The 72,089-nt window shown below is 45.5% G+C and overlaps 1 protein-coding gene, 1 non-coding gene and 1 pseudogene across 2 annotated transcripts; 1 reads left to right on the plus strand and 2 right to left on the minus strand.

The window, feature by feature from the left end:
- Nucleotides 1–23,930: 23,930 nt before the first annotated feature.
- Nucleotides 23,931–24,003, minus strand: LOC144765441 (small nucleolar RNA SNORD47). The gene has a single exon (XR_013597430.1). It is a non-coding gene; the product is annotated as a small nucleolar RNA SNORD47 (small nucleolar RNA).
- Nucleotides 24,004–24,985: 982 nt separating this feature from the next.
- LOC144765442 (small nucleolar RNA snR60/Z15/Z230/Z193/J17) lies at nucleotides 24,986–25,061 on the minus strand (annotated as a pseudogene).
- A 1,274-nt stretch (nucleotides 25,062–26,335) lies between these two features.
- HEBP2 (heme binding protein 2) lies at nucleotides 26,336–57,290 on the plus strand. The gene is made up of 5 exons (XM_078647055.1): nucleotides 26,336–26,729; nucleotides 27,084–27,171; nucleotides 50,016–50,151; nucleotides 50,698–50,878; nucleotides 56,586–57,290. Exons 1-5 carry the CDS (start codon nucleotides 26,587–26,589, stop codon nucleotides 56,761–56,763), a joined length of 726 nt encoding a protein of 241 aa, XP_078503181.1. The 5' UTR covers nucleotides 26,336–26,586; the 3' UTR covers nucleotides 56,764–57,290.
- The last annotated feature ends 14,799 nt before the right edge of the window (nucleotides 57,291–72,089 follow it).

The following is a 72,089-nucleotide window of genomic DNA, read 5'->3' on the forward strand; positions in this document are numbered from 1 at the left end:
TCTCTCATGCACGTACAACGTGAAAGGCTTGCTTTAGTCAGGAGTACCCAACACCGGAGCCGAACACAATGCATCAAGTAATTCAGAAAAACTTTTCTGACATACGTTAGACCAAGGAAGAGGATATGGAGTATCTTTCACAGTCAATGCCAATAGAGGTTTCGCAAGAAGAGAAAAATTCGGGATCCACTGTCTACAATACGAAGTAATACCCAAAAAAGCACGAACTTCTCTCTGTGTAGCTGGCACACTCATTTGCGCAATCGCTTGAATTCGTTCTGGGGTCAATCGCCTTCCCTCCTTCGACAAGAGATGACCTAAGTAGGTTACTTCTTGGCGGCAATATTGCAACTTTGAAGGTGACACTTTATGATGAAGGTCAGACAAATACCGCAACAATGAAAGAGTCGCCTCTTTACAAATCTTTTCGTCATCAGCAGTAACCAACAAATCATCGACGTACTGAATAAGAGTCGCACCAACAGGCAACACAAAACCATCAAGCTGAGTTTTCAACGCCTGACTATAAATTGAGGGACTTTCACAATAACCTTGGGGAGCTCAATTAAACCGGAAGCTTCGTCCTTCTAAAGAGAATCCAAAAATATCTCTACTCTCCTCAGCAATCGGACTACTGAAGCATTCTTCAGGTCAGAAAACCAGGCTGCCGAAGCAGGGATCAACGTCAACAAAGCAGTGATATCAGGGACCACAGGAAACTGTGGCACAACAATCTTGTTGACCTCTCGAAGGTCGATCACAAACCTGTACACAGGCGGCTGAGAAGCGTCAGTACGCTTAAGGACAGGCAAAACCGGACTATTACACACATTTCCTCTCGTTTCCTCAACCACACCCTTCTCAATCAGATCATAGACAATCGCTAAAAGAGCTCTCTCACCATCGCTCGATATCTTATATTGTGGAATACGAGGCAATCTAGCATTCGATTTGAGCGTAACGACATATGGTGGAATCTGCAAAAGGCCAACATCCTTTGGACCCGTAGTCCAAAGCGAATCAGGAAGCGAACGTAATTCCAGTGGCAAACAATCCTTAGACAAATACATTGGAGAAATTACTTTTTTACCAAGGGTAAGTTGTACTCCCGAAGGAGAACAATGCAATGTCGCATACAATCTTTTCAGCAAGTCCAAACCCAACAGATTCTCATTACAACCAGTCGCTAGAATAAGTGGAGCTTCCAATTCACAAGGGCCAATGGAAAGGGACAAAGGACTAGAAACAGGATTACGAACTGGGGCGCCTGAAAATCCTACTGAAACATTCGTCAAGCCAGACAAAGGTGCGCCAGGGAGTTTAGAGTGCATAATAGAACTCTTTGTCGCACCAGTATCCAAAAGAAAAGGTTCTACCACACCTGATGTAATCACTTCAACATACGGTCCACTCTGATCTACTGGAACTGACACTACTCCTTTACTTTGTCCACGGCTGTCCTAGCTATCATTATAACCAACACACTCACCTTCAACACAGTAATCTTCAACATAGTACTGGGCAGACTGACCACTCGGAACATTCTGTCTGTCAAAATAATTCGCAGAATTCTGTAGGGAAGGAGAACGCTCATTCTGGAGGATCACACCACGCCCTCTACCCCTAGGAGCTTGCTGAAAACCACCTTCGACCTCTCTGACCAAACACACCATTCGCACGCTGCAACTATTCTTAAAGTGACCTTCCTCTCTACAATAAGCACACTGATTAGGGCCAGGAAAGAATCGCTGAACATAAGGCTCAGGCTTCTGTAACAATCTCTGAAACTGTGGAGGTTGCTGAAACTGAGGCTGATTCTGACGAGGTGGATAAGCTTGCTGCAAAAGAACTTTCGTCTTTAAATCTTTCGTTTTCTTCTCCGCTTTATCCTTCTCATATTTATCCCTATTCTTGTAATATTGTGCAGTAGCCAATATCTGGGCCGACGAACAAACAGCCCATGAACTCTCAGAATCTTTCAAATTATTCGATAGTTCGGGAAGCAAATTAAAGACAAATTTGTCCACAAATAATCTTTGCCCACCTTCCGTACTCATGTCCTGACCACTATGATCGATAAACGTTTTTTCAAACCTAGTGAAAAAATCAGACACGCTCTCGTCTTTCTTCTGCTTGCATGCTGCTAACTTATCCCAATTCACTCGTAACGCAGGCATCATCGTCTTCATCAAATTGATAATTCTACCTGGCAATTCTGAAACTAAAGGTTCAGGTTTAGCACCTCCCTCTTGTCTACCATCTGCAGCAGCAATATTTGCCCAAGTATCTCCTAACTCTTGCGCATGATTCTCATGACGAATCTTCGCCCACAAAGGTTGCGGAACTACATTACCCATCAACATATCGATGTCAGCTAAATTCATAATACACGCATCTACTGTCTGGGACAACTCTTTGTAATAACCAGCAGGATTCTTACGGGGTCAGGCAAGGTCTGCTTAAGAGCCAAGACCTCTGCTCTCTTCCAAGGAACATGTACCCATACTCGCTGAAAATGAGCCGGAGCGGCAACAATACCCTGATTTACATTAGCCTGAACTGCTTCCTTCCATACAGGAGGAACTTCTCTCATAGGATACTGTCTCGCTTTTCTTCTACCAGAGGAATCAGGTTTGTACAATGTCTGAGGCGGAAGTCTAGATCTGAAAGCAAGTATCGTCTCTACGGCATCTGTAACATCAGATTCCACTATCATCCCTTTAGCAAAATCTGACTGAACATCAAGTAGTTCCTGCGGGATCAAACCCAAATCATTATCTTCCCATTCCTGACGCAGAAACATACACATCACATCAAAAACATACCTTTGCTTAGGCGGTTCCCACTGAAAGAAAACATCCATAACCGCTGGCAAACTATACCTTGAGGCATTTATAATCCATTTACGAGCCAACAAATCCAACACTGCCCGTTCCTCGGAACTAGGAAGCTGACTACAACTCTGCTTACGTTCCGAAACAGGGGTCATATTCAGTGACCCAAACAATGGAGACAACAAATTAGAAACAGTTTCTGTCATTCGTTTTCGAACAGAAGGAGAAGAGGCAGACATAAGAACAGGAGAATAAGTATTCTGAGGCAAAGAAGGTGTAGGAATAAAAACAGTAGGAGTCTCAGATGCAGAAGTAGAAGGCAAAGGAGTTTGAGGCAAAGCTGGTAGCAAAGTTGGCGACCCTAGAGCAGGTTGCGCAGGAGGAGGTAAGACCATCTGTGCAGTACCGGGTGGCTGAACAACAGCAGGAGGTTGAACAACAAAGGGTGGAACAACCGGGGGTAATAGAGGTGCAGTAGCACCCTGCACATAAGGAGGTGGTAATCTCAGTAAATGAGAGATCAAAGGATCTTTTTCAAGATCTTCAATCGCTTTCGGAGGAGGAGACGGCAAGGCCGGATAACATTTATCTATGGCCATACAACGCTGCCTATCTAAAACTTCACTCGCTCGCTCCTCTCCATCATCCCTATACTGCCTAGCAGCTTGTAGTACTGACATATTCTTATCTTTCCTATCTCTCTTAGCTTGCTTAATTTCTCTCTGTTTGGCTTCCTTTCGCCAAAGGCGGAAAGAGTCAAACATTGCCGGCCGGGCTTTCTTCTTGAATAACGCAACTTCCAGATTATCTAAAATATTTGATTCGAAACTACCCTGTTGGGGCCATCTTAAGACACCATCCTTCCTAGTATAGCAGACCCATACTTCATTATAAGTAATAGGACCCACTCCGTGTTTTGAATAGAGCTCATAAGTTGGAGTTCCAACCGGAGGTATCGGACACGAATCCTCTAGTCGGGAATCCTTGTTGCAACCACAACTAAACCATTTTCTAAGCTTGCTAAGACCAGGCATCTTATAGCTCACTAATCTAGCTTCTAACTCCAAGGAGTTATCAACTATCGATACTCTCGCAAATATACGAGCCCCTCGGCTTCGATTACTGCAGTGATCGAATCAAACCAATACCAAGAACCAAAAAACCAAACAAAGTCGTGGGAGCGACCCACTTATACTTAACCAAGGTATCTGTCACGCCACCAGAAGACCGTCTATCGTCTCGCTCTACAAAGGATCTATCAAGGGTCCAAGACAGGGCGACAGTCAGGGCAGCAGTCCTTCGTAGCCGTCGGAAAGCGGGAAGCCTCGCAGAAAACACCTTCGGTCCACGTCGACATGCAGGGGTTGATGAAGTGACGGCCTTCCTCCAGAATTTCCTCACGTGGCTTCTCACGAACCTCAGGCTTGGACCGGTACAGCTTGATGTGGCCCCACGCTGGGCGCCAACTGAAGAACCGGGTCTTATTCAGAACCGGCGGTGCCACGGACACACCCGATGTCTTCGGATTCTCCTGTCTTGGCAAACAGAGACACGGAATACTTCTAGGTGGCGTCAGAGATCAAATTTATTAGCTGCAGCTAGTAACAGTGAACCAAGCAATACAACACGGTGTACAACTCAGGAACCTGCTCAATCTTTGTAGAGCAAGACATCTTCTTTTGTGCACAGTTTCAACCCATTACGAATTCACACCAATTGCGGCAAATTCTGACCAATAGAAACACATTTCTATACATTATCACATTCCAAAAAGCTCACTTTACATTATACCAACCCACAAGTTAATTATTAGGATTGTCCCAAATTCGATTACCACAAGCCGGACAAACCCATAATTGAAAGCACTACCCATGTAATGAAAAGACATAAAGAAAAGAGCAATTCAGATGTAGAGTAGGATATGATATGAGCAAGAAACTAAAGGCTAACGATATCCTGGACAATGATTGGATTCCCAGATTACTATCAGCTAACGAAACTAGCTTCGTGGACGGGTCAATTTCAGGTGAAGGAGTCAGCATCTTGCAGTTCACTCGCAAGTCGAAAAGGCCCACGTTAAACTTTACATGAACAACGAGGCCCATGCAACTTCCACGGCCTACGTGAGGGCAACACAAAATGGCATCTCGAACAATTCAAATCAAAATGGAGTCAAGTCCCGAAAACCACGGAACCTCACTGCCCTTGCAGCGTCATTCCACCCCTCTGGCCATAGCCTGACTCCTGTTTCTCTGCTCGCACATTCTCCTCTCTCGAAAGTTCTTCTGTTCTTCTCTCTCGTGTCCTCATGCCTCGTTCCTCTACTTCTCCTCTCTCTGCGCCATCTACCTCTTCTCACTCAATCTTACCTTGCTCTCATCCTGCCTCCGCCACTACTTGTTGCCCTCCACGCTTCACTTCCTCTACACTGTTATCTCCCTCCATCCTCTGGTTTGTCCTCTTTCTCCCATCCAACTTTCTCGGTCTCCTCTCGTCGTGTATCCCCCTCTTTGTGCATCTCGTCTTGTTTTCACTCTCTTCTCCAGCTCCTCCTTCCCTCTCTCTCTCCCTTCATACTATTCTTATAAACATGTCTCCCCCTCAAGGTCTTCTCTTTTCTCGCGCCCTCCTCCTTCCTTTTCTAAAGCCTCATGTCCTATCTTCATTTCTCATTTTTCCCTTTATTCTTCTCCCGCTTGTTCCTTTCTCATTCCCACAATCCCCTTCTTCTCACTCTCCCTTTACCCCTCTCTCTCCTGTGGTTCTCAATATGTCCCTCCCTGGCCCCTTCACCATAAATCCAATTTTTTTTTCTCCTCCTCTATTTCCTGCCTCTCCTTTCTCTTCTCCTTAGACCTCCTCTCCTCCTTAATTTCTCTCCTGTTTCCTCTTCCCCTCCTTCCTCTCCTACAGATTGCCCTCTTCCGTCTGCCCCTTCTCATTCTCTCGCTTCTCTTCCTATTTCTTCTCTCCCCCCTTTCCCTCTCTCCTCAATGTCTCCGGTTTCTCTCCCTTTCACCTTCTCTCAAGTCCCTTTTTCCATACCCCTCCTGGTTTCGCAGAAATAAAACAATGCTCTGTGTGGAGAAAAGGTCCAGGTTTCTGCTCTGATGTCAGCAGACCTTTGAACCCGGGCCCTGGGGTTGTTCGTGGTCGTCCACACTACGGGTGCAGTGGGTGTGAGTGCCCGTGTTATGGTGCTAGTGTGGCTGCCGGATACTTGTTTATTTCCGGTCCACTATTCGATTTTTTCCCTGCCTTTTGCCCAGAGTGCTTAAATTGAATTATTTCTTGTTACTTTCTGAAATAAAACAAGGCTTTTTTTTTTTTAATTAAAAAAAAATCTGGGGGGAAGGAGGCTGAGTGTGAGGACCTTTGACCCTCACCAGGCTCCAGCTAGTGATTCTGAGTGGACGTAACTTAACATAGAAGTTGCAGAACAGACCCTCTGCAGACCCAGTGGGGGTTGAGGGGGACGTGAGGAGGCGGGCACAGCTCTGGTCCCTTTGAAGAAGGGCTGTGCTCTAATTCACACTCACCTGAACACTTGTTCATTAAAGTTTGGCGTAACCTTCCGACACGGACATGGGGGGGAGGTGTCACTGACCCTTTAGTGGGATGTATGAATTGCTTCCCAATGATTGCATCATTGCAATGTACACAGTTTGCACACCTTTGCATTCCTTTATGCTTCACTGTTTCAGTTTTCTTCTTGCTTATTAATAATTCTTTGATGTTTCAGGATCGTTGAAATGCAAAAATAGGTTTACAGGGCTTTAAGTGGGATGATAAAACTGGGGGCCTCTCAAAGGGGTGTGGCTAATGTAATTGAGGGCATGGCTTAAAAACACGTAAGCTAAAAATGTGTGCTTAGGATGATGTGCCACGCGACTTATCTTGCATTTACGCGAGTTTAAGCTATTGCCATTTTAAATGCCTTTTATTCATGCCCTGGATAAAGTATGGGAAGCCCCTGGCAGGACGGCATTGGCACTGCCAAGCTGTGCGCAGCACTCAAGGCGCTCTCCAGTGAGTCATCACAGGCTCTGCCCCCCTCCCCCAACACACTCTTTTTTGTCTTCACGGACACCGCGCTATGCAATGCAATAGTTGTTGCTTTTGGTATTGTAAATAACAGTGCCTTTTAATTTTTTTAAGACTTTGTGTTGTGTTTTATTCTTTGTTGTAATTATTCACTAAACCTTGTTCCATTGGATGTGATGCCCTCGCGCTGCTGCCACCGCCGCAAGCCAATGCACAGGGCTCTATGACGTCCCTAGATTCCAGGATAGAACCTTGGGTGACGGTTGGGTGGCAGTTGCGGTGAGGAGTACCAGGCAAGAAGACTTACCTTGGTGTCAGTGTATGTTATTAATAAACTTATGACTTACCTTCAGTCTCTGGAACTTTCTTTACAATTTTGGCGACGAGGATGCCCTGACACCACTACGAACCCTAATGGCGTACTTCTGAGCCTTCTGCCTCATCATTCATCCTGCGGAGGTTCGTCTTCATCAACCTGCCTTGGAAGTTTCCTTGCCATCCTGCTGTTCCTTTCCGGTTGTGACGCTGTGGGTGGTCGCCTTCATTAACCCGTCTTCGAGGTTTCCTGGCCATCCTGCTGTTCCTGTCTGGTTGTGACGCTGCACACCTTCTTGAAGCTGTTCAGGCAGCTGTTTAACCAGGACGCTGCCTCATCTTCCTGATTCCCTGCTGAAAGGAACGGAGTTCTCCATAGTTTGCCGGTGAGATCGTTTCATTTGTTGCCCTGCCCTGATTTTTTTGCTCACGATCTTTTGAAGGCAAAAGTTCTCTCAGAGTATTGCTTCTGCACAATTCCCACTCTCCGTGAAGAAAGCATTCCTTCCCAGTGCTTTCCCTCAGCGGGATTTAGTCACTGGAACGCAGACGTCAGAGGACGCTGGGCGGCCATTTTAAGAGGTGATCATCAGATTCTACACGTGTCAAGCCTACCGGTGAAACGCACACCTAATAAATTCCAATTTATGACTGCAGTCATTTTATCTTTAGGAACAGCAGATTCTACGCGTGTGACCCTACCGGTGACACGCACACCTAAGAATTTATTCTAATTGCTGGTTGCTGTCAATTTAACATTGGGAACAGCAGATTCTACGCGTGTGACCCTACCGGTGACACGCACACCTAAGTATTTATTCTTATTGCTGTTTGCTGTCAATTTAACATTGGGAACAGCAGATTCTACGCGTGTTCAGCCAGTGACACGCACACCTGATAAATTCAAGTTGCTGATTATACGTGTGTCTTTCTATACGGTGACACGCACGCCTGTTTTTTTTTTGCCACTTAACAGGTACATCTAGTGTTCTTATCACTCGCGTGCTTTTCAACACTATTAAATACATACTGTTCTTAACTCCTTGAAGTATTCTATTTTACAGAAAGTGCACTTTCCAAGTGGTGATACACACACCTTCATCCTGCTTAATTTGTGTGTTTTCTGCCAGTGTTTGGGAACAATAAATAAAATACTCTACCACATATGTTTTAACGTGAAATTCCACTAGTTGGTACACTCCTCAGGTCACATTATTTTTGTTGGGCATTTCTACGTATTTTTTTAAATTTTACTTTCTCTCAGTATGGCTTCTGCCAATATATGGAACCTTTCTCCTCCACAGCCATTTATTCCATCGACAGGTGATGACTCACTTAAATGAGATGAATGGCGGGAATATTTAGACATTATATTTCCACATTTGAGGATGAAGAGGAACTCACTCCTGAGAGGAAGAAAAAAATACTTCTCCATTGTCTAGGTGCTAAAGCAATGAAAATCTACAATCGTATCAACAAAAAACCCAGAGGAGGGGATGTTTACACAATTGCGTTAGAAGATTTATCTATGTACTTTAAACCTACAATTTCAATTTCTGTTAACACATACAAATTCTTCCAACATAAACAAGCTCCTGAAGAATCAGTGGAAGACTTTGTTGCTGCATTAAAGAATTTAGCACTAACTTGTAGGTTTGGCACATTGCATGACGAATGTATTCGTGACCAAATTGTCATGCGATCTTCCAATAAAAATATTCAAGAGAAACTGTGGGCGAAGGGTGAATTGCCACTTGAGGAAGTCATTGAGATTGTCAAATGTACAGAATTAACTGGTAGATGTGCAAAAGCAGTTTTGCAGGAAGAAAAATCTACCACAGAGGATAAATCTACCATTGCCAAAGTCATTCCTTCTAAGAATCCTTATAATAAATCACGTTCAAACTCCCTACAAAAGAAAGATACGGGCACTAAGACAAAACTATCTGATGATAGGAAATGTTTTAGATGTGGTAGTAGGTACCATTTAGCAAATGATAAAATGTGTCCTGCACTAAAGCAGAAATGTACAAGATGTGGGTTAATTGGGCACTTTCTGGCAATGTGTCAAAGGAAACAGAGAGGAGGTAGAAATGTAAAAATGGTGGTACCTGAGGAACATGATGAAGCATTTTCTTCTGATGATGATGATATGAATTTATTTGTGTTAAATATTGACGATAATATGTTAAGCAAAAGAAAAAAAACCAATGTGTCATTTAAATATTGGAGGTGTGGATATTTCGATTGTTGCTGATTTAGGATCTCCTTATACTATTGTAAATGAGAATGTGTGGTTGGAAAAATGTGTTCCTGTCATTGGCAGATGATTGCTAAATCCTGATATTTTCCCTAAAACATTCACAGGGGAACCTATTGAAATGCTGGGTTTCAGGGAATTGCAGTTTCAATTTAAGACATGTCAAATGTTGGGGAAGCTATACGTCTTTAGGGTTGGTCCTTCTGTTTTAGGATGGACCGATCAAGGGGTTTAAGGTATAATTCTGGACCCTAACAGCCCTGATCCTGTGCTAGTATTGCAAACTGAAGAGGATTACAACAACTTTATAGTTAAAAGGTATCCTAATGTATTTTCGGAAAACATAGGAAAACTTAAAGGATTTGTTCATGAGATTAAGCTTAAAGATAACGCAGTCCCTTGCATACACAAATCTAGAAACATCCCTTTTTCCATCATTGGAGAAGTGGAAAAAGAACTTATGAGGTTACAAAAGGCAGGCATTATCGAGCCTGTAGAGTCAGCCGAGTGGGTTATCTCCTTTGGTAATCGCAAAGAAATCCAATGGCAAACTCCGCCTATGTGTTGATCTACGCGACCTAAATAAAAACATTATGGTCGACCAATTTCCTTTGCTAAAAATTTGTGAGATGCTGTCCTACACTAATGGTTCTAAGTGGTTCTCCACAATAGATCTAAGCTCGGCCTACCACCAGGTGGCATTACATCCCAAATGTAGAAGTCTCACTACCTTTGTAACGCCCTTGGGATGTTTTATTCCATGAGAATGTTGGATTTTAATTACAACGTGGAGTACCTTCCTGGTATAAAAAATCGTGTGGCAGACTGTTTAAGTCGGTTGCCTTTACCTAACTCTGATGATCAGACCTCGATATTGAAACGTTTTGTACGCCAACATCATTGAGGAGGTACCCTGCATATCACATTCTGAATGGGCAACAGCTATGGAGGGAGATGCTACTCTTCTTGAGATAAAAAAATATATAAAAGTTGGCTGGCCTGTAAAAAAAAGTATTCCCAAACAGTTCCATACCTTTGGGGAACTCAGGGATGAATTATCCATTGAAGATTTGATACTTAGGAACAGAAAAGTCATTCCTCCCACCAGTTTACGTGCTAGACTCCTAGACATTTGTCATGAAGGCCACCTTGGCATAGGGCAAAACCAAAAGCAGAGTGAGGAACTCATATTGGTGGCCTGGTTTTGATATCGAAATCTAAAGGACAGTCAGGAGCTGCATATCGTGTGAGAATTCTGACAAATCTCAACACACACTGAGATCACCCCTTCAGCTACTTTCCTGCCCTCCATGCCATGGGTCAGACTAGGCATTGATATATGTGCTCCTATTCAGGAACATGGGGAGCATTTTTATCTCATTGTTCTAGTGGATCATTTTTCCAAATGGCCTGAAGTGGAGGTTGTTCAGAAGGCAGATGCTAAAACTATTGTCAGTTTCTTACGGAGGTTATTTCTTAGAGAAGGTCTCCCAAATTGTATTGGGTCAGACAATGGCCCACAATTTGTCTCTACCAGGTTCAAAACATTCCTAAATGAGAATGGCATCTCTCATAAAACCACTTCTTTATACCATCCAGCAGGGAATGGGGCTGTTGAGAGATTTAATCATGTGATAAAGGGGGTAGTTCAACTAGCCAACCAAAATGACCTCTCATGGAGGAAACAACTTAACCACAATCTTTGGGCTTTCCGTGTGACTCCCTGTGAGTCTACAGGTACGAGTCCTTTTGTACTACTAAGAGGAAGAACCCCATCACTAAGGATAGTGTGGGTTGGGCCACCCCGAAAAGAGTTTGTTGGTCTCCTGCTAAGGTGAAAAAGAGTTTACTACATTCACAAATGAACAGCAAAAAATATTATGACTCTAAACATGCATGCAAAAGAGTTTACATTCAAGAGGGTGACAGAGTCAGAGTAAGGAAATCTGATTTCGCAAAGAAAGGGCAAAGTCATTTCTCACAACCCATGGAGGTTAAGAAAGTTTTCTGTAACTCTGCCCTCTTAAGTGACGGCAAAACATGGCATTTTTCTTCATTGTCTTTGTGTTAGGATGGTGCCATTGCCTCCCCCTCTCATGGCATTTCTGAAAACCAAGGTCCTTCCTTTTCTCCAGACTATGATTGGATTCTGGATGGTGATGCTGGTAGGATTCCTTACCCACAGTGGACGAGTAATGCATCTCCTGATGGTGAGAGTGCTCCTGGTGGCACACCCATTCGTGAGTACAGTTGTAGTAGTTCGAGTGGGGAATTATCGGAAGTTAACAAAGCTAATCTTAGCAGTACAAACAGGCCCGGACTGGCCGTTGGGGGCACCACGCAATCCCCCGGTGCGCCGCAAAGGTGGGGGCCAGTTTTGGGCCACTGGGGGCCGTTTTTTGTTAAAGGGCCGTTTTTGCAGCCTTGCTGCAAAAACAGCCCTGTAACAAAAACGGCCGAAAACCGGCCCTGGCAAAGAGCTCAGTCACACCCATAACCCCCCTCCCCCCCCTCCCCCCTAGGGGTGAGGGGGCCGGCCGAGCACTTTGCTAGGGCCGGTTTTGGTTCTCAATCCGGCCCTGAGTACAAACCATGAACTGGATAGTTCTGATATGGATGATGTATCGTCCCCTAACAGCATTGTCAGGAATGAACCTACGGTGAGCAGATAGGGGAGGGTTGTAAAGCCACCAGCTAAGTTACACGATTTTGAGTGTGATTAGTTTCCTTGGTTCTGTTTCCTTCTTGTGCTGCCTCACCCAGGAACCGTTCCTATTTCTTTCATTTCATTATTGAGAAGGAGATGTGTTGTGTTTTATTCTTTGTTGTAATTATTAACTAAAACTTGTTCCATTGGATGTCATGCCCTTGCGCTGCAGCCACAGCCGCGAGCCCATGCACAGGGCTTTATGACGTCCCTAGATTCCAGGATAGAACCTTGGGTGACGGTTGGGTGGCAGTTGCGGAGAGGAGTACCAGGCAAGAAGACGTACCTTGGTGTCAGTGGAAGTTATTAATAAACTTATGACTTACCTTCAGTCTCCGGAACTTTCTTTACACTTTGCCATTTACAATGTCAATAGCTCAAAATAGTCATTGCGAGACCTATTGCATTGCAAATGCTTGTTCTCTATGTCAATTGCGTGCGCCACTCCTCTTAACAAGCATTTGCAATGCATAAGGTCTCGCATTAGGAAAGTTTGAGCTATTGGTATTGTAAATGACACATTTTTTATATATGTGTTGGTTTTGAAAATAGCAAAAATAATAGCTTTGTCATTTACAATGCCAATAGTTATAACTTGTGACACCTATAGCATTTGTAATGCAATATGTGTTGTATTCACGTGACTTAGATGTATTGATATTACAAATAACAATGGCTTTGAATTTTTTTAATAATTAATACTTAAATAAAAGTTTTGTAATTTATAATAGCAATAGCTTAAACTTTTGAAAATAACTTTTGTGAAGAATATGTTCAGTGTATTTTATTGTGACGAAAATCCAAGAACAGAAGTGAAATACTAACCTCTTTTTGTGACATTTGTAATAAAGCTTGAAACATTGAGAGATCATATTTGACCCAGTTGTTGTTGAATGGTTGCACAGATTGATGCTGTGGTGGCACTGAGTGATGTTGTGGTGGCGACTAGTGATGCTGTGGCATTCAATGATCCTGTGGTAGCGCATAGTGATGTTGTTGTGCCCCTTAGTGATGCTGTGGTGGTGCTGAGTTATGCTGTGGTGATGCGATAGATAGAGTGAGTGGGATAGATAGATAGAGTGAGGGCGATAGATAGATAGAGGGATGGCGATAGATAGGAGTGAGGGCGATAGATAGATAGATAGAGGGAGGGCGATAGGAGTGAGGGCGAGAGATAGCTAGACAGATAGAGTGATGGCGATCAGTATCTAAATAAATAGATAGAATGAGGGCGATAGATAGATAGATAGATAGATAGATAGATAGATAGAGTGAGGGCGATAGGTAGATAGATAGATAGAGTGAGGGCGATAGATAGATAGCGTGAGGGCAATAGATAGAGTGAGGGTGTTAGATAGAGTGAGGGTGTTAGATAGAGTGAGGCCGATAGATAGAGTGAGGGCGATAGATAGATAGTGAGGGCAATAGCAAGATAGAGTAAGGGCGATAGATAGAGTGAGGGCGATAGATAGAGTGAGGGAGATAGATAGAGTGAGGGCGATAGATAGAGTGAGGGCGATAGATAGAGTGAGGGCGATAGATAGAGTGAGGGCGATAGATAGAGTGAGGCCGATAGATAGAGTGAGGCCGATAGATAGAGTGAGGCCGATAGATAGAGTGAGGCCGATAGATTGATAGATTGATAAATAGAGTGAGGGCGAATAGATAGATAGAGTGAGGGCGATAGATAGATAGAGTTAGGGCGATAGATAGATAGAGTTAGGGCGATAGATAGAGTGATGGCGATCAGTATCTAAATAAATAGATAGAATGAGGGCGATAGATAGATAGATAGATAGATAGAGTGAGGGCGATAGGTAGATAGATAGATAGAGTGAGGGCGATAGGTAGATAGAGTGAGGGCGATAGATAGATAGCGTGAGGGCAATAGATAGAGTGAGGGCAATAGATAGAGTGAGGGTGTTAGATAGAGTGAGGGTGTTAGATAGAGTGGGGCCGATAGATAGAGTGAGGCCGATAGATAGAGTGAGGCCGATAGATAGAGTGAGGGCGATAGATAGATAGTGAGGGCAATAGCAAGATAGATAGAGTGAGGGCAATAGCAAGATAGAGTGAGGGCGATAGATAGAGTGAGGGCGATAGATAGAGTGAGGGCGATAGATAGAGTGAGGGCGATAGATAGAGTGAGGGCGATAGATAGAGTGAGGGCGATAGATTGATAGATTGATAGACAGAGTGAGGGCGATTAGATAGATAGAGTGAGGGCGATAGATAGATAGAGTTAGGGCGATAGATAGAGTGATGGCGATCAGTATCTAAATAAATAGATAGAATGAGGGCGATAGATAGATAGAGTGAGGGCGATAGATAGAGTGAGGGCGATAGATAGATAGAGTGAGGGCGATAGATAGAGTGAGGGCGATAGATAGAGTGAGGGCGATAGATAGATAGAGTGAGGGCGATAGATAGATAGAGTGAGGGCGATAGATAGATAGAGTGAGGGCGATCGATAGATAGAGTGAGGGCGATAGATAGAGTGAGGGCGATAGATAGAGTGAGGGCGATAGAGTGAGGGCGATAGAGTGAGGGCGATAGAGTGAAGGCGATTAGATAGATAGAGTGAGGCCGATAGAGTGAGGGCGATAGAGTGAGGGCGATAGATAGACAGATAGAGTGAGGGCGATAGATAGATAGACAGATAGAGTGAGGGCGATAGATAGATAGTTGTGTGTGGTTGTGTGTGATTGTGGTTGTGTGTGCGTGGTTGTGTGTGTGTGGTGTGTGTTATGCTTTGTTTTGCTATGTTTTGTTATGCTATGCTATGCTATGTTTTGTTGTGTTTGGTATGCTATGCTATGTTTTGCTAGGCTATGATATGTTTTGTTTTGTTATGCTGTGTTTTGTTTTGTTTTGTTATGCTGTGTTTTGTTAAGCTTTGTTGTGTTTTGTTAAGCTATGCTATGCTTGGTTAGGCTATGCTATGCTTGGTTAGGCTATGCTCTATGCTTGGTTAGGCTATGCTCTATGCTTGGTTAGGCTATGCTCTATGCTTGGTTAGGCTATGCTCTATGCTTGGTTAGGCTATGCTCTATGCTTGGTTAGGCTATGCTCTATGCTTGGTTAGGCTATGCTCTATGCTTGGTTAGGCTATGCTCTATGCTTGGTTAGGCTATGCTCTATGCTTGGTTAGGCTATGCTCTATGCTTGGTTAGGCTATGCTCTATGCTTGGTTAGGTTATGCTCTATGCTTGGTTAGGTTATGCTCGGGTAGGTTATGCGCTATGCTTGGTTAGGTTAGGTTATGCGCTATGCTTGGTTAGGTTAGGTTATGCGCTATGCTTGGTTAGGTTAGGGTATGTGCTATGCTTGGTTAGGTTAGGTTATGCGCTATGCTTGGTTAGGTTAGGTTATGCGCTATGCTTGGTTAGGTTAGGTTATGCGCTATGCGCTATGCGCTATGGTATGCGCTATGTTATGCGCTATGTTATGCGCTATGTTATGCGCTATGTTATGCGCTATGTTATGCGCTATGCGCTATGTTATGCGCTATGCGCTATGTTATGCGCTATGTTATGCGCTATGTTATGCGCTATGTTATGCGCTATGTTATGCGCTATGTGCTATGTTATGCGCTATGCGCTATGTTATGCGCTATGCGCTATGTTATGCGCTATGCGCTATGTTATGCGCTATACTTTGTTATGCGCTATGTTATGCGCTATGTTATGCGCTATGTTGTGCGCTATGCGCTATGTTGTGCGCTATGTTATGCGCTATGCGCTATGTTGTGCGCTATGTTATGCGCTATGCGCTATGTTGTGCGCTATGTTATGCGCTATGCGCTATGCTATGTGCTATGTTATGCGCTATGTTATGTGCTATGCGCTGCGCTATGTTATGCGCTATGTTATGCGCTATGCGCTATGTTATGTTATGCGCTATGTTATGCGCTATGCGCTATGTTATGCGTTATGCGCTATGCGCTATGTTATGCGCTATGCTTTGTTATGCGCTATGTTATGCGCTATGTTATGCGCTATGTTATGCGCTATGTAATGCGCTATGTTATGCGCTATGTTATGCGCTATGTTATGCGCTATGCGCTATGTTAAGCGCTATGCTTTGTTATGCGCTATGTTATGCGCTATGCGCTTTGTTATGCGCTATGTTATGCGCTATGTTATGCGCTATGTTATGCGCTTTGTTATGCGCTATGCGCTTTGTTATGCGCTATGTTGTGTGCTATGCGCTATGTTGTGCGCTATGCGCTATGCGCTATGTTATGTGCTATGTTATGTGCTATGCGCTGCGCTATGTTATGCGCTATGTTATGTTATGCGCTATGTTATGCGCTATGCGCTATGTTATGTGATGCGCTATGTTATGCGCTATGCGTTATGTTATGCGCTATGCGCTATGTTATGCGCAATGCGCTATGTTATGCGCTATGCGCTATGTTATGCGATATGCGCTATGTTATGCGATATGCGCTATGTTATGCGCTATGTTATGCGCTATGCGCTATGTTATGCGCTATGCTATGCTATGCGCTATGTTATGCGCTATGTTATGCGCTATGTTGTGCGCTATGTTGTGCGCTATGTTGTGCGCTATGTTATGCGCTATGTTATGCGCTATGTTATGCGCTATGTTATGCGCTATGCGCTATGTTATGCGCTATGTTATGTGCTATGCGCTGCGCTATGTTATGCGCTATGCGCTATGTTATGCGCTATGCGCTATGTTATGCGCTACGTTATGCGCTATGCGCTATGTTATGCGCTATGTTATGCGCTATGCGCTATGTTATGCGCTATGCGCTATGTTATGCGCTATGTTATGCGCTATGTTATGCGCTATGCGCTATGTTATGCGCTATGCGCTATGCGCTATGTTATGCGCTATGCGCTATGTTATGCGCTATGTGCTATGTTATGCGCTATGTTATGCGCTATGCGCTATGTTATGCGCTTTGTTATGCGCTATGTTATGCGCTATGTTATGCGCTATGCTATGCGCTATGTTATGCGCTATGTTATGCGCTATATTATGCGCTATGTTGTGCGCTATGCTATGCGCTATGTTATGCGCTATGTTATGTGCTATGCGCTGCGCTATGTTATGCGCTATGTTATGCGCTATGCGCTATGTTATGTTATGCGCTATGTTATGCGCTATGTTATGCGCTGTGCGCTATGTTATGCGCTATGTTATGCGCTATGTGCTATGTTATGCGCTATGCGCTATGTTATGCGCTATGCGTTGTTATGCGCTATGTTATGCGCTATGTTATGCGCTATGTTATGCGCTATGCGTTATGTTATGCGCTATGTTATGCGCTATGCGCTATGCGCTATGTTATGCGCTATGCGTTGTTATGCGCTATGTTATGCGCTATGTTATGCGCTATGCGTTATGTTATGCGCTATGTTATGCGCTATGCGCTATGTTATGCGCTATGTTATGCGCTATGTTGTGCGCTATGTTATGCGCTATGTTATGCGCTATGTTATGCGCTATGTTATGCGCTATGTTATGCGTTATGCACTATGTTATGCGCCATGTTATGCGCTATGTTATGCGCTATGTTATGCGCTATGCTATGCGCTATGTTATGCGCTATGTCATGCGCTATGTCATGCGCTATGTCATGCGCTATATCATGCGCTATGTCATGCGCTATGTCATGCGCTATGCTATGCGCTATGCTATGCGCTATGTTATGCGCTATGCGCTGCGCTATGTTATGCGCTATGTTATGCGCTATGTTATGTGCTATGTTATGCGCTATGTTATGCGCTATGCTATGCACTATGCGCTATGTTATGCGCTATGCGCTGCGCTATGTTATGCGCTATGTTATGCGCTATGCTATGCGCTATGTTATGCGCTATGCGCTGCGCTATGTTATGCGCTATGCTATGCGCTATGTTATGCGCTATGCTATGCGCTATGTTATGGGCTATGCGCTATGCGCTATGTTATGCACTATGCGCTATGTTATGCGCTATGCTATGTGCTATGCGCTATGCGTTATGTTATGCGCTATGTTATGCGCTATGTTATGCGCTATGCGCTATGTTATGCACTATGCGCTATGTTATGCGCTATGCTATGCGCTATGCGTTATGTTATGCGCTATGCTATGCGCTATGCGCCATGTTATGCGCTATGTTATGCGCTATGTTATGCGCTATGTTATGCGCTATGCTATGCGCTATGCTATGCGCTATGTTATGCACTATGCGCTATGTTATGCGTTATGCGCTATGTTTGCGTTATGCGCTATGTTATGCGCTATGTTATGCGCTATGTTATGCGCTATGCGCTATGTTATGCGCTATGTTATGCGCTATGCTATGCACTATGCTATGCGCTATGTTATGCGCTATGTTATGCGCTATGCGCTACGCTATGTTATGCGCTATGCTATGCGCTTGTGCTATGTTATGCGCTATGCTATGCGCTATGTTATGAGCTATGCTACGCGCTATGCGCTATGTTATGCACTATGCGCTATGTTATGCGCTATGTTATGCGCTATGTTATGCACTATGCGCTATGTTATGCGCTATGCTATGCGCTATGTTATGCGCTATGCGCTATGTTATGCGCTATGTTATGCGCTATGTTATGCGCTATGCGCTATGTTATGCGCTATGTTATGCGCTATGCGCTATGTTATGCGCTATGTTATGCGCTATGTTATGCGCTATGTTATGCGCTATGCGCTATGTTATGCGCTATGTTCTGCGCTATGCGCTATGTTATGCGCTATGTTATGCGCTATGCGTTGCGCTATGTTATGCGCTATGCGCTATGTTATGTGCTATGTTATGCGCTATGTTATGCGCTATGTTATGCTGTGTTTTGCTATCCTATGCTTTGCTGTGTTTTGCTATCCTATGCTTTGCTGTGTTTTGCTATCCTATGCTTTGCTGTGTTATGCTTTGCTGTGTTTTGTTATGCTATGTTTTGTTGTTTTACTATGATATGCTATGTTTTGCTATGCTATGTTTTGTTTTGCTATCCTATGCTTTGTTTTGCTATGTTTTGTTATGTTCTGCTGTTTTGTTCTGCTGTTTTGTTGTGTTATGTTATGCTATGCTATGCTATGCTATGTTTTGTTTTGTTATGCTATTGTATGTTTTGCTATGCTACACTATTCTATATTTTGCTATGCTATGTTTTGTTTTAAGTTATGTTATGCTATGTTTTGCTATGCTATCCTATGCTTTGTTTTGCTATGTTTTGTTATGTTCTGCTGTTTTGTTCTGCTGTTTTGTTGTGTTATGTTATGCTATGCTATGGTTTGTTTTACTATGCTATGTTTTGTTTTGCTATTCTTTGTTATGTTATGCTATGGTTTGTTTTGTTCGTCGGTTAATCAGCGTTAACACTCGGAGCCACTTTGGCTTGATAGACAGTTTTGAATCTACACTGTAGTATAACTTTGGATACTCTCACATTGGGGTTGCGGATTAACCGACGCACTTGATTGTGACAAGGCACTACGGAAGGGTGCCCAATGAATGTTTTTAAGTGACGTGCACTCTGAAAGAGTTTTTCCCCATTACACCGTCCTGATGAAGACCCGTTATTGAGGATTTGAACCACCCCTTACATGGTTGGGTCGAAACGTCGACGACATTCCCCCTTGGGAGCCTGTACCTACTAATCCCTGTCCCTTGTCCACCCCCCACTCCCTTTCTTCATTGCCAATGGTGCAATTGAAGGACTAAGGAATTGTACATAGGAATCAGCGAGTAAAAAAGAAGTATTTTTTACAAGCAGTATCTAGGACAGGCTCAATATTCTTTTGTACATAAATCAACCACACTTTCTTCTGATCGTCTTGATCATCCACTTGAGCACTTACTTTATCTTTCTCTGTGCACGTTCTCCCCTTTTTAAAAAAATGTATTTTTGCTTTATGATTTGTGTAAATACATGTACATAGATATATTGTTTTTCAAACATTACTGTATGGTATATTAAATTAATCGTCCCAATTGGACTTTCTTTTGTTTCATTGGTTATTTGACACGTACCGTAATGATAATTCTTTGAGGCAGTGGGCTATTATCCTCTATACTATCAAGTCTACAGATTTAGTCTGAATTTGGAGTCAATTAATTTGATTGAAGATTATGATTATTCTTATTGGCAAATCTATGTCGAGGACCATTTGTTGTCTGTACTGCTGAATACCCAGGTCCTTGGACTTCATTGGGTCAACCCCTGTTTTATAACAGCCCTAATTATCACAGCATGAGGCCCCAAAGTGATAATAATCACAGCATGCAGAGAGGGCCCCACGCTGCTGGAGCACTCAACTGTGCATTAATTATAGTTGAGTGCTCCAGCAGCCTGAGGCACCTGTTGACATGCTGTGATAAGTGGGTCTCATACTGTGATAATTGTTGCGGTGCCTGAGGAAGTGGAGACTCCTGCTGGGATAATTGGTCTTGTGGGCCTCAGGTAGTAGAGTTTCATGCTGGGATAATTGGTCTGGTGGCGCTTGCGGTGCCTGACGTCCAACAAACGTGCACAAGCTGCTCAACCTTGAAGCGCGTTCACAGACCTGGGTCGGCTCGTGCCCAGGTCTGTATCGGGCTCGTTCACAGCTGTTACTCCCTTGACAGGGATGAAGGCGGCTATAAGTCTCGTTGGCGGCAGCGCTTGGCGCTGCAACGCCAGCGAGACCTAAAAATCCCTTTAAGTGACACCACTGCATGCCTTCTTGTTCTAACCCTTCCACTTTCATGGGCGTTACTGCACGCCCGGGCTTACTGCATATTAAAGGAACGGCCATCTTGGAAGTGGATAACTTGCGCTGCCTGTTAAAGGAAACCTCGCACTGCCTTGAAATGAAAACACACTAATTATGTAATTAAACCCGCCCTTTTCATTTAAGAACGTAAACCATATACATGTGAAACTGGTGCTTTTTCATTTGTTTCCATTCGGACTCTTTGAGTGCATGTTCATACCAAATATTTCATTACGGTTGTAGTTTGCTATCAATAATTGCATGACGATTATGTTTTAACTTTTTTCATGAAACTTCGAATTTCCATTACAAGATGACGGCTGTGAAGTAAATTGAAGATGGAACAGGTAGGACTTGTGCAATGCTAGTCTGTAATTTAGAGATTCCGAGGGCAGTTTTGCTGGGAGCGTTAAATTAACCCCCTGTCATTGTGGTCACGTAGGACGTTTGCGTCGCAATTATGTTGCTCTATGCAGAGCCGGTCCTAGGCCTTCTGAGGCCCCGGGCGAAAGGGAAGATGTGAGGCCCCTCTAAGTGCCTTACTGTCTGCCCGAGTGCGCGCAGCACTTTTCCTGTATTTCATATCGGGCCCCCTGCTCTGTGGTCTACTCTGCGAGGCCGGCGGCGGGGCCCCCTGAGCGCGAGGCCCTGGGCAGCTGCCCATACCGCCCATGCCTAGGACCGGCCCTGGCTCTATGATAAACAAACAAAAACAAGCATTTGCAATGCAATAGGTCTCGCATTAGGAAAGTGTGAGCTATTGGTATTGTAAATGACACATTTTTTTAATGTGTTGGCTATAAAAAGATATAAATTAATAGCATTGTTATTCACAAAGCCAATAGCTTACACTTTCCTAATGCGAGTCCTATTGGCTATGGCAATGCTTGTTGGTAGCAAGCAAGGACAGTGCTGTTGTGGTGCTGAGTGATGATGTGGTGGTGCCCCCAAGTGAGATGGTGGTGCCCCAGAGTGAGGTATCCTCTAAATAGACCTGTAAACAAAACCCTCGTTATGTATATAACATTGATTAACAAAGCATGGGATGCGTTATGAAGAGAGACTAGTAGGCACAGATCAATACTGCAATGATTTTCTTAGCCAAGAATGGAAGTATGTCTGCGAGATGGAGAGTGGTAAATTGGATGAGGAAGATGAATGAATAGGAGACCGGAACAGTAAGCACGGGAGAGGCGAGGGAGAGAGAAAAGAGGAGGAGGGGGCCGAGATCCAAGATCAGCGAGGGAGGAGGTTGGAGATAGGCCAAAATTCATAGGAGCAAAAGCAGCGAGCAACAGAAGTGAGCCTGTATGGAAGAGAAGAGCCAGGGCAAACAATATGAAACAACAAGGTTGAAAGCGAGAGAGAGAGAGGGAAGAAACAGAGCTAAGGAGCGAGAGAGCTGGATGAAGAACAGACCATGAAAACAAGTAAATAAAGGCTAATGAGAGCGAGGCCAGCAAGCTCGGGAGCACATTCCTTTGAAGTTTGATGCCGGGGCGGGGGAGCAAATTGAGAGCGCACGCCGGCACACATGCACTGGCCATAATCCTCATTCCAAAGCCCTCTGGCAGCCTTTCCTGGAGCCCCTACATAAGTCTAGCCGGAGCAATGGGCAAGCACATTGGCTCAGCGAGACCTAAAAAGGAGGGAAATAAGCACCAAACTGCATCACACGCCAGATATGGCAACACAATGAGAAATATTGCCTTTCAGCGGAAAATGGTATAGTCCAAAGCTCTGTTTTTAATATAAAATCAGGGCTTTCAGCGGTCATTTCACTGAAAATACAAGATTTGAAAAAATACCGTCTACGGGTGCTCGTGGAAGACCATTCCCATGGACTGGAATCTAGAGAATTCTAAAGTGATTCTGGCATTTTACTGACCTCTGCTGGTCGTTTTCTATCAAGGCAGTTAAATTGAAGGCAGTTGAACAGAAAAAACGACGTAGAGACAGTCTTTTACTCTCTCAAATGTCCTGCTTCAACCTTTCTCTTGCAGTCACTGCTATCCTATCCAAATAAGACAGATTGGCTTCTGCGAGGTAGTAGAGGCTGCTTTTGGCTGGGTTTTACTACCTAGCCCACACCTACTAGCTAGAATGATAATGTAAATATATTGGGCTATTCACTGCCACTTATACACCTCTGCACTAACAATTGACAGAGGACTGCTCTCCAACTAGACATGTTAACTTATTGCAAAATGCTGTAATTCAAGGCACCCTTGTTAACCTCCATGTATGACATCCTATTAACAGAGCCACTGAATTACGCAGTGCTGGTCACAGGCAACAACCTTATTGAAGGTTGTGCCACTGCACAACAAATTGTGGTGATGAGGATTTAGCTACTTTTGACCCCATTGAGCTAGAAACAAAGATGTAAATTCTTCAGATTGTACATCAAATGATTGTAACAAAAAATATATATTACCCCTTCTTATGAGGCATGTGCTGCCTGTTGGCTTTTAAGTGTGGGAGGAACTCACTGCCTCGCCATATTTGTTTGTTCTCAAAGCGCACGCCCCATTTCATATATTAAATACTCTGTTTTAATGTCACAATAATTAAAAAAAGGCATACTTTAATAAACTCAGTCCTACAGGAATCAGTTAACACCCCTAAACCTTTACAGGTGGATCAAGGACCTGTAACAAAAAAGGGATGAATCCTTGATGCTTGCTCTTTCGACCCCCAGTTAAGTCAAAGGAGCTCAGATTAATCAATTCTTGTCTATTTCATGGGGTGCTCAGTGATTGTTCGAGTTACTATCACCGTAAATCCAGTTTTGAAAGTGACTACCAACAAAATATTAATCTCACCTGCTGAAGGGCCTGCACAGGCAAGCTTTAGAAATCAGATGGTCTAGTCTTAGAGAGGGGACGTTCCAGGCACAAAAGTTTCAGCTTTTGCCACATTACACTCCTTAACACATTCAGGTGGATAGAGAAACCTTGTAGTAAAGGTCCACATAGAGGCTAGTGTGGAGTTGACTGATGTATATACAAGCCACCGGCTACCCTAGAGTCAAGCAACCTCAGACAAATGGAACGGTAGGAGTATAATCAGCAATACTCATATGGCAGAATCGGTTTCATCACTGGTTGCTTGTGAACTACCCACATGACTGCTACAACATTCAGGGGAAGGGGGTGCCACGAGGCTTTGCATAATGGTGTTGAATAGATCAATCCTCTAAGCTCAGAGCAGCCACACAATGAGCAGAGGAAGACCACAGGTGGAAATGCCATACCAAATTGCCAAATGCTACTAGCCAACAAGCCATGACATTAGTACTGCCCTACCCGATAGGTAGGAGGCAGAAAAAGCAAAGCTTCAAGTCACTCTACTAGCTATATTCAGGGCCATAGGAATTATGCGGCAGAAGGGCAAATCATGCGGCACATTATTAACCTCATTTAGTACTTAGAGATTTGGGGGGACCTCATTACTACCGAAATATAGAAATAAGCAACAGAAAGGTGACCAGTGAACATATGCTCTTATGTAGCAGCACCATGCTGCTGCATTTAGTAACCTTTGAACAGTTTACTAAAAAACAATGTTAAAATACACAGATTATACAAGCAGATGGACCACGTGGCGAATCTATAATTATGTGAAAAACGCCACGGCCGCAGAATCGCATACATCCAGTGGCCCTGGCTACAAGAAATAGCTAAAATCATTATTAACGATCCAAACCATGAAAATGACTGGCCCATGTTGGCACCCGGCTTTACATACACAAGTAAATGATGCAAACCCATCCTGAGCGCACAATTACTAACCTGGCTCATCTGTTCTCCAGTCGCAAACGATGCAGTCTGAAAAGAGACATGACAGCAGAAACTAGTCAGAGGCAGATAGCATGAAGAGATGTTAAAGACTGATGTTTACAACTAACGATGGTTGATTCAGTTAATGCTATTATAGCAGGAGCACCAAATAGGAAGCGTGCTTCAGGACTACACTAATTGATAGCTTTGAGACTGGCAGGATACTCGGTTTAGTGACACCAAGCTCAGTTAAGGTGTGAGTTGAACAAGTGTCAACCCTGGGCTATTAGGGGCAGCACTTTTCAGTTAAGGATGCATCAGCTAGGAGCGAAAGACTGTTCTTCATAGAGAATCAGCTGAACTATGTGCTCATCATGCACACCCTGGGCTGAGTGCTGCGGGGAGAATGTCTGAGCTGAAATACTTCTGAACTCACCTTTTCCTGCAGAGTATACTTGATAAGGGATTCTACCGGAAGGCAGATTGACTCTACAAGTGAAAGTCATGGGGGGGAAAAAAAGCCATCAGGTAGAAGCATTATTTTAAACTAAAGCCACTGCAAGATGTCAGCGTGCTCAGAGTATCAAGTGTGGTTAGCTCTCATCATTACTCTCTTGTTCAAGAGTAGCAAATACACAGTCATCACAGCAGCACGCTCAAGCTCCCCAGCCACCTTAACATGTCTACAAACTAATCTTTAGTTGAACTATGAGGTCTATCCCCACCCACCCTCATCCTAGAGGCTGGCTAAGCCATTTACACCACATTAAAATTACCACGATGCCCAATGTAGATAACAGTCGATATTTACCGTTTTAGGTACATTCTGAAGCTCGAATCTAAAAAACAAACGAGTGTCTGGTCACCCCCAAAGCAATGCCGAATATTGGGAATACTCACTGTTACCTGGCAGCGTAGACTGCCTCTGTGCTCACACAAAGCGATACACGAGCGCAGGCGGGCTCGCGGCCCTTGTCCTTCTACTTCCATGGCCCTGGTCTGCCCCCTGTCCTCGGGCTCGGGTCGTGCGCAGCTGATATTAGACCCGGGTCCTTGTCCGTGCTCTCTTTCTGTGGCGGGCGGGCACGCGCGCGCTCGCTCAGTGCGTAAGAGGGGCGCACTGGGCCTTGTTCTCTCACGCATCTGTATAGGAGGCCGAAAGGGGGCACGCGCCGGCAGTCAGACAGACGGACGGACCAAGCGCCATGGAGCCGCCGCTGCTGCTCGCCGCCTGCCTCCTGCTGCTCGGTGGGGCCCGCGCCGACCTCTCAGGTGAGTGCGAGGAAAGAGGGGGGGGACATCTCACCCTTGGGGGGTGGAGGCGGTGGGGGGGGGGGGGGGGGGAGTTGGTGTCTGTATGTGTGCATGTGTGTGTGTGTGTATGTGCGCTCGTGTGCCCGTGTGTGTGTCTGTGTGTGTGCTTGTGCGAAAAGCAGGGGCTGTGTGTGTGTATGCATGAGGCGTCCAAGGAGAGAAAGAAGAGACAGGAGAGGGTGAGCGCGCGACCTGATCCCATTGCGGCCGGCTGCGTGCGCGTAACAGCCTCTTGTCCGCTCTGCCTAGTCCTTGAAAGTAAAACGCGTGAAACGATTACAAAAGACTCGCTCTGCGACTGCAGGCCTTTGGCCTGCAATCGCAGGGCGAGACCTAAAAATGGGCCGCGGCCTTACGTAAAGTGTCCCCGGCCCACATGGTTGCTGACCATGCAGAGATAGAATGCACATGCTGCACAAAACGAGCACTGCTCCCCTCAGGTGTGCGCGCCCAGCTGAGCTCCCCGGCTCGTGTTACCTGAGACCTGCCACGATTCGCAGCATCCTCGGTTGCCATGGCGCCGGTCCTTTGTCCAGCCCAAGACAATCCTCCATGGAACTTATGAAAGCACCCGAGCAACCAGTTGAAGGCAGCAGATGACTGGTCGAGGACGCCAGCAAAATATGTGTTATGAAACCTCTGGTTACACAAGCTGGAGCGAGCACAAGAGAAACCGGCCGCCTTCGACATACTACCACTCACGTCACCACAGCGCGGCAACACCCTCAACTCCTCTCGGGTTCGTATGTTTCTTATATTAAATATATCAGTGTGTGCTTGTGTACATAGGTGGCTTTGAGTTACTTCCTGTGTTAAACGAAAAAAACGAGATAGCGCATTGATTGTGCTGACATATTTGCCTTTTATTTTCTCATTATTTTTTTTTCCGTCTAAGGACTGTTGAAACTTTTCCATTCAGCTACTGTTTCTGTTTGTGCGAGTAGTCATTGAGTTAAAACTCTAAAGCTCAAAGTATGGCTGAGGTTGTGTTCCGTAAAAAGCTCAAAAACCTGTTGAAACATTTGAACTTTATGTGAAAACAGTATGCAGATATCCTTCCTAAAAATGTGGCTTTCCTTGAATACTTGAACAGAACCTTTGCCAGGATGCTGAAAACAGTGAAACAAGCTCTGTTCTCAACGGATCTGCAGATGCCCAAATGGTACCCAGTGCCTAGTGAGGTATGCTGTTTATTTATATTCCATTATGAAGTAGTTGTGCAGGGAACATTGAGGGAATGACGTGCAAAGGATTGGAAGGTTCTACTTCGGTCGAAAAAATACCATATTCCTGGTCTTCAAAAAAGAATATGAAATTAAACAAATTATTAAATCTACTCGATTTTACGTGTGATTTGGTTAAGTGACCCCTACAAGAGAGAAACATTTCACTGGAAGTATCTGCGCCTGAAATTTGATTATTTTGAATGTATTTTATGGTTTTCTAAAACAGCATTTCTGCAAGTGCGGACTACATAGCAGCAAACATGGTACATAAAAGCATCACAGTTCTCTTAAATTTCATTAACTGTTTCATAACACCTCCCAGGAAGGACTGTATTATGCTTTGGGAATTTGTATAGTGCACTGTCTGCCATTAGTATGAACTTATAGCTTGTCTGCTGCTGGAGGGCGCCTGTTGTATCCATTTAATGGGGTCACATTAAACTCCTTAATTTGAAACCACGTCAGTGCTTCTGAGTTTTATCCTGCTCTTTGCAAACCGGAGTGTGAGTCTTCCTGTGATATTATGTTGATAATATGTTCTGGGTACTGCGTTCTGGTCCATCTTTGGTAGGCCTCGGTGTCATGTTCAGCTGTCTCTCAGGCAAGTAGCTTTCCCTTTGTGGCGCAGTTAGAAGTAGGCTAGTTCTAGTGTGGCAGGCTGAATAGGTAGGTGTCTGTGTTGAGTGCAACACGATATACCGTGAACCGGCATTGTGTTGGCGCTGTGTTGGATGTACATGGGATCTTGTTTCTAAGTATTCACTGTTGGGTGTGTGTGATTGTCTATCAGAGTGTTTGGATTTCTCCTGTCACTTTTTTTGTTCTCTTTATTGGGTGATTTCAGCATACACAACAACAAGGACTGTGGTCCGATTACAAAAGAGCAGACATCAGTGAGTCAACGCGAGTGCAAAGGAGATATACCACAAAGAGTGTTCGACCAGAGGCCCACTCATCTGCTCCACACCTAGACAAGAAGTGATGAGTTCCACTGTGAAGCAGTTATTGACCATGAATAGGGTTCCCTTCGGTAAATCATAATCAGCTCCTAGGCTCTGATAATTGGTTTGATTGATCATTGGGCTCCAAATTAGCCACACATTCCCTGAGCTGGCCCCAGTAATCTTGTGGTCTCGGTGTTCATGGTAGAGTTTATGCATATAGCTCAGCAGTTTCTCACATATGATCATGTCTTTCAGCCAGGGCTTAAATTTGGATATGCCTTTACCTTCCCATGTCATTGCCATACTGCGGCGACCCAGCAGAGTCGCCATCGCGAGGATCTTCCTATTAGGTTAAGGGGGACTTCTTCACATAACCTAGCAATGCCCTCGTCGGGTGACTGTTACCACTGAATCTACCATGACATCCAAGGCCTGCAGCATCAGAGACCAAAATGCATTATTGCTGAACAGCCCCATGCTAAGGAAACAAAATCCATTCATGAGGCTGAGCATCGGCTGCAGCTCGGGTCCTTTGAGAGACCATGCTTGACCATGCTTGACCATGCTATCAGGGGAGTGGTATGCCTGATGAAGCTATCTGTAATGTAGTAGCCTAAGTTATCCATTGGAGGAGATCTATTTGGTCTGTATGCTGCAGAATGCCCATTGGTTGCCTGTAACTTTTATGCCTAGATCTGACGACCACTGCAGTCAGGCCTTCTGCTCTGGTTTGGAGGTGGCCTCGAGACAATGTGATACTGGGGAAACTAAGCAGTGTGGTAATTGTATTTGGATTTATATAGTGCTTACTACCCCATACGAAGTGCTGAAGTGCTTTATGGCAAGTAGCATACTGCTCCAAAACCCAAGGTTAGTGGCTAATCTAGTGGTTATTTTTGGTTAATGCAATTCATTTATGTGCTCTCAAGAAAAATTGCATGCATTTACTTCAGTTACTTTGTGATATTTCAATACCAGGTTGGTGTAGTCGTTAGTGGGGGCGATATGATTTCAGGCGAATGGTTGGTGAGATAGATCGGCTGGTGGAGATTAGACAATAGGGATAGGGTTTCAAAGAGGAGAGATTGTGATCTGTAAAATGAGGGATCATCCAATTGCAGCATTTCCAATCAGAAGGGTTGAGGCAGGCAGGCAGGCAGGCAGGCATGAGACTGAGAGGAGGCAACACTCAGAAATAGAAGTTATACAGAGAATGGAAGGTAAGAAAAGGGTCACTGAAGAAAGAAAGAATCAAGCGGGAGTAAATCGAGGTCAATTTTCCATGCAGGATTAAGTAGTATAGTGGGAGGAGGCTTACTGAGTTAGCAAGCAATAGGAGAATGTACGCTGTAAAAATAGAAATAACGTTATGCACAGTGCTCCATATCCGGGGCAGAGATGGAGGTCAGTTGTTGTGTTATATATCTGGATGCGGTAACAGAAAGCTCAGAAAGGCATCAACATACCAGTCGAGTGGTACGTAATGGGAATTACAGAAACTGGTTACATGTTAACGCCACACCCTTAATTACAGACCATGCCCCTTTTAGAGACCACCCCACTTTTTTTGCTTCCATTTAAAGCCCTGATCCTAGCAGTTAACACTTACGTGCCCGTAGGTGCAAAGTGGCCCCAACGTCACGTTCACCACTCTGAGCTAGGAGTAGCTGTTTATCCAAAAGCACATTGTATTCTAAAAACTTGTAGTTTTGCATTAACTGGGGCTGAAAGATCCCAGCATAGAAAGTGATGTCTGCTGAAAAGCCCAGACTGGCTGCATGTTTCATGCCCGATCTGGAGTCACCAAACAGCAAGACTTTCTGTCAGATCTGGCTTTCCTTTCTTTAGCCACTTGCAAGGCATTTTCAAATTATCCTTTAAAATCGGGTGCTGGGACTTCCAGCCCCATACTTGCAAAGTAGTCTGGGCTGAAAAGCAGGCAGACATGCATGTGCCAAGCAAGACACTGAGCTGGCAATTCACCTGCGATTCGCACTAAACCAGGTCAATAGAAACATAACAAGACTACAACGCCCATAATGCACTAGGTTACCAAAAGACATCACAGAACTGCTCAATGTGTGTGCCAACATGGAGTGTTGGTGATTTCCCTACAGGTAATGGACCCCCGGGGTAACAGTGGGTAACACACTTCCAGCCAGCCCACCCTTTCTGCAGCAGCTATCTGCAAGTCTGGCCAGCACCCATATTTGCCAACTGTCCCGTTTTTGCAGGGACAGTCCCTGCAAGTTGGAGACTGTCACGGGTAATGTTGTTGCAGACAGTGTTCCTCGTTATTACACACAGGTACACAAACGAGAACTTCCCATCTGCAGCAGCCCTGTGCTGCAAAGTGCCCTGTATTTTTTTTTCAAATGTTGGCAACTATGCAGCCCCGAAGGTCCAGCCTCAGCCAGGAGCAGCTGTGACAAAGGAGCCCTGTGGCCCAAAGGGGTCACTTTCACCCCCAGGTAGTGGCCTGCGCGGGGCTACAGCCGTAGACGACGTCCAGGCGGAGACCTGGTCCCTGTGTCCACAGTGGCGACGGCGTTGACGGGAGCCTGGGCCCGGCGCCGGGGCTCAGTGCTCTGGAAAATGAAGCTGTGTGACTCTGGACCACAGATTGCCACATGCTGAGAGAGTGCTGGCAGAGAAGAAATACCATGCACCAGTTAGTGATACCAGGACTTCAACAAACCTGTCATCTGAAAAATGTAAGGTGTGGACAACCAGATTGTCTATGTTTCGAGAAGAACTAGTCTGTAGCTGACATCCCCGTCCAAATCAGCTTATTTGGTTAGTTCTGTGCAATCAATAGTAAAGTGTCCTACCAATGTGTGCTGCTACTGCCCCGTTGACATTAGACAGTCTTTCAAGGAATACTGTCCCAATATAATAAAGCAGACCCTCACAGTTTGTCAGAAGAGTCAATTACACATATTAAGAGCTCTGTCAGAGGCATCAGTGTTGTCCATTACGAGAATTCCAGCCTTGCTAAAAGGTGGCCCTTTTGTTACATTAGCAATACTCCGTCAGAGAATCCATAATACCCTGTTAACAGGATAGCAGCCATCGACTTGGATAAACTTTCTAGAATCTCTGAGGGCTGAGAAAATCCCAAGAACTTCTGGAAGAGGGACACTGCTGCGAGTCATCTGCTTATTTTGGAGGAGAGTTTGAGAGTTGGATTGAGTAAAACCCAAGCAACAAGCTCCCCATGACTGCTATCTATGTTGCCATCTGTGGACCTCCTCTGGCACTGTTGTGACCTACCTTTGGTTGTGGGCAGCACACAACCTGAAGCATAAACTCTGCTGATTGGACCAATTGAAATAACTTGTGTGGTGGGACATAACAATGGAGGGCTGCCTCCAATGACCGTGGCATGCAGTGGTGGTGCCTGTGAACGGATTTCTGGAACTTCATCATTAGGACTAAGACAGGCACTGTGACATTGTTCACTGAGGGGAGAGACAAGTGACCTCAAAGGTATGCTAACTGAGAGATTTGGCTTTGACTGAGAACATCCATAGCAAAGGCAATATCTATTTTCAACCATCATAACACTTCTCCGTACTGAGCCAAAGGCCAATGTATAATATACTGCACAAGATAAGACGGCCACATAACATAAGGAAGGTACTGCTCTCAACAGTGCTCTAATAACCACACTCTTCTAGATTTTGGGCAGTGGTCCTTTTTCCTCATTGTGTGATAAGATTTAAATACTTTCTTTTCTCTGGGTCAAAGCAGTCCCTGGATGGTGATGTATTACTTGCCTCTCCATGATTATTCAGTGCTGAGTCTCTAACCCCACACCACCACCCTGACTAAGCCTTGAGCTGCTCGACTATGCCACTTTTAGGTCCTCCTTATTAGTGGCCCAGTAATTAATTTGATGTTCTAATCGCACCAAAACCTGCATGTTCTGATAATTACTGGGCATTTTTCCCTCTTAAATATCAGCCAATATTTACACAACTCATAATTTTGATATATATATATAGATATATATATATATATATATATATGTGGTAACATTAGTTACCACGCTTACCACAACTAACTAGGATATTCACAATGAAGACCTTAAAGCAAAGGTGGAGCTGACATTGGAGAGCCGTGAAGGCCAGGTAGAACAGAAGAGAACTGAGTGGGGAGTATGTGTCCCAGGGACTCTGACTGCTATAACTGTGGTGAAGTGGGAAGAGATACCCCCCTCTCGACAAGGGCACTTTTTTAGACTATTTTATGGTTCAGATCTATTTTATTGACTTTGTAAAAAGAGAACATAGAAAACGCTCACCTACATTCGAAGACCAGTAAGGGCAACACAAGGAGGGGTGGGAGAGGGGTTTGAGACCAACAAGTCAATTTGTCAAAGGAGGGCTGGGGGAGTGGGAGAGCCTGATGGAATGTATATAGTCTCATGGTGGGATGTAAATGGTGGTGCACCAGCCAGGGCAGCTGCTGCTTGGTTGTTCCGCTGTATTCACTATAGGTGTTAGTATGATTATTCAGAGGTATGCCAGATATGAAAGTTCTCGAAAGTTCTGTGATAAGAATTGCATGCACGGGCCCCAGATTGTGTCAAATTGTGATAATTTATTATCTATGAAGGCCGTCATCTTTCCATTCCAAGGAGGCTCCATAGTTTGAGGAGCCAGTTGGCATGAGCCGGCATGGCTTCTGTGCCCCAGTTGGATACAATGGCATGTTTGGCACTGCCCAGTGCTAAAGTGATGCATTTGCCCTTGATGGAGAGGAGGGGGTGGGTCAATGCATTGGAAAGTCCCACTAAGACATAACTAGGAAAGCTGGGGATATCTGTTAAGTACATCTCATTAATATCGGATAGTACAGTCTTCCAGCACCGCATTAGCTTGAAGCAAGGACAGAGGAGGTGGGTCAGGGTGTCTGAGTGGCCACAGTTGCACCAGCAGTCACCTTTGGTATTATGCGTCCACTTGGCCAGCCAGGCTGGGGCATAGTACCAGTAGTGGGTTAGCCTAAGCATATTTAACTGTCCAGATGAGTTCAAGGCTGATGTGCAGGTTCTGTGGAGAATATCGGCCCATTCTCTGGCGGATAGAAAACAATCTAACTCACTTTCCCACCGCTTATGCGCCATATATTTATTAAGGTTGGGGAATGTGTTCGGGAATGTATAAATGCCTGAGAGGAGGCCTTTATCATGAGTGCAAGTGAGGAGCCATTTCTGAAATGTAGTAAGGGATCGGTTACCATGGGGACATATGAATGGATGGGTGACCGAGTATTTAATTGCCATGTAGTGCCCATATCCTCTGGCGGCAGTGCCATAGTCCACTTGGTTGTGTGCAAAGTCCATAAACCTATGTGACCAAAATGGTCCCCTATCTGTGGAATGCTGAGGCTCCTTTGAAACTTGATGTGAAAAGCTATGCTTTGGACAACATGAGGAGTGTTGTAAATTTCGGGATGGTGGGGGTCCCAGGCTTCGTTTCAGTCGAGGCAGTGCTCAAATTGAGGGAGTGCATCTGGGGTTGCTGCCTGTGCAGCCTGAACGGCCAATAAATGGGCCAGGCAGGTATATCAGCTGCCTGTAAGAAATTGCGAAGGTGGAAATGTAATTGGCGGACGGGTCATGGTGATAGTGCAGCCGCAGGATTGGTAGCCTAGATAGTGGGGGCAGCATATCTAGGTGGTGACGGTGAACGAATCCACACTGACACGAAAGAGGAGCAAAGGGACTTACTCCACAGATGGTCTTTCCAGGTTAACCCAAGTGGAAGATTTGGTGAAACGATATGTTTTTGCACAGCCAGACTCAGAAAGGACTTTGCTCGATGCCCTGTATCTTGATGCTGGTGATCTGAGAGTGAAGATACTGGTGTTCGTGCTGAAGGGGGGCGTCGGGCGGAATGGGGTAGGTGAAGAGTTGAGGAGCAGGGCAGCTCCCTTTGGAGACAGGGAGTGAGCGAGGGCTGGTTCCTTTGAAGTGAGGGTTTCCTGTTTTGCCTCTCTGCTTTCCCTCCTTCAACCCCACACGTCTTGGAGCAGAAGACCTGTATGACTAAGAATTGTATTGTTTTTTGTGGTTTCTTAGTTGATATCTATTGTTTTGAAGTTGTATTCTCTTCCCACTCATCTCCTTTTTGGTTCTTCAAATGCGTTGGTATACTCCAGGGACATCCGTGTTGGTCCTGGTGTGATAGTATAAAAAGGATTTAAACCCAAACTGTTTTTACTGGTTTTGCATGTTTACATCATAATCACAGACACGAAAAAGCCCTTGCACACACATTACAAGAAACATCTTTTCAACAGACAGTTCTTGTTTTCTTTTAAAAAGTGAAGAAAACGTATCCATAGTGAAAGATCACACAATTCAAAGGGCTTTAATTGTGTTTTGGAACGGTTAGACGGTTGCCAAAGCTGTGGGGTCATTAAAGGGACCAGTTCAACCGGTCAGTGAAGCAGTAGTTAAATATTGTAGACTTTGCTCCCTCCCTGACATCAGTGCCCCTGAACAAATACTCTTATACTGTCCTGCTGGTCCTACCAGGTTTTAGCCTTCTGGCCAGTGCCTCCACCCCTGGTGACTCGAAGTGTATCTTCTCTTTTCTGTTACTCTTTATCTATTTAATTTTTTTATTTAAATTAGTTTTTATTATATTCTTTTGAAGAAGCATGAACATGGGTAAGGTATAGATAGGGCAGGACCAAAGCATCGCCAAATGTACATCGCCATCACCATCACATGCATTACATATGGAGGCAGCAGAAGAGCGCAACGGTTGTCGCACATAAAAGTGCTACATGCAGCAATGAACAGGCAAATGGTTACAATCAGAAGGCCAAAGGCTTGGTCGTTTCAATGCACAGGAAACAATACTGAGTGTTTGTGGGTTTCATACGCGGGGTTTGCGGCATGTGGTGTCGGCATAGGCGGGAGTCAGTCTCAAAATAATCAACTAAAGAATATATTGAGGAGAAGAAAAAATAAGAAATGAGGGGGGGGGGAGGAAGAACATCAAAACAAACCTGCCCAACTTGGGTCTTCCCAGGCCTCTCCCATCTTCCCCAATCCCTGGTAAGAATCAACAGTGTGTATATACTTCCCATCAATGAGCCCACCATATCCTAATTTATATGAGGGGCCGGCATGGCGCTATCGTCTCGCTAGACTCTAGCAGAGTGTTAGGTTAGGACTCCGTGTCCGGTTCTCCTACCCTCGTAGCACCATCTGTGCAGTCTGAGAGGAATTCATTTTGGAAGTTATGTAGTATAATGTCCCAGTTGGCAGCTATGGGGATCTTACGTAACCCCACAGTGTCTTTGTTGTGTAATGCAGTACTCTCTGCTTTGGTCCACACTAGTAGCAACTGTTACCGGGCTATCAGAGGGGGAGGGTCAGGCAATTTTCAACGTCTTGTGCATAGCTGCCAATGTTTCAGATTGCTATGTGTGACATTTTTAGGATTTCAGTGTAATTATGAGGGACATTTCAACGACTAAGAGTGACACTTTCTCGCGAGCAAAATCAAGCAATGAAAACGATGGAAACATTTAAATATCAGAAATGACACTCATCTGAGCAACCAGAAACTCTAAGAAGATCTTAAAACTGCTCCTAAGTAGCATAAATGGAAGTGAACTAACTGGAGACAGACTGCGTGACTGCAGTTCTCAGTCACAGAGGGCAGACACGCACTACAGCTGCTCAGAAGATGATCACTGATCTGATCATTCATGACTGTGCGGCCTTAAAAAGCAAGTTTTAAATGAAAACGTGCAGTAAGTGCAACTAGGCGGTTATACTGTCACTCAGTCTCACAGCAGGCTGGATCAAGTCAATGTCTTTGAAAGGCTGCTCCACTCACCAGGGATGGACACCAGGCTATACAGCCCAGCATCTGCTCTCACAATAAACACGGAGGGCAAGAGAAGGGTTCAGCGCTTGCATCCCCCCATGCCGGGTGGTGGTGAAAGGCTCTTGGAGAGGAGACTGCTGAGGCTAGGGTTGCCATCTAGCTTGTTTTCTACCAGCATCACCAGTATTTTGATGTCTCGGTTAGTACAAAAACAAGGAAACTCATTAAAAGACGGTATTTTTTATCCATTATCCTAACATACTTCAAACAGCAAATATAAATAGAAAAAGCAATTTTAAATGTGTTCTAAGCTACGTAAAAAATGAATGTAAATTATTTGGAAACAAAGGCAAAAAAGGAATATTACAAATAAAAATATATGGTTTTGTTTAGTATCATATGTCAGACAACAACTGCCCAGTATTTCTTTCATGGCAAGGAGGCAATCCTAGCTCAGGCAAGGCCACTAAAAATACAATAGTCATATTGGGTATACTCAAGCCTGCCCTGTGCCATGGCGGAGGAGAGGCTAGTTGACCTGTCTCCCTGTGCCACAGGCTGGCAAATGAGATGGAGGGGCAGTGGTGAAATTAAAGACAAGCAACTTGAGTGCAGTTTTCCATATTTAATTGTAAATTAACTGCATGGGGTTTTGGGAGAATTCTGTTCTGACTGCTGTCGACGGCATTTCATCAATAATGAACAATTAAATAATACGTCGCAGTTATGCGTCTTCAAGGAGGACAGTGTGAGTGTGACAAGAAACAGCGTACTAAATGGCAAGCAGGCTTAGAACTTACTGTCTCTAAGAGTCAGAGTCCAGGCTGGCTAGGTAAAGTTGTGGTCAGGCCGGCCGGCAGGCGCGGCCCGCATTGCCTCCGCGTGAGTGAGCTGCTGTCCTCCATTCAGAGCAAGCTTGGTCTGGGGGCAGTAGTGAGCCGCATCGTCGCACAGCACTCTGCAGCGCCCCAGGGCGCCTCTCAGACCCCATGCTGAGTGATGCAGCCAGGGCTACCAACGCTGGTATTAATGAGCTGCGCAGGGTACTAGTGAGTTATTCACACACAATGACTGCTCACCAGCGCCCGGCACAACTCCACGAGTCTCCGCAGCTTCCTGATTCCGGCCTGGACTTCCTTCCAGACCAGAAGACGTGAGGTCACATCCCCATGCTGCGCCAGCTAGTACTTAACCACTGCTGAGGGCAGGCCCCGCCCGGGGTCTAGGTATTGGACACAGGACTGCCTCGGCCGGGTCATTGTCATGCCACGCTATGGGCGGGAATTTCATTGCAGCCAGAGCAGGGTTATTAAGCTACATTGTAGCCGGCTGCAGCAGTGAACATTAACTGTTAGTGATCCTGTGATGGTGGAAGCTCCCGGCCGGCAAGTCTGCAGGGAACAAAGGCGCACAGGTGTAGCCAGTTTCAGCGCTGGTACAGCAAAGTGAGTAGTGGCATTAAAATGCGTGACAACGCATTTCAGTGCGGTGATGCGGAACACCACACTGAAATACGTTAGTGTCACACCTGATGCGTGATACTTGGCAGCCCTGCTTGTGACTAAACTTACCTACCAAGAATCCCAACTCAAGAAAGCGGGAAGTGACCTTCTGTCTCTTGTTTCTGTGAAAGAGACCCACGATGCATGTCTCCCATTTGTGTAATTCTACACAACCTGGGCAGGCAGTCAACCGGGTCGTCACATGTCTCCAGGAATTGTCGAGATGTGGACAAGCCCACAACACGTGCAGGAGGTTGGCATCTAGGGAATGACATCTGGGGCAGTGGGCATTGGCTCGTTGAAAGGATCTGTTAAACTTATCAGGCGTGAGGTAGGCCCTTTGGATTATGTAATATTGGATAAGTCGGAAGCGAGCGTTCTTGGGGGATACGGACGGGCTCTCTCTCTGTTACTCATTATAAGTAAACCTATGGTTGAGTCGTGTTATTGCTGCTTTTTATTTTAATAATAAACAGAAGTGTGTAAGAACTATACAAATCTATCCCTAATTTTCTTAACACTGTTCAGACGTGTCATCAATAATTAATAAGAAAATGACATAACTACTCTCCTGTAATAGGTTATTACAGCTGATTTCTGGCCGAACTGCACAATGCCTGCTGTCAAAGCATGAAGGCCCTGTGAAAGGCAAGCGATAGAGCAGAATTACAACTACTGCTTAAACAATGAAAGTTACAACCAGATTTTATGCACTTTTTTTTTTTTTTTTTTTTTTTTCAAAAACCTTTATTGTACCGTCCAAGTTACACAGCGGAATGCCTACAACCCAACGGGCTGGCCGCTATAACAGTTCAATAGGCAGTACGTAGCATGCAACTTGTCGCGTAGTCACAATTGGCATTGGAAGATAAAGATGGCTATGCCACAATGAAAGGTACAGCGTTATGCAAGTTAAATCAAAGAATATACAGGTTTTTGGGTTTTTTCCTCTCGCGAAGACAACAATTAAACAGATAAAACCAAAACATCGGAATCACAATGCGATCATATGGTGAGTAGTGTTAAGCGTTAACAGCTTCCCCATGGAATGTAGTCCCTTGGTACCTCCCCCCACGCCCGCTGTCCCATCCGGTGCGAGTGGCCCTAAGAATGTGTTCTCAACTGGCCCGTGACCTCACACCACCCCCCTGTCATTCCCCTGTGGCAGTACGCTGTCCAGTGAGTCCCTGGCGACTAGTATGCACCCCTTAACGCTGTTCCGCGGGAGTACTAGCTATCGTCCTCCTCCCCATCAGAGTCTTCCTGTTCCTCCTCTGCTAAGGGCTCACAAATATCCCCTCTGTAGGCATTCCACTTAGTCCAGATTTTGTTCCACTTCCCCGGGCAGGCCCTACTTGAGTAAACTGCCCTCTCCGTTATCATCACCCTGTCCATATTTAAGCACCAATGGTTCTTAGTCGGCACCTCAGCAGCCCCCCATCGCTGTGCAATATCTCGCTTGGCTACCATTAGACCCACCGTTGCCCAGATTTGGCCGTGTCTGGATAGATCGTTAGGTTCCCATACATTAAGTAAACACCGCCGTGGCTCGGGCAACAACGATATCTCCAGTGTCTGTGATATGGTGCGTAGGATCCGTGCCCAATATTCCCTGATCCGGGGGCATTCCCATAAGGTATGAAAAAATGTGCCCTCCTCCCCACAACCGCGAAGACAATAAGGGTGTTGTGATCTGCGTATGCGGTGTAGCATAGTTCTGGTGTAGTAGACCCTGTGCAATATCTTCAGCTGTACAAGTCGCATCCGGGCCGAGATTCCCACCTCTTTAGGCGATGCTACGGCTGCATTCCACTCATGTTCGTCCATTTCACAAGTGTCCCCCTCCCATTTCTCCTTCAGAGACATCAGTGGGTCTGGCAGGTTGTTGAGTAATTTACGATATGTGAGGGACGTCGCCCGTTCGGGCATGAATTCTGTAAGCAAGCGGTCTTCCAGCGGGGAAGATTCCGGTAGTTCTGCGTGAGGAGGTAGGACAGTGAGCAGTGCATGTTTTATCTGCATGTACCTATAGAGTTCCCGTTCGTTCAGGGTGTACAGTTCTCTCAATCTTGTAAAAGGTATCACCTCCCCTCTCTCCCAAAGGTCCCCCACCGTGGAGATCCCTATAGCATCCCATTGGGAAAAGCCCCGGCTATTTCTCATGTTGCCCAAAGCTCGGGAATCCCATAACGGAGTGAGTTTCGTTATTTTCCCCTTCCAGCCCAAAGCCGCTGTCGAGGCATGCCAGAGCGTCACTGTTAGTTTGGTGGGGCCCACTAAATTACGGACTCGGCGTTGGTCATATAACGGGGCCAGCATGGTATCAGTACCCAGTTGTTCCCTGTCGGCCTGAAAGGCTGGGTCAGTTTGGGGGGCGTGGAGCCAGTGGTTGATGGGTTTAAGGTGCGCTGCCCAATAGTACAGTTTCAGGTTGGGCAATGCGATGCCCCCATCGTACCATCCCCTGTGTAACTTGGGCTGTGCAATACGAGCCGGCAAATTACCCCATAAGAGATTGGAGACCAGTGCTGCCACTCTTTGAAAGAATCTGGGAGGTACTTGGTAGGGCGTGTTATCAAGAACATACAAAAATCTGGGTAAGGACATCATTTTATATAATGCGGCCCTGCCCAAAAGCGTTAGTGGGAGTCCCGCCCAGAATTTGACATCTTGTTTGAATCTATCCAAATGGGGATACAAGTTTTTGTCCAGAAATTCAGTGGGGTCTCTAGTCACGTGAATACCCAGGTATTTAAAGGAGGAGCCTGCCACCTTCAAAGGGCAGTCCGCCGCTAGCACGGGGAGCTGTCCCTTCACGACATACAGTTCCGACTTGTTCCAGTTTATCGTGTACCCGGAGACCCTCCCATGATCATCGCAGAGGCGTAGCAGGGCCGGCACCCCCGCATCCGGATCCATGAGATATACCAACATATCGTCGGCATAAAGCGACAAACGATCCTCCTGACCCTCCTTCCAACTTATTCCCTTCAGTAAGGGCGAGGTCCTAATGAGAGTGGCAAGCGGTTCCAAGGATAACGCAAACAGCAATGGCGAGAGGGGGCATCCCTGTCTCGTACCTCTCCCCAAGGAAAATGTTCTCGAAATGTGCCCGTTCGCCACCACCTGAGCAACTGGTTCCGTGTATAGCAGTCTAACCCATGCTATGAAGCTGGGACCAAACCCCAACCGCGACAGTACCTCAAACAAGTAGTTCCATTCCACTAGGTCAAATGCCATCCTGGCATCAAGAGCCAACACCACTGCCGGGGACGGAATGGAATCTGCCCTGGCCAGTACCCCATGCAGCCGACGCAAGTTCAGCGCCGTGTTCCTGTGGGGCATGAATCCGGACTGGTCCGGGTGGACAAGGGACGCAAGATGCGGTAAGAGCCTAGTCGCTAGGAGTTTGGCGAGGATTTTAGCCTCTGCATTAAGCAGTGATATGGGACGATAGGATGAACAGTCCTCAGGTGGTTTCCCTGGCTTGGGGATGGCCACTATCGTCGCCAACCTCTGATCCGGAGGAAGCGTGCCCTTTTCTAGACAGTCCTTATACATTCTTAGCAAATGCACGCTAAGAGTTTCCGGTGCCGCTTGATACCATTCTATGGGTATGCCGTTGGGACCCAGTGCCTTGCCTGATTTCAGAGCCGCTATCGCCATTTGGATTTCGTCAGCGGTAATGTCCGCCTCCAATTCGTCGGACATTTCCGGCGATAGAGTTCGGATCTCAATTGGCGCCAATGCTTCCCTAGCCGTCTCAGGGGCGATCACGGTTGCTGGCGTGTAGACCCCTTCAAAGTAACTTGCGAGCTGATCCACTATATGCCGTGGGTTCGTGTACACCTGTCCCTGACCATCCTTTAATCGTGGGATTCCCTTGGAGTTCCCTTCCCTTTTGTCTAGCCAAGCTAACATTCTCCCAGCCTTGTCCCCTACCTCATACACCCGATCCTGAGTGTCAGTAATCTGTTTCCGTACCTGAATGCGCAAATGATCGCTGTATAGCCGCTGCTGTATGTCAAGTGCATGCGAGGAGGCTGGGGACGGGTGACGTTCGTGTGCTGTCTGCAAGGTTTGCAGTGTCAGTTCCAATTTATCCAACTCTTGTGCCTGTTCCCGTTTATGTCTCGTGATGGAGCTTATGGCTTGACCCCTCAAGACCGCCTTGTAGGCTTCCCAAAGCACCCCCGGTGAGCGCACTGAACCCTCATTCTCAGTAAAGTAATGTGTTGTCGCTCTCTTCAGTGCCTTGCGGACCTGGGGAATCTTTAGGTAGTTGGCGTGTATGGGGTAAATGCGTTTACGGGACCTTTCCTGGGAGGAGAGTGTGAGAGAGATTGGTGAGTGGTCTGAAATACCCCGGGGGTGGATCTCTATTGCGTCCACAAGTCGGAGCGCATCACCCAGGGTGAAAAAGTGATCTATTCTCGTCATACTGCCGTGAACGGCGGAGTGAAACGTGTACTGTTGTAGAGAAGGGTGAAGGAATCTCCACACGTCTGTTAGGCCCATAGCCGTAATGAAACGCTGTAGGCGGGGGGTCCCTGTCGTGTAAGATGATGCCGGGAACCTGTCAAGTTGTGCGTCCACTATGGCATTAAAGTCCCCCCCTAGGATAACCTCACCCTCGGGCAGGGATAGCAGAAAATCACCCAGCCTTGGAAGCTGCACCGAGTGTAGTGCCGGTGGGACATAGACGGATACAATATTAAGAAGCCTACCTTCCCATTGTCCCTGTAGCGCGGCAAAGCAGCCCTGATCGTCTTTCCTGGTTTGTAAAGTGATGAATTGCGAGGCCCTCCGTATCAAAATGCCAGTACCCCTCGACCCAGACGTAAAACTCGAATGCACCACCATTTTGTATCCCTTCCTATCCATCGCTTTGGTAGCCCCCCCCGTCAGGTGTGTTTCCTGCAGCAGCGCTATGGTGGGTCTCTGTCATTTAATTGCGGTTAACACCAGACCCCGCTTCACCTTGTCCCCCAGCCCCCGCACGTTCCAAGACAGTAACCTCAGGGATGAGTGCTGAGACTCCGAGGCTACGCCTTCTGCCTCAGGGATCTGGCTCCCAGCCATTTGGGGGTGTGAGTTCTAATGCGTGACAGAGGGAGTGGGAGTCTCGGGCGTGTGATACGTGTACCTGCAGTAGGACGTAGGAGGGGTTCGGCCAAGGGGGCCAGTCGTCATTCATCCCACCAAGCATCTGAAAATTAAGGTGAAAGCAACGCTTTTGTGTTGACCATACATGTGAATTCCTAACTGTAACAAAACACCCCCACCCCTGTTCCCCCCTCCCTGCACCCCTGCCTAACGGACTTACAACTGCCCGCCCCCCCAACTGAGCAGAGTGCTTAAACCTCCCCTTAACCAGTGTACTTGCGTGTGGGGGGAGAGTGTCTCCCCGATCAGGCGGCATCCCCGCGTGCTTCCGGGGTCCACCCGCGTCAGAGTCTGCTCGCGGCTATCGCATATATCAACCATTGTTCAGCAAGTAAAGCAATTCCAGGACCATGAGAGCAAGTCATTCTATTCCGCCTTTGCCGGTACGGCCGCGGGGCGGGGAGCCTCCCGCACCCCCCCGGCCCGATGTTTGGGAACCAGTTCCATTGTCGTCTCCCTGGCTGTTGTTGGACCGTTGTCGTCTCTTCGAGCGGTCGTCCGTGCGCCAACCCTCAAGCCAGTCGCGAGCCGCCTCCGGGGAATCAAAAAACCACACTTTCTTGTCTGCCACTACTCGCAGTCGGGCCGGGAAGAGCATCGAGTAGGGCAGCTCCTTTTCTCTCAGCGTCTTTTTAACCTCAAGGAACGTTCTTCTCTTTCTGGACACTTCGGCCGTATAGTCTGGAAAGAAGGCAATCCGTGAGTTCTGGATCTGAATTGCAGGTGCCACTCTCGCCGCCTGCAGGATGGCATCGCGGTCTCTGAAGTTGAACAGCCTTGCAAGGATTGGTCTCGGCGGTCCTCCAGGTTTAGGCTTTCCTCCCGGGACCCTATGTGCCCTTTCCACCGAAAAGAAGTTGGAGAGACCCTTCGGCTGGAGTCTGGTGTTGATCAGGTCTTCCACATAGAGGTCAAGAGCGCCCGTGTCTTCCGATTCCGGCACGCCTAGGATTCGGACGTTGTTGCGTCGTGAGCGCCCTTCTTGATCATCCAGTTTGTCTCTAAGGAATTTGTTGTCTGTTTGTAGCCTTTCTACCACTGTTTGCAGTTCGGACACGTCTTCCACTAAGGATTTAGTGACTACCTCCACTTGCTTGACCCTTTCGTTGATTTTCTGAAGGTCCGCCCTTATCAATGTGACATCCGTGGCCGTGGCCCCCACCGTGACTTGAACCTGGGCCAGCGCTGCCATTACATCTTCAAGTGTGATTTTTTTGGCGCTCTCTGTGTCCATCGTCTTCCCTGTGGATTTGCGCTGTTCCTGAGGAGGTGTCTGTTGTTCGTATGCGAATCTGTTCAATTTTGCTTGCGCTGCCGTGAGTTTGGGCCCTCTGTTGGACATGGCCTTTCCTCCGTGGGCGGTGCGTTCCCCCACCGATATGGTAAGGCAGGGCCGGTAAAGAGATGAGTCCTGCAGCGATGGGTCCGCGACCAACACCCGGTCCCAGTGTCCCTCGTTCCGGTCTCTACAAATGTGGCCGTCCCAGGTGGCAATCGGAGGGCACGCAGTGTAGCTCGCTAATGGAAGGCCAACCTGAGTGCAGGCAGTCGTGCGGTCTACCACATTTGCGCCCGATGAGATGGCTGCCGGGAAGGCAAGGTGAGTCCCCTCCGCTATAGTGTCACCAATGCCAGGTCAAATAAGGGGCCACACTTCCCACCGCCACGTGCGGTAGCAAAGGCTGCTGTCCGGCGCTTTTCTCCGCTGTATCCCCGACTCCCCAGGTGCGCCCGTGGGCAGTTGTGCGCTGTGGAGCGATGGGGGAGGGGGGAGGGCTGCGTAGGACTCACCGACGTCTCCGCTGCCGGCCGCCGCTCACTGGGATGAGGCCACCCTTCTCCCTTCGTTAGCCGGTGCGGTGCCTCCGACCGTTGTGTGGATGGTGGGGCCTGCAGCTCCAAGGGGGCCCGACCCTCAATATGGTGGCTGCCGTCCCCCGGGTGTCCGCCCCGTCGCTCTGGACCTGCCGCGCCGGGGCTGTGGGTGAGTTTACCTCCGCCGGGCTCCGCAAGTCGCCTCACCAAGTCCTGGGGGTTGTATTGTAGGTCCGGTCGTCGACAGGCAGAACGACCGCGGGTCCGGCACTTCCGCCCCGTCCCAGCCGCCGATGGTCAACTTCCGCCCGGGCTCCAGCCGCACTCCACACCGCAGCTTTCTGGAGGACAGCAGGCCCCTCCTCCCCTCCGCTCCGTTAGCCGGCGCAAGGCGATCGCCTGTCCTTTCCGTCTCTGGAACGCTCCGGTGTGCGCCGCAAGGGCTCTAGACACGGTCCGCCCCTTCAGACACCAATATTATTCGGATTAAGATAGCGGATTAATGCGGGATGCCGCCTTCCCACGGGAGCCTCTCTAAGCTGCGGCCGCCATCGTTGGCTGCTAGCCACGCCCCCCGATTTTATGCACTTTTAATCTATTTCCCACGTAAATTATTCAGTAATTAGTGGATGAGATGGCATTTATAGCAGCATGTTTTATTATAACTCTGCTGGAGTACATAACAGATGGAATCTATCTGCATGTTGCTACACATTCTGAACTACATATGCTGGTAAAATTGATCTATTAAATGGCTAAGAATGCATTTTACAACCACTTTTATACTGCATATTGGTGTGTTTGTGTTCACAGTATAGATTCCACATTTATTCCACTGCAGCCATAGAACCTCCTTCCATAGTTTTCATATGGAAAGTGGTACTACAGTTGCAGATACACAAACTATGGACTACACTTGGTGAATATTTATCAGGATACATTTAAGGTTTATACAGTTGAGAAAGTGTATTATTTATTCAGGGCTGAAAATTCTTAAAGCCTTATAAAAAAAAAAGCCCTCAATGATGTAACTGGATATAACAGTGTTGACTCAAATAGCAGAATTTATATTCTTGTTTTGTTCCCTTTTTTCTGCTATAATTCTGAATTCAACTTCACCTCTCTAAACTTCTCTATGACTTTGAGTATACTTTCAATATATAAAAAGAGGCACTTTATCTCATATATCTCCATCTTTCCCAGATAAAATTGTTCATTGTGGGGCTGTCTATCTGTGGGTGGGTGCGTTACTGGCTTTTGTGGCTTCCTGTCAGCATTCCTTGGTGGATGTACAGCAAACTAGATAGTGTGAGGTGAGTGTTTCTAAATTCTGCAGTCCCCTTGTTTATGCTACTGAAAACCAGTTATTCATTGGTTTATCTGCAACAATTGAAACGGACTCAGTCCTTTCTGGTCAATTCCCCAGAAACAGATAGTGAGTGGTTCTGTAGGGAGGGCTGGCATCTCCCACTTCTTGACTGTGTAGTTCACACCTCCCGACCTCACTATCGATAAGTGTTCCCTTGCCTTATACGTAGAATACCTCAAAGACAACCTTTGAGACAGTCCCCAACAATACACCTTTTACATGAGTTGTCTAGTATGCAAACTCAAACAGCAGGCCTTTCTTTTGCAAATGAACCTTAGATCAAGAGACTTCAGGTTGCTAATGATGCATTTTATGTTTTGAAAATGGCCGCCACCACACTTTTGTTTTCACAGTCGATAGCTGGCCTCAGACCATATGCTGGTCATCCTAGCATTGGCAGATGAGGGGAGGGGTTTGTGTCTGTGTCCAGCAAAAGGGAAGGGCTAGAGTGGAGGTTGGTATAATTGCATATTTGACTGTGCCCCAATTTGTTCCAGTCACCCCTGTGCTACAGCTGGGCCATTTTTGAGAATAGGATTGTGCTCTTTGCCACGCATCAACACCAAGATTGGCCCTTCGCTATTGGTCTTAGGCTGCTGGCTCACTTTATAGCTGCCAACTTCAAAATACCACAGTTTGTCTGACTCCAGTGCAGGCAGCAGTGTGCATTATTGGGTGCTAACCTTCTACAAGGGCGCCGGGGTGATGTTACTCCATGGGTTTCTGGTTGCCGTGGAAGTGTACAACACTTACAGGAAAGAGGCACTGTATAATGGTTGGCTTTCTTCAAAAAGTTGAGGGTAACTTTGACTGGCTAGTTGGCCTGGCCTCATATGCCACTGTTTCCGAATGAGCGCGGGAGCTGTAAGTCAGTTTGGAGTTTATCTTTTGAAGAAGCTGTCTGCTGCCATGCAGACAACAAAGGGGACCAGAGGCAGGGTAACTTGGCTGTCTTCCATGAACAAGTCTGGCATATACCTCCAAACAGAGAAATAGACTTGATGCTTGTGAGACCTGAAAGCAGTTGTTACTGTTTTCAAAACCCTCGCAGGCGAGCACAAGGAAATACACATCAAAACGATACAAACACAACAGGTCCTGCTGATTGTCAACACGCCCTTGCCCAGTGTACTAAAGTAACGTTTGCTATTTTACTGCATATACTTAGCTTTTATACATTTACAACACATGCCTTATTTGTTCTATAAAAAGATGTAACTCCCCTAGGACTTTTGTTGTACACTATCCATCTGCCAGCTGAACCAAACGCTGGTATGCTTTGACTGTTTAATCGGGAAACATCCTTTACGACGCCATTTTTACCACGCAGTGCCTTTTACAACGCAGGCTTTACAACGCAAGTCATTACAACGAATTGCGCTGGGGGCGCTCTAGGATAGGTAATAGTTTAATTTACTATCCAACACCTTCCCTACTATCCACGGGGACTGGAGTTGGAATAGTAAATTAAACTATTCACTATCCAGCACCCCCCAACGCAAGTCGTTGTAACAACTTGCGTTGTAAATCCTGCGTTGTAAAGGCATGCGTAGTAAAAGCATGCGTTGTAACAACGTACATCCGTTTAATCTTGCAATCCCTTGAAAGTCGTTGCCTACAATGGACGTTCTTGGCAATTCAGTGAACTTGCATAATGTCTGGCTCCTGTGGTTCAAGACACAATGGCCGTACTTGCTCCAAGCTCTTCCTTGTTGCCTTTAAGTCACATAGGCCAGCATACGCCTGGCTTTACAGGTCTGAACAAACTTGTTCCTTTTTTTTGCACTGTTTTAAAAAGAAACAAGTTATCATCTATTTTCTTTGGGTGTTTTTTCTGTCTTCTTTAAGATAGTTTAGACCATGTAAATGATGTGAAAAATAGTCAGTTCACCTATATGATATGAACAATTTACATTTGTAATATGCTATTCCATTTTGATCTCTGCCTTACGTCATAGGCATTCTCCAAGAGACTGAACATGTAACTATGGAAATTCTTTATTGTATGTAAACAAGGAAGAAAAGTCTAGTCTATTTTTGGAAGCAAGATGCCTATCTCCAGCTAACCACTGATATGTTAAATGGTTACATTAATAAAGGGATGGACGCAGTTGTTATTTTCTATGAATTAAAATGCAAACCTTTGCTATAGTTTCAAAGCTCTTTCCTCCATTGCCGAGTTCTCAGTGGTAGTCCTTGAACATTTTTATATATAAGCGTCATCCTGTGTTTAAAAGTGCTATATACTATCGCCCATATTTAATATGCTTGATAATCTCTTTCCATCATCTCAAGAATCTGATATAAGAAAGAACAATTTATTGTGTTACTGGTTCTCGTGCACCTTGTCCTTGTTGTTATGTTATATATATTTGCAAAGCGCACTATCAGGAGGGTTTCCTGGTGCTAAGCTGTTGTGAGTCTAATCAAACGTAGGGCCTACAGGGAATACTCTAAAAGCCAGGCCTTTAGCTTCTTGTGGCATTCAAGAAGTGAGGAAGCAGAGGCTCTTATGTGTAGCGAAATGTCATTCTACACTTTAGAAGTGATGTAGGAGAAGGCTCGCTTACCTTATCTGGTTTTCCATATGCGTAGGATGTGTACAAATAGGAGTCCGGAAAAGTGAAGGTGTCTGGAAAGTTTGTGAAAGCAGAATAAATTGTTGATGTATGCTGGGCCAGTGTCAATTAGTACCTTGAAAGTGTGGGTGAGGAGTCTGAATTGTGCTCATTTGCATATTTGGTAGCCCCTGGCTCACCTTCAGGAGTGGGAAGTTGAGGGTAAAATTGGCCTCTGAGTTCTGAATAGTCTGCAGCCTTCTCCTGAGTTTTTGTTGTTTCCTTCATTGAGGGTGTTCAAGTATGCAAGCTCGCTTGAGACTAAGGTGTGCATGATAGTTTTCCAGGTGCTGATTGGGAGCCTTTTGAAAAGTTTTCTCAGCATATTCGGGGCATGAGGCGGTGATGGTGTTGACTTGGGCGGTCATGTCGAGTTTGATGACAATCCCAAGGTCCCTGATGTGGGTGGTAGTGGTGGGTGTTGGTCCTAGCTTTGTTGGCCACCAGGTGGAGTCCTACTGTGAAATCCTCTTCCCAAAGATGACAATTTTGGTCTTGCTGGTGTTCAGCTTTATACAATTGTCTTCGCCCAGTGGGTGATTTCCGTCATGAAGGCATTGAACTTAATCTAGGTACTGGGCGTCTTGTTCGTCAGGAGGAGAATTTGCTTCTTGTAGTCAGAGACGAAAGTATGTTCAAGTTACAAGAGTGGATGATGCTGCCTACAGGAATTATGTATGCATTGAAGAGGATCAGGCTCACTGAGGATGCTTGCAAAACTCAGTTGATGAAGTAACAGGTCTCCGAGGTGTACGGTTCCAACCTTCCTGACCGGGTCCGGAAGGAGCACGTCCATCGAAGTGCATGTCCTTGGATTCTAATGTGGTGTAGGAGTTGTATGAGACTGGGGTGGAAGACCATGTCAAATTCTGTGGAGAGGTCCAGGAGGACGAAGGCCACTGTGTCTTCTTCGTCCAGAGTCATGCGGGTGTTATCCATGGTGACACTGAGGGTAGTTTCCTTGCTGTGGTTGGGTCTGAAATGAGGCTTAGTGATTCCAAATAGTTGGTGGTCGTTCAGGTATTCAATGAGGCTTTTGTTGATGATTTTTTCTAAGACCAAGGCCGGTAATGGTAGCAGGGAGATCATTCAGTAGTTGGCGAGCATTTAAGGGTCCACTGAGAGTTTTTTCACCAATGGGAGGTCAGTTGTGTGCTTCCAGGCATCTGTGAATGTGTCTTTGTACCCTGAACCTGACATTTTAGTGCTCTTGTCCGAGTGCTGACTAAGCTATGCCACGTAACCTTGATTATCTACCACTATGAACGCCCTTCCTTGAGTAGGCTAACTCTCAGTTAAGATCACCCACTAAAGAGTGCATAGATTAATTTCTGCGGTTGTTAACTTCCACATGCTCACAAATGATGTCTTGAAATGTGAAAGTTGTATGTTGTCATTGGAAACAGTACAGCTGGACGGTGCTGAAGATAAGATTCTGAGCTATGGGTACTTCATTAAAACACAATACAAGGACCCTATTTTAAAATATCGACTCCAATGTTAACGTATGTTTCTGTATGCACCTTTAGGCTACAGATTATGAAATCCGCCAATATGAGCCTGCCAAGTGGGTGAGCACATCTGTGCCTGCCACTGAATGGGATCCGGCCATCACCACCGGTTTCATGAGGCTCTTCGGATACATTCAAGGCAACAATGAGAAGAGTAAGTGTGGTGCCTCCCTCTAGCTGAGGTAATACTGTGTTCCTAGTACTCTGTAGGTGTAACATTACATTAGTATTTTGATGCAAGGTGCTGCTCATTTTCTAATGGTGACAGTCGTCTGCTGTTTTGTGTTGGGCTGGCTATACGTATGGGTTTTTCAGAAAGATATCTAATTAAACAATGCTCGGACTGTCAATGGCACGTCTTCTCATCTTTCAATAAAAATACCACTCTTACTTAGGCTCCCCTCCACATTTGTTTAGCATATTTTTTTTACCCGAGATTGGCAGGTTTGTACAGATAAATTACACTTTCTACACTGCCCTCTTTCATATGCATTTATATATTAAGGTATCTCAGTTTTCTTTGGTATATGGTCGGTTTCTGGTTGTCATGTTGACAAACCACTAACTTCCTAAAGGCATATTTATGTGTATATGTATATTATATGTATATGGGTATGATTGCTTTGAATAAGAGCATGTTTATTTATTTTTTTAAATATCTAATGTATTGATCTTTGTGTATATTCAATCTTTTCTGCAGAGGCGAAGATCGAGATGACGGCTCCAGTCACCTGCTTTGTAAATCCTGGTGCTGGCCCGGCTTGCGAGTCTAGCATCACCGTTTCTTTTTTCATTCCCCCTGAATTTCAGAATGATCCACCAAAGCCAACAGAATCTAATGTATTCATTGAAAACCGATCAGCACTTACAGTATGTGTAAGGTACGACTAAAAATACAGGCTCTTTTGATACCTGCTTGTTGGATGGTGTGGATGTATGATGTATATGGTGTTTGGACAGAATGAACTTAGCCTTATGCAGTAGAACTCTGCAAATGGGCAAAGGCAAGGATACAGTCAAGAAGAGATTTGATGGGCAGCTGGTTTGTGTTCTGTAAAGAGATGCGCCTTCAATTTCTTCCTGAACTGGAGCAAGTTTGGGTTGGGCCTTATGGACATGGGGATGTTGTTTCAGGAAGAAGGCAGTGTTGAAACAAGCATTGGGCACAGTGAGGGAGAAGCAACAGAATGTTGGCTGTGGTGAGGGACAGCGGCATATGTGTTGTGGTCATGATGAAGGGATGTAGTTGGACAAAAGCTGAGTAGGATGAGGGAGAATTAAACAATTATTACGTGTTAAAGAGTGTGTGACTTGTATTAAGCTCTAGGAATTGTTGAAGGGCGTGGGCAAGCTTTGGCGGTGAGGAAAGAGATTAAAGGTTGGAACACATTTTAAAGGTTGAGGCAAGATCTGGAAAAGAAGGGGCCAGTAGTGAAATTATTGAGAGAAAGAAAGGGTGGGCACTCGTTGCAAAGGTAATAGTGAAAGGTTTGAAGGCAGAGCCAGGGAAAGGACAGAAGAGAAGTAATCCCAGAGGAATGAAGGACAAAAGATATATGCCACTACATGAAGAGACAATTAGACAAAAGTGTTTCAGTGGAGATTAGATAGGGATACAAGAAAAGACTTATAAGGGTTCTGCCCACCATGTAGAGAGACTTCGTTTTGAGAACTATGGAGGTGAAGAAGTAACATGTAGAGGATTGAACAATATGTTTGTTTGTACACAGAAATCTCGAGCAAATCTCTAGCAGTTCCGCCAAATCTTCAGCTATGTTGAGCCTTTGCTGTTGATCCACTCGCCTCCCCCTGTTAATCCACATTTCCAAACTTACCTTACCAGCTAAATAGCAGGTAACTCATTCTAGAGGATAATTAACAAATTAAGTCTGCAAGAACATCTTTACTGTTTTGAACGACGCTAGAGTTCGATAGGACTTGTTAAGAGCACGTGCACGTCAAGCTGAAATATGCAACAGATCTTGTCATTCTTTTTATCGTGTACCAAGTTTTTTCTGCACTGATTTTAATTAAGTCCTGGATCACATCCTCTATTTATGTTTTGCAACCGGGTTGTACTGTGACACCATACAAATGGTGGTGTTTGGGCATTCACATGTAGTATGTGCACAGCAGGTGCAGCCCAAGATGGGCCCATGTACAGCAGGAGCAGTGAGCTTCTACCTTATCCTTTATAAAAAATAAAAAACAATTGTGGTACTCTTAGGTAATAAGAGATCTCCTGAACCCAGGGTACAAGGTAGCATCTCAAACTAAAATAACCTAAAATAACTATTCTCTATAGAGGTAGAAAATTGCTACCTCAGCCCCTCACCTTTGTCGCCCCGAAGTGGGCAAAAGGAACAAATGATGGACGGAATGCTAAACAACGCAAACATGCACCCCCAGTCACAAAGATCTGAGTTTAATCCATCGTTATTTTGCTCACCAGGTCACCCGAGTTTGGACCCTGCCATATGCAAATCAGTCCTGACCCTGTTCCTCAAGCGAACAGTACAGCCCGAACTGCCAAGCCAGATCCTCCCTGGACCAAAAGTAAGAATCCTGGGACCGGTTTCGGGGCATCACCCCTTATCAGCCAGGCTAGCTTGAATCTAGTGGCATAGTGAGCACGGGACTCACGTCTGGGCATACCCTTCCCACTTAGGATGACTAAGCAAAAGGAACAAATGATGGCGGGAATGTTGAACAATACAAACATTCAGCCACAGTCACAAAGATCTGGGTTTGATCCATCGAAGTGGGTACTGGAAGAGAATTTCAATAAACACATGTTTAGAGATAAAAAATCGAGAGCAGGTTTTGTATTATCCTTAGTAGAGCTATGCTATCACAGTCCTTAACCCTTAAACGTCACATATCCAGCTCTACAGCAAGCTCACACAGCTGAAAGGGAGCGCTATGAAACAGCTATGTCGAGGGAAGTATTTTGCAACCTCTCTGCACTAATAAAGCCAGTGGGTTCAGTCTTCATGCCCGTGATTGATAATATTTACATCAACATTTGCACACCCGACTCGACACAAGATAGCTGAGATGTCCATACCCACACATCGTTGTCTTGAAATGTTACCACAGATAAAAGCGGGCCTTTGCCAAGCGTTGTCTATCTTCAGCCCATGGTTGGTAATCAATCATGTATCTGCTCACCTACTAAAATGTCTAACGCTTTTCCTGCTGGGTGCTCCTTGATAGGGTGGAGATAATCGATGTAACATTTTACTTTTCCCTTCCTTAAAGTCTGTACCTATCTATCTCAACTATTGTGCTTGGCCTGGTTAGTGACGACTTTATTAATTTCAGGTAGAGCTACTGTGTGCGTTGACGAACTGGAGGACCTTGTTTTTAATAATACACTGAAATCTTGGTCATGTGCTCACTTGTGCGGTTAGCTCTGTGTGGACGAACTCCATTTTAAAACTTAGTTGAAATCATGGTCGGGCTCCATTCCTTGGGAAACGTCTACTGACCCACTCCTACACTTACTATTCACTGTGTGCCGCAGACCTCATACGCTCACCAACACTTTGCAGTCTGGCACGAGATTGTGCATCTCTCATACATTGCAGCTAAATCTAAGAGGTGATCGCTACTGTGAATTCCTCTGATTCGCAGAAGGGGATCGTGTTCAAGCTTTGTAAGGCGATCTCCGTTGAAGTGAGGTATCACATGATGCCGCATTGATGCCTGACAAGAAGTTCTCTCTCCACTAACTGTTTTTAAATTTGATCCTCAGAATACCTCTCTTTGCCACACCCTTGGCCCTGACTTCTTCACATGATCTGGTCTTGCCTTAAGGGTGATGTGTTCGGGTCGAGGTTGATAAGTGCAGATCTACACCGTGCAAATCCAAAGAGTTTTTTGGGGGGTTTACCTCTAGCCCGACCAGTCTTAAAAATAGGATTTCACGGTTACCATTTCTGATGGCCATTTCTCTGCCCCAGTTACTCCTCTCTGGTAAAATACCTTGGTCTGTTACAAGAGTGAGGATCATTTTGAAGGCTTGGTTCAACCATGGCAGAGGTCAAAGTATTTTAGGCTTCTTAGCATATTAATTTCACTCCTGTGGCAGGCGGCTCCAAATTGTTAGATAAATATGAAGGAAATCAGTAATTTGTGTGGTTAGGTTGGGAGCGATTCAGTGCCTTGTCGTATGCATTTCTTATGAGATAGTGCACTTAATTATAATATGAAAATAAACATTCTGCCTCCTGCTGCTGCATTCTACGACTTATTTTACTGATGATTCTGCTGTGTTAAATGGCTGTACCTAAAGACTAGTTATGTACTCTGAAGGTATTGCTTGTTTTGTTGTATTGCTCTCCTTTATCCACTCTGTTTTCTTTGTATGTGTTTTGATGTACTTGAAAAATAGTAAAGATCCAAAAAAAAGGTGCAGTACGGAAGAGCCTAAAACGTCTTATTGACGATTCCTCAGACATAGGCGGCTTGTGAACTCCTCTGTATTGTCTTGCCCCTGAAAGCTGCTGGGTGGTGTAGTATAAAATCAGATTTAGTTGCACTTGGAATACAATAAAAATGTTGACTAATTTCTAGTAGGCTCCTGGTTGACTAGAGACATTTTCCTCACATTAATGTACTGGATCATTTATGACTTTTGCTTAACATTGTCAGCACTGTTGACTTTCAGGATCAGCTGTGGTGTTCAAGCTATCAATCATAAGATCCACCTTACTAGGTCAGTGACTGGTGGGCTATGAGACCAAATTCTTTGAAGGAATTTGGTTCTTTGTGACCAGTAGATCCATTTGTAATTCTCTTAAGTGCCTTTGATACCTGGGTGGAATAAAATGATCTTAGTCTGACAAAGATGTTGGTCACTGGCATTCTTTTACTGAACAATCAGCACAATTTGCGGGAGAGAACATGACATTTTAATGTCTTAGTCCAATCCCAGCTCCTAATACATTAGTGTTGAATAACACAGTTGGCTTCCTTCTGTTTTATTGTCACTCACTGAAAAGGACCACCTGTTTTTATTTCATAGGTAATATAATTTTTAGATCACACAACAATTGCCCTTGCACTCTTCTGCCCATACCTCCAATTGCACCATCTTCAGACACATATTATGCCTCCCTGCCATTCATATACAATGGCTCAGAACTCGATGATCACTCATGCACACTATTTTTAGTCTGGACCCCAATGTTGCACCCGCTCTGTGGTTTGAATGTTCACTCCCACAGGGAGTCATAGCAGTGAAGTGTTTGGTCAGTCAACAGGCCATGGGGTAGGATACTACATGGGTGTGGCAGATTTATCAACACTCTGCACCAGTTCAAAAAAGTGAGGAAAAGTGGTGCAAAATATTGATGCAGGATTTACTTTCCAGTGCAGAACTGAATTTGCACTAGAAAGTAGCCTTAAGGTAAAGCAAACAGCTCTTTGTGCTGCTTTACGATGAATGAGGGTGCCATGGGGGATACATATGCCATTCCCATAAGATCACTCATGGCTTTTGATGCAACAGCCTACTTCTAACAAGTTGAGACATGGCTTATTGCCAAACGAAATCACACCTCCTCAAGGCAGGTGTTAAGTTGAAAAAATTATTAAGTTTCTCCATACGTCTTCTACAATGCATGTGTGATGCACTCTACAGTGCACACACAATGTGGGAAAATGTTAACTTTGGTATAAGCATAGTATTTTGCACTAGTAGGGAACCTTTCCAGTATGAAGCCGATGCTAGACATCTCCACACTATGGGACAAAGGTGTATGCACAGTGCGAAGCAGCGTATTTGTGCGCCAGCAGTAGGGAAGAGAAAGGCAGTGCTAGATCTTTCTCGATATGGCTCTGTACTGTGTTTCCCCTCTTGTACAATGCAGCACAGCATCTTTGGTTGCTGCGTTACCAAGGGCAGCTCCTCCCGGTGGTGGTAAAGATAATAACAGAATGTTATTATCATTTTTTTGTCTACCTTTTTTCAGGTCCATTTTAGGGCGGGCAGGGCTGGGCTGCATGACGCCAGCAGAGGGAGGAATGGTAGCTGCACCTTAAGTGCGCATGACGGTTTGGTCGGCCTTCTTGGACCGGCAAAATTGTCATGCACACTGTGCAAGTTCTCCATCCAGACTGTATTAGAGCCTCAGTGGAGAACATACCTAGCAACCAAGTTCATCTCTGAGCACCGAACCACGGCGCTCACACCAGTCACAAAGCAGCTGTATGGCAGCGTTGTGATTGTCTGGGAGAGACTGGGAGTCTGGATGCTTCCATTGCAGAGAAGAAGACAGAGGAGAGGCAGCGGCAGCGTTCACAGGTAAATATTTTGTCTTTTTTTCTACACCCCCTCCACGCCCCTGCCCCCCACCGCTGTCCCCTACCAGCTGCCACTGTGCGTTGGCAACTTTTTAATAAATCTACCCCACTGTGCCTCAGGAGGAAGAAGCAAGAGAGAGCTTAGGAGATGCGGGGAGCTTACCAGGGCTCTCATCCAGTCTGAGCGACCGTGAAATCAACACTAGTTTCTCATGTTCTTTGAGTGATGGGACCATTCTGCAGATGTTAAAAATGTGTTCTTGCTTTTGTTCTCTGCAGGAGCTTCGGAGGATTTACGAACGCAGAAAAGAACCAAGAGCAACTTTTGGAGCTTGGAGCAAGTTTGAAGCGGGACGGGAAAGTTTTTGATGAGAGGGTCTACTACACTGCCGGTTATGACAGCCCATTTAAAATGTTTAACCGATGCAATGAGGTTTGGCTGATATTAATTAGGTAATGTAGCGAGCTTGTCGTCTAACAACGTCGCATCCACATGGTAGGACTACATGTTTCTCCGCGGTATCCAGTAGGACTCAATTGCACATTGCAACAGCGAGTAGGAGATGATGAGTACTCTTGCGTAGATCTCACGTCTAGGAGCCAAGCGACGGAGAATCTCTATTAAGAAGCAAGTAGGTGTTTGTTAAAGATAGTGAAGATAGTGTGGTATTCACAGTCAATCTATCAATCAATCATGGTTTATATAGCGTGGCTACTCACCCGTGAGGGTCTCAAGGCTTGGTAGCAAGGGGGGCTACTTATCCGTCTGGGTGCATTGGTATCTTTCTGTTGAAAGGTCAATTGATACAATCAATGGAAATCAGCCTTGATGGCACTGACTGGAAAATAAGGACTTCATTTTTCCACATAAGCGTTATCGCCTGCTCAGGTTCCACAATTACCTCTAAAGTTTTATTGATGTTTTCGGTGTACTGGAATCTCCAGGAGTGACAGCAAAATAAAATGCTAAAGCTTGTAAATACACGTTTTTAAACGAGTTCGTTTTTTCAATTTCTTGAATGGCCATGTTCTGATACTGTTGAATGGATGAGTGAATGAACAATCCCAGCGTGTGGTGCCTGCATTGCCACCAAATCAGTCCGGTACACTCAAGGACGAAGCTTGCAATTCTGTGTACTCTTAATTCTGACTTATTTTCCTGAGGAGGTTCAGCAACCCGAAGTTTAATTAATTAGAATAAAGGAAGTTAGATGGATTGACCAACTCTGGGGCTTGAGGTTATTTCTGGTCTTGCAGGCTACCACTAGTGTCTTCCTGGTTCAGGATCAGAAAATTGAGCTCTTAGCAGGCAGCCACTCTGACCCTTCTTCCATAAGAGGAATCCTATTTACTCTGAGGTTGGACTGGGACATGAGGATAGTATTCCACCGACCTGCATGATGATGGTCTCTTACTTCCAGTAGCATCCAGTCCACCTCTAACCATAGAGATATTGTGTCTTTGGTGATGTGCGAAGATGAAGGAATTATCAGGTGAAATGAAATGAAATGAAATTAGATTTCTTAAGCGCATGGCTGCCCAAGAGCGTCCCAGCGCTGATACACACAGCTAGCTTCCAAGATCCTCGGACAACGGAACTCATATTTCTCGTGGGAAAAGGAAAGTCTTTAAAGATTTCCGAAACTTCTGGAGACAGGGTTCCAGACGGAGAGCAGCAGGAAGATCATTCCAGATCTTGGCTACGTTCACAGAGAACCTCCTGCCTCCTGAGCGAGTTCTCTTTACTCTGGGGATTGTCAGTAAATTGCTCCCGTCAGAGCGAAGGGAACGCGAGGACTTGTAGGGGCATATAAGGTCCCTAAGGATAGGGGGGCCAATACCCTGGAGAGACTTAAAGGCGATGGAAAGGGCCTTAAATTTAACTCTCTCCCGGATGGGGAGCCAATGGAGAGCTCTAAGAGCAGGCTTGGCCGAAGTCCTTTTTGCAGTGCCTGTCAAAACCCTGGCCGCCGCATTTTGTACACGCTGGAGGGTGTTGATGGCTGATTCAGGGGCACCGAGCAGCAAGGCATTGCTGTAGTCCAGCCTTGACAGTATTAGCCCCTGAATCAGGAGTTTCCTTGAACTGAAGGGGAGAAGAGGCAACACCTTTCGGACTGAGCGTAACAAACCATAGCAGATCCCTGCCACTTTCTTCGTTTGTACTCTGAGCGTCAGGTCGGGCTCTAACCATACTCCCAAGCTCTTAATCTCATTCTTGGGTTGGGGCGCCTCACCCAGACAGGGGGGCCACATGGCTTTGGGGAGGGAGGTGGAGAGGTTGCCCACCATCATAAGTTCCGTTTTGGAACCATTGAGTTTCAGCCGAGATTCTGTCATCCAGGCCATGATACCTGTCAGACAGCACCCAAATCTTTCTGCCGCATTTTCATGGTGAGATAGCGAAACGACAAGCTGGGTGTCATCCGCATAGGTCACTATTTTCACCCCGAAAGGTGAAACCACATCCTCCAGTGGGGCCATATAGATATTAAAAAGCGTCGGGCTCAACGAGGAGCCCTGCGGGACTCCACACTGGAGGGGGATCGACTCAGACACGTTGGTGCCATCACAGACCTGGTAGGACCGACCATTCAGAAAGGAAGTAATCCAGCTTAAAGCCTGTCCAGATTTTCCCATCCTAGTAAGGCGCTGAATAAGGATACCGTGATTGACGGTATCAAAAGCCGCGCTGAGGTCTAAGAGGACCACTGCTGCGGATCCTCCTGCGTCAAGAATGCGTCTGGCTTCCTCCACTACTGCAATCAGGGCAGAGTCAGTACCCTGCCCAGGGCGAAAGCCTGTTTGCGAGTGCTTGAGCAGGTTGTGACCTTCTAGGAGTGTGGACAGCTGGCGGTTGACAACCTTTTCTGCAATTTTGCCCAGGCCAGGCAGCAAAGAAATAGGGCGGAAATTCGCCAGATCGTCAGGGTCAAGTCCTGGCTTTTTAGGGAGAGCCTTAACCATCGCCTTCTTCCAGCTAGGGGGAACTTCTCCACAGCCGAAGGAGGCGTTCAGGAGATCCGTGGCCCATGAGGAGATGGTCTGTGCAATCCGCTTAAGAACATAGATGTGCATAGGGTCCGAGGGGGAACCACTTTTAAGATTGGCTAATTCTTTGCGGAAGTCTTCCTCAGTTATGGGAGTGATCACTTCCCACAAAGGGCTCACACCACTCGCGACCTGCGTGGATGACTCAGAGGGAGGAGTACTAAGAGGAATACTTTGTAGAATTTTCCTGACCTTGTTATCAAAGAAATGTGCAAGCTCATTGCACCGAGCTCTGCTCGTAGCTTGTGGCAATGAAGGAGAGGGGGTTTTCAGGAGTTCCTTAACTATAGTAAATGTTTCTCTAGAGGAGCTGGAAGCAGTCCTGATTCTCTCTTCATAAAAGGTCGCTTTCGTGCGGTTGCAGGCTAGCTTATATGCCCTCATGGCTTCCTGATAGGAGACTTTACTATTAGTAGACCAGTCTTTCCGCCAAGCACGTTCCAGACGTTTGCAGACTTTTCTAAGGTCGCGCAGTTCAGTTGTGTACCAGGGGTTTTTAAACCCATTACTTTTCTTGGTACTACACTTCTTAGGAAGCACCAAATCCAGTGCTTTTAGTAACCAATTATGGAAACTGCAATCTGCTTCAAGGGGGTTAAAAAGCGGGGCAGGAATAGATTGTTCAAGGACAGTGGTTAGGTCGTCAAAGGACAGTTTAGGCCAAGGTCTATGAGAAGAACGAATAGAGCCTTTACATTCAGATCTAGAATCTGTCATGATTGTCAAATTAAAGGGAATAAGAAAGTGGTCTGACCAGGGGAGGGGACATGTCGGTGAGGCCTCCAGGAGTGAAACATTGGAAAATAAAGGGTCTAATAGATGACCCTTCAAATGCGTGGGTTCATTATTGTGCAGGATCAAATTACATGCTTCAAGGTCAGCCAGCAAATCAACAGCCACCTTATCTCCCCGGTCCTCCAAGTGGAGATTCAAATCTCCTAAAAGAAGGAAATTGGGGGCTGAGGCTGCCAGTGTAAGTGCTGTCTCCAGCAGGGAACTAATGAACTGCTTGACCCCACCAGGAGGTCGATAGATCAACAGCCCTGACAGCGAGTAATTAGGGGATAGTTGGATGGAAAACCTAATGCTCTCTGTGTCAGAGATCTTGCCATTTTCTATCCTGCAGGCTAGAGTCTCCTTATAAATTATAGCTAGCCCTCCACCTATGCCACGAGGCCTGTGCAGGCACTGTATCGCGTAGCCCTTAGGCATAGAATTAACTATATCGAACTCAGAGCTGTCAGAGAGCCATGTCTCTGTAAGAAACAGAACATCAATTTTATGATCCTGGATCATTAGATTAACTTCATCCGAATGCTTAACCAGAGATCGGCAGTTTAATAGGGCAAAGGACAGGGAAGAGGACGTAAGCTCTCCCTTTTTTGAGCCATTACCAATCTTGGGGCAGTGAGCACACCGTCTATATGGTGCGTCCGGTCTAACTGTGTACCAACAATGTTGACTGGTAACAGGTCGGAATGACAACAATTCGTCTCTAGAATAGGATAAGGGAATCAATTTACCTGTGGCCAGTAGGGTACAACCGGGCAGTGGTTTTGGCCCTAGGTCCGTACTGGCCCGGACGGGCCCAGACGGGCTTGCCTCTGGCGCGCCTCTGGCGCGCCATCGGCGCGCCCGCTGCGCCCGCCCGCTGCGCGGGTGAGAATTGGCTGCCATAAATGAAGTGCCGGGTCCGAGAATCGCCCGAGCACTAGAGCGCTGAGCCTCCAACTACCCCCAAGATGGCGCCTGAAAAGCTTGCGCCCGGGAGGACAGCGTGAGTCGACCGGGGCCCTAAGTCGGCCCTTAGAATGCAAGTCGGCCCTAAAATCTAGTATGTGGCAGTCGTGGAATTATAGCGGTGCAAGAGTAAGCCAAACAATTTTAATAATAAATTCACACAGTTTCAAGCAATAAAATGATCAGTGTTAAAATTAAATTTTTTAAAAAGGCGTATAAATGAATCCTGCCTCCGAGGGAGTGCCAGGGAGCTACTTTCAAGAGAGTGGTAATGCAGTCGCAATTTAGAAGGGGTCCCCAGGGGACCCTTTCCACTTTGTGACTGTCTCTAAAAATATTTTTTAAGGGCAGGCAGTGGGCCCAGGGACCACGACCTGTCCTTTAATGAAACGAAAACATAAAAAAAAAAAAAATTAAATGCATCCCGTATTCCTTTAAGGAAGAAGGCCTGCATTTTTCTTTTTTAAACTGCTTTATATCAAAGCAGTTTCTTCAGTTGTGATAGTGTCTCTTTCTGTAGAGCCTCAACCTTACTATGGTGGTGAATAGGCTAGTGGGAAAACGTATTGTTAACATAAAATGCAATACTTCCCTGCCCCCTGAAATCAGACTGAATCATTCAACGGCTTCTTTCAAAAGGGAAGTTAAAGCGATACTGAGGAAGACATTTCTAGCCTAGATTCCCAGCCCCGCTCACGTCTCTCTAGGACTCGCATGTTTATATCTGTTTATACTGACTACTATGATTGTATGTTGACCTGTTGGTTTACGGTTACTACTTCCTGTACCTTTGTGATTGCCGTATTGTAAAGCGCTCTGATACCCCCAGGGGTCATGTTCGCACAATATAAAAAAAAATTTAAAAATCAATGGGTGCAGTGGATCCAGAATAATCCAGGTAGTCGAGGTAAAGTGGAACATAATAACTTAAAAGTACATTTGAGTGACGAACAGCGATCTGCTGGGGGGGGGGGGGGGGGGGGGGGGAGAGAAGGGGGCAACAAGTACGAATGGAGCAACATAAAGGGGCTAATGGATCAAAAGCAGACTTTTAGTCACTGAGCTGATAAATGCACCTGTTGTCCTGAAACTACTCCTATGAAAACTTCCTCATGGTGATGTGAGGTGATGCTGAACCTTTGGGGCTACTGGTAGCACACAGGTCAAATTCTGGCTCCTTTCAGTCCAGTCAAAGCTGAAGGAATGACGTTGGGCCTGTCCCCTAGGAGGGTGCTGTGCTTGAACTTGTCGTACGAGTAAGGGAAAAGCCCAAGTCCTTCTCTCTGGGCTTACTAGAGAGGAGACCTCACCTCCCTGGCAGGCCTCAGCTCACACACTCTCTGTCACTGATCGGCAAACGTCTGACAGGGCCATACCTGGGCTCTATTCTCTCCCATTTCATGGACTCCAGACTCTTCTCTCCTCCAGTTCAGCAGACTCATCAGCATCACAGTTCCACTCCAGTGGCGGCTTCTCCGCTAAGGCGGAGGAGCATCACCCACTCCTTTTCAGCAGTGTAGAAAAAGAAAATGAAAATGATAATAACATGATGTTATTATCATTTTATGTTTCCTGCTGAAGCAGTTTTGCGGTGCGGGCTGGGCTGCTCTGCTCACGGAGGACGGGGCGGAGTGGTGTGCGCACTCTGTCAATGTGCATGACGGTTTGGCTGGCCGTCTTGGGCTAGCCAAACAGTCATGCGCACTTTGCGTGTTCTCCGCCGGTTGTAATACACAGCCTGGGTGAAGAACATGTACAGGCTCCCTCTGCCTGTCTGAGCACTGAACCAAGGCGCTCAGACCAATCACAATGCTGCATGGCAGCGTTGTGATTGACTTAGGGGAACCTGTGTGCTTCCTGTGTCTGTCCTGGCTGGGAGAGAAGCGGTTAAAAGGTAAGTGTATTTTTCTTTCTTCCTCCCCCCCAACCTTCCTCCTGCCCGCCACCCCTGATCAGTGCCAGCCGCCGCTGTTCCACTCTAGGCAGAACCAGCTCACTTTGCAGCAAATTAACTATTATTAGTTGCTGTGTTGCATAAAAGGGAGAGAGCAGGATAGCACCATATTAAATATATGTTCCTATATTCTTAAACCCTGGCATGTAATTAGGCAGCCTTGTGCATCGCAGACACCTTTGTAAAGGTGTATGTGGTGTCTAGTACAGATTTGTTACTGAACTGTAGCCTACCATTACAAAATGCATTGCTCGGACATACTTTAAAACGTTGCAATGCAAAAGTGGGAACATTTGGGGGGGAAGAAACTTTTTACTACTTTGTGCCTGCCTCAGGGATGCACTTTTTGTTTTTTTTATCAAAGCCCTATTAATAAATGTTAGTAGAAAGCACTTTGCATCAAAAGCCATGGTTGATAGCGTGGGAACACCTGTGTCCCACCGATGGGATGCCCCTTGACAAAAGAGTTGCCCAAAGAGTACTTTTCATCACCCAAATTGTCTTGCCCAACAAACCAGTGCAGAAACCTTAACTTCAAGACCTGCTGGCCACGGTCTCCATATGGATGCAATGTAAATTAAACAGGCATGTGAGATACAAATGAAAAAAAATCTGTTTTGAACTATGTGAGATTAGCACATTCTCCCTCGCAAGAGAACCCCACATCTCTATCCATAACAGATACACTTCTTTTAACCCTGGACTTCTAGGAGCTACATTGGAAGATGCTGTGCTCACTGCAGATAGGTGATCTCTTTTTAGTTCCATCAGTAAAGCTTTCTCCCCCTGGTCAAACATATGACAGCCATGGTAAGTGAAACATACTTAATCAAATTGCCAGGTATATTGCCACAGCTGTTCTTAATGTATGTCTAGCTCCTTAAATTGACTATTTATGGATTTACAACAGAAAGAGGAGTCGAACAAGGTTGCATGTTATCACTAATTATTTTCAACATGTATCTACATAGGTATGATTGCGTCAACAATAGCAAAAGAAGTCTGTCAAATAAGTAATGTCTTTGGGCTAATAACTCAATTCTTGATGCCAGAGAACAGCCTTATCATATAGTGACTCTGCAAATATTCAAGAAAACTAGCATTACTCCTGAGATGAAGAAGCCTGCTGTAAGTTGAATTAGAGATAAGATGATATATTCCCTATACACAGACAGAACGTTTATAAAAATGCAACTAACTGAAAGCATGTATAGGGATGCAAAAAGCAAAAATTTTCTCGAATATCCCAGATAGTGGTTCACAAAATCACATTCTGATAATATTTCTATGGACAGGTGAATTTACGATTTTTGAAAATCCGTAAGATGTGTCTGCAGACGTAGATGGGATCTGTGTTTTTTTCCCTTTGGAATGCCAAAGGTGTAGGTAATGCTAATGCAGTGAAACCCCGCAGATTTGTACCTTTGTGAGTTCCACCTTTGCAATGACATTTCCACATTTCCTATACTTATGAGTGTACACCTAAGTTAAGGGGAAACATCCTTTACTTTGCAGTCACAACAACGCCCTGCCTTTACAACAAAGTCACTACCACGACGTTACCATGCGTTACTTTAACCCACAAGTTGTTACAATGACTTGCTTTGAAGGACACATTGTTGGATTTTTAAGTCCAACACACTCCCTACTGTTGCATACTCTGGAGTTGGAATAGTAATCTATACTGTTCCAAAGTCCAGCGCCCCTAAAGCAAGTCGTTGTAATGACTTGCGTGGTAAAGTAACGCGTGGTAACATCGCAGTCGAGGTAGTGACTGCGTTGTAAAGGCATGTGGGGTAAATGCATGCGGGGTTCCGTCATACAACTAAATTAAGTGTCTGTGTGTGTCGGGGAAGTCCCTCAAAATCACCAGTACAGCATGTGCACTGTCTGTTGCAAGACATTGTTATCTTCCAGTTGGCTGAGAGTTCACCCTTTGCTTACAATTGGTTGGCTTCATTGTCACTCTCAGTTGCTTGCTTCTCAATGATTAGCTGTGTGGGCTTTCCTTCCTCTTTTGGAGTTTGTCCCGCCCCTGGAGCATGAATGCAATACTATGCTCTTCAATTGCATGCTTTTTCAGGCACTAGATGCTTTCTTTTTGTTTAAGCACTCTACTAGAGTGCATGTGTTTCTCGTTATCTCCCTCGTGTTCTTCTCTTTCCCCATAATGGGTCTACATTTCTCTCATTCTTGTGCTTCTACCCCCACTCCCCTGAGTTGTCTTCTCCACTGTGTGCTTTTTGCTGTCTTTCGCCATTTTGACCCTCCTCCTACAATCCCACAATCGCCCCCGTGTTTCTTCCACCCACCTGTGCGCCTTACAAAATGGCATGGCCAGCTGCATCAAAGGCTTTTTTTTTAACATTCTTTAGCCACTCCGCACAGCATGGCTAAAATCATTGGAAAAGCCAGTAGGTCCCAAAGCAAGTCATTAGCTTTGCCAATGTATGTCGAATGAGTCGTAGTACAAGGGATTTCTTCGCTGGGAAAATGTTTACATGTCAACATCAGGACCAATGCGTAAAAGCACATCTTCCCTGACGCTGCCTGTGAATTGCCTGAGATGAGACCCCTTTGGAGGAGGAACCATGGGGAAATTTTACTTGTGTGGAAATCTGTGAAAATATTTGGTTTCACTGGCCTGTGCCTGGGTCTGGGTATGAAAGTTCAGAATGTCCACAACACGTGGGTATAAGTCTGCAGCAGAAATGTGTGCCTTTTTCAGTCACAAATAGCACTAAGGGACATGGAATCTGGATTCTAATCCTTACTTTGGCACTATATCAAAATGCCATTTGTAATGTAAATACGCAGAGACTGGAAAAGCAGCTGCCTGGAACTGCCCCAGTTTCAAGTCCACTCCACCTCCTCCCATCGTATCCTCTCTTTCTGATCCACCCTCACTGTTGCCGGGACACAATACCGCGCTATGTACAGCGCCTCAGGCTTGAGGTGCTCCTGCTGCAACAAAAATGTTCTTGGTAAAGTGATGCACTGCTCTTTAGTGCTCAATCCATGCTATAAATAAATATGGATACCACACATGCAATTTCAAAATGCAGTGTACCCATTAGAATGACAGCCCACATATCAATATAAATATTGAACTTAGATTTGAAGACACAATACTGAGACTGTATTGTGCATTTTGATTGGCCGCCCAAATGTTTTTCCACATGCACCTGCATCACTTTGCTTTGTATTTATCTGTATTTTTTCACATGGATTTCTAGAGGTTATTGAAAATAATGCAATAATAAACATGCATCATAGAAGCAAAGTACAACAAGCATTGTCAAAGCCAAGAGATATTGCCTTGGGTACTGGACAGTGAGCTATTGGTTTGCCAATGGCTTTGTATGTTTTCACCATGAATGGTCGCCATCTTGAAATGGTTTTTCATGAAGCGTTAGCCACAAGATGGCTGGTGTGCACAAGCAAGCACGCTTGTCAGCAATCTTGGAATTATTTTTTTCAAATGTGGATGGCCAGACAACTCTTTATCTATGCTTATAACCTAATTCAACAATCATTAGCTAAGCTAAATGTACAGGTAGATGGGGATGGCAGCCCCATCCTGCTGAGGGGGCAAAGAGACAGAAAGGGGGCAGAGGGGACAGGTTACAACAGGGGACTACATAAACGCCTCTGCAAAACATGTAACCTTCCATGAAATGCCATGGCTTTTAGATCAGCCCTCTCAACCAATGGCAGTGCTTTAAAAATGCCATCTGTCAATAGCTGAATGGGGCTAACAAAGATCCAATCTCTCTTTACTGTATCTCTTTTCTATGTAGCAGTGTATTGGTAACAAGCATCTGTGGCAAAGAGCTGCAAATATCAGCAGATGCCTACGAAAAGGGGATGTGCTGAGATTGTCTTTGGCATGTAATGCTGTTGTGTGACCCAGACAATCCACCATCTTACAGCTGGATGACTGACCCTCAAAGCAATTTTTACTTATCCTTTAAACAGTTCGAATTCCAGTACCTATATTGGGTTACTGTTTGCGTCGAGATGTAAGAAGGACCATTGGCTCGCTCTGTGGTGATGATTGCGTCTCAGCTTTTCTGGTATGTAGGTTCAATCAAAGAGCGGCCTCCGTGTCGTAGCTCAAAGAGTGCACATCCAGTTGACCGTTCTCCTCCATTGTGCAACCTGGTGGGCCATCGGCTTTTATTAACCATTAAATGTGCCATTTACATTACCAGGCTGACCGTGTCCTAGCTGCGGTTCTTGAGCCCATCTTTGGACAACTTATCAATACCTCTTTTTTTCCCGGCAGTGTCCTACCAGGTGTTAGCGATTTAAACATTGTTGTTAACAAGCCAGAGATTCATTCTTAGTTTGCATTCAATGATTTCACTTCTGGAGCAGGCCTCCTGCAAAAATCATCTATCTAACTCAAGCAGGAATTTGAGCATATCATTCAAGCCCTTAGATTGCTGTAACGAGTAAAATACATTCCGCATTTTTATTCTATATTTAATTATTTGTTCCCTCCTTTTCTTGTATGTACACACAAAATCTAATATTAGCCAAGATGAAGAGGCATTGTAATTTCTAAAGTCCCTAAACATATGTTGACCTTAGTTCTGCACATGGCTAACCATTAAACAAATCTTACATTTGCAAAACATGTCTGCTGTATCCTCATATCTCATTGCTTTTCTTCTAAAAATCGAACTTCTGAACCTGTCTCCAACTCTACATTCCTACACTTCCACAATCAACTGCTGAAAAAAGTGGTTAATTTTTACCAAGTTCCTCTTGTAGAATTTTGAGGACCAGTCCTGACCTTTGCTGTAAAGAAGACACACGATAAAGCCCATTTACTCTTAGGGGAGGAAGTAAATTTCAGGTTAAAGATCCACTTCCTGTAAATGACGTTCACAGTAAACAGTCGCTGCTGATTCCCCTACAGGCAGCCAAAGAGTTGCATTTAATAGCATTGGGTTTTCCATAGATTCCCTTACTGATGAGTTATGCTACAGCCTCATGTGAGCAGCTTGGAACATCAGATGTAGTCGTAGACAGTTTTGTATCCTCTCTGCACCATCATTAATTTATAGCGTGGGCTTGTATAACACACACACTGCTAAGGTAATCACATGTAGGTGCTTCTCAGCTCCATCATATTACATTACAGGTGTCATCAGGTTGCACTGACAACGTGAGGTGAGGATGAGTCTCACTGCATGAGATCAACTAGAGTTTTAACAGCTTGCGGAAATGTAAGACGTGAGGAGAGGCTTAAAGAGAACGGTGCTCCAAAGGGTCGGGCCAGCTACTGAGGAAACACGACCACCTTTGACGTAACGTCAGGGATCGCGACCAGGTGAGGATTCTGAACAGCAGGCTCAGAATGCCGTTGCTCGCCTTGTGTTGAACATTCCACAAGGAAATTCAATCCAAAAGGGGTTGGGAATACTCCACCGGCTCCCTGTCGGCCAAAGAATAAAATTCAGAGCACTCATATTCACCTTCTGGGCGCTGCAACAGACTGCCCCAATCTACAATCAAAACAAGATTAAAAAGTACCAACCTCTCAGAAATGGACGTGCTACCCAATAACATATTTTGTGCATCCCAAGAATAAATAAATCTAGAGCTGGAGGAAGGGTGGTTTCCCCTCTGGCTCCTACACTTTGGAATTCTCTTCCTGGCCACCTTTGGAATATTTCCACGGAGGCTAGGTTCAAAGCTCTCTTGAAGACTTATCTTTTTAAAGAAAGGTTAGTCTCTTTTTTCCTGGCCTTTTTGCTAGTAAGGATTGTTAGTCGACTGCTTCTCACTCCTGCAACTAGGACCGGGACGCTCCAGCTGGAGCAGCTGCTGCGCTCTATAAATCTTTTTCATTCTTTCATTGTAGGAATTTGTCTGGTTGTTGGTGATTTAAAATTTTAAGTAAGCTGGAGAGTGACCATATACACAGGAGTGGGGCGGTGCAGGCAAGCGCGGTGGGGCAAGGTGGGGGGGGGGGGCGCTGACGGGGGGGTCGACAGACGATGACGAGGGAAAATAACATAAAAAAATAAGAAAACCACCTACGGTGTGCTCGCCACATCGCAGAGTCATATTATCCCAAATTTAGAGTTACATGGGGAAACCATGCAAAAAACAAAGTATTTTCTGCATTTGTTTTCACAATTAACAGCAGCTTTTTGCTCGTGCTAGCTGCCATTGATTTCCCGTGGTCTGAAGTAACATGTTTATTGATGTGGTAATACCACTTTATGAAAATCAGATTACATGTAAAACTATGGTCTGCACATGTAACACGAGCTACAAGTTCCTATGCTCTCCTAATGACAGCTCCAGAGTGCAACAATGGCATTGTAGTAGAAGTGTTTATACACTCAGCACAGAATGTTATCCTACGCTCACAGGTTTGAATGATGATAAAGCATCTTAGAGGGTTAATGTGCCTGCTGCAGAGCACTGCTTATGTTAATATCCTAAACAGAAAGCACAAAGGGGTACTTATAGAAAACTCATTGCTCACAAATTCCCATTCTGGTAAGTAGTTCAGTAGGTTCTGCACCTTGAACAAACATCCACATGCATACAGCAAAATGTGAGTTTGAACCCTTGCAGAAATCCAAATTCTTCTTCCTATCAGGGCAATACAATGATTACCATTGAGTTGGATAGTGTTTAGCACGCAATATAACAGGCCAAAAGTAATTCAGTGTGTATTGTGTACCATGTGCTTTGATTTGCATGTTTTCGGCACTATTGAAGAAAGGATGAAACCTCTTCTGCAGTAATTGCTCCTTCAGCCTGTTGCTGAAAATCATGCATAACTTTACTGGTCACTCATGCAGCTTTTGCCCTATCTTGAAATATATCCATGCACTGCATTGAACCAAAGTTTATTTTAAATGCCAGAAGCGGTTTCATACTCCTGGTCCATGGAAGGACAAAATAAATCAGCCTTGGAACCTTAGTCAAATGAGTCCTTGGGAGCAGTGCCAGACCTGTCTTTTGTCTTTCTAGATTTGCCGCCACTCGTCTTATCTTTCGCGAGCTATTAAGAGCCTCCAATGTTCTAGGATAGGACTGCAGTTCTCCCAGTCCTGGCCACCACCCTCCTTCTGCGTTTGAATTATGTTTGTATGCAGTTTCGAGATGAGGCAAATATCAGTGCACATGTTTAGGACAGGTCCAGCATCATTTCGGTCTCATTTCGGTCTCCTCATCGCTCAATCTTTTGCATTAGCTTCTGGTCAAGAAGCGCATTGACTTTAAAGCCTTATGCACAGAACCTGAGTTTTTTAGACAAAGTTTCCAGTGGGACAGTCCCTCCAGATATCTTCGGTTTGCCTCAGCCTACAATCAATCGTTCCCAAATTTTAAAAAAAGGCTCACTGGGGTGGTAGAAGCTTAATCGCTGGGACTACCGGCCTGTGGAATTCCTTCTCTCTGGAATTAAAAAGGGAAAACGTTCTGTTGGCCTTCAGGAAGGCACTTAAAACTTACTTTTTTCTCATTAACTGGCTTTTTTCTTCCTCATAACCAGTTTACCTCTGAGAGACTAGCGCCTAGACACCCTTGGGTATTGAGTGCGCTCTACAAATCTTATTTTTGAATAATTAAATTTGTACTAACATCTAACTTAGCCCTCCTTCCTCCAACTCCATTACTGAGCACTCCACCTACCAGTTCCTCTCCCCATACCAACTCTGTGTGTTACACAGCTGAGGGTGCTGACTGCCGCACTGCCCCAGGGCACTGGGTTAGCCTTGGTGCATGTGTATCTGTCACTAGCCCTACTGAGGTCCCCTTCTGACATATTACCAGCCGGGAGAGACATGGGGAGCTGTTTATTTTTTGCAACAATGAGAGCCAATCTTCTCAGTAGATAGTTTGACAAGGCCCTTCATTCTACATCACTCATCTCAATCGTAGCCTTGGCTGCCGATATCTTGGGTCAGGTGTCTCTAGTCATGTTTTGGTTTTTGTTGCTATTGTATACTGTTTTACAAACTTTGTTGCCTCTTTTGGATCATTGAAAGTGTGTGTCTTCTGTCTCCATGTGTATTTTCGCTAGGTATTGCATAGAGTGTTTTCTATCTTTTGTGTGCACCATTCTATTCACTGCCATAAATAACTATGGGCTCAATTCACAAAGGGCCTCCGCACTCATGGCAGAGGCCTTGCACTCATGGCAGGACCTTCGCACTCGTGGCAGGACCTTCACACTCATGGCGGAGGCCCCGCATTCGTGGCAGGAATTTTGCACTCATGGCAGGACCTTCGCACTCATGGCGGAGGCTCCGCACTCATGAAAGGACATTCACATCGTGGCAGGACCGCCGCACTGCAGTTTCTCCTAGCGGAAGTCCCGCCTCGAGTGCAGGGTCCCGCCATGCCTGCGGGCCTCCGCCACGAGTGGGGAGGCCCTTTGTAAATCAGGCCCTTTGTGTCGAGCTTCCTGCACAGCGTTATATGGCTATGTTGGAATCCTGAAACTGAAATTGACCTTTTTCTCTGGCACGATGCAGCACAGCATTTCTGTCTCGGTAACTGATTACACGACTTACACCCTTTCAACTACAAAAGTGTCAGGAAAGCTGGCACGGTTCAATATGTCAGAGAGCAGGTTTCAACATATAGCTCAGGTCTGCCCACGCTGGTCGGTCTGGCAGTTCCACAATAAGTATATTATTGTGCAGTGAGCCCACCTCCAAGTCTTCATTTTTCGCTATATCAAAGTGCTAGGGTTTGTCCGTCTCAAGAAGTTTCCTGTTTGAATTAACTAAATTGTATTCTAAATTGGAAGGCCAGTGATCTGCTCCATCCATGCAGATGTTACGCCAATCCAGTCTCCCGGAGAGGGGATCCAGTCTGATTGTCATTGCATCAACCTTTCCATCTGTTGTTTTCAGACTCATTTTTTGATCCAACAGTATTGTTTTCTACTTTTTTTCTACTGTCACCTGAGCATTACTCCCCGATGCTGTAGTTTCAGCGTTGACTGGATCACTGTAGGGCTGGTCCTTTTCAATCAAACAGGACAACAATGATGAACT

Source organism: Lissotriton helveticus, chromosome 6 (assembly GCF_964261635.1).
Source record: "Lissotriton helveticus chromosome 6, aLisHel1.1, whole genome shotgun sequence".
NCBI classification, from domain to species: domain Eukaryota; kingdom Metazoa; phylum Chordata; class Amphibia; order Caudata; family Salamandridae; genus Lissotriton; species Lissotriton helveticus.

Bases quoted from the DNA above. Each gene is read 5' to 3' on its own strand.
- HEBP2 (XM_078647055.1), top strand. From the start codon at position 26,587: ATGACTGGTCGAGGACGCCAGCAAAATATGTGTTATGAAACCTCTGGT. The intron at 26,730-27,083 runs GTTCGTATGTTT...ATACTTGAACAG, and splicing joins ACACCCTCAACTCCTCTCGG to AACCTTTGCCAGGATGCTGA. The intron at 50,152-50,697 runs GTAAGTGTGGTG...TCTTTTCTGCAG, and splicing joins TCAAGGCAACAATGAGAAGA to AGGCGAAGATCGAGATGACG.